This window comes from Glandiceps talaboti, chromosome 8, assembly GCF_964340395.1.
Source record: "Glandiceps talaboti chromosome 8, keGlaTala1.1, whole genome shotgun sequence".
NCBI lineage: Eukaryota > Metazoa > Hemichordata > Enteropneusta > Spengelidae > Glandiceps > Glandiceps talaboti.
Genome location: NC_135556.1, coordinates 8,652,813 through 8,708,166, shown reverse-complemented (window position 1 = coordinate 8,708,166; position 55,354 = coordinate 8,652,813). Strand labels below are relative to the sequence as shown.

General features: G+C 36.1%; 5 protein-coding genes across 7 annotated transcripts in view; 2 read left to right on the top strand and 3 right to left on the bottom strand.

Annotated features, from left to right (window-relative positions):
- Positions 1–1,348: 1,348 nt before the first annotated feature.
- Positions 1,349–6,893, bottom strand: LOC144439077 (histamine N-methyltransferase-like). Its single transcript, XM_078128329.1, has 4 exons — positions 6,694–6,893; positions 3,199–3,396; positions 2,114–2,458; positions 1,349–1,718 (listed from the first exon to the last, which is right to left on the bottom strand). Exons 2-4 carry the CDS (start codon positions 3,389–3,391, stop codon positions 1,372–1,374), a joined length of 885 nt encoding a protein of 294 aa, XP_077984455.1. The 5' UTR covers positions 3,392–3,396; positions 6,694–6,893; the 3' UTR covers positions 1,349–1,371.
- A 565-nt stretch (positions 6,894–7,458) lies between these two features.
- Positions 7,459–35,041, bottom strand: LOC144438434 (tyrosine-protein kinase Tec-like). The gene is made up of 16 exons (XM_078127457.1): positions 34,235–35,041; positions 29,365–29,478; positions 26,907–26,988; positions 25,715–25,962; positions 23,594–23,763; positions 22,885–22,956; positions 22,274–22,405; positions 21,346–21,476; positions 20,015–20,086; positions 18,538–18,709; positions 17,237–17,325; positions 16,470–16,600; positions 16,142–16,206; positions 15,225–15,343; positions 13,845–14,005; positions 7,459–13,263 (listed from the first exon to the last, which is right to left on the bottom strand). Exons 1-16 carry the CDS (start codon positions 34,400–34,402, stop codon positions 13,171–13,173), a joined length of 2,019 nt encoding a protein of 672 aa, XP_077983583.1. The 5' UTR covers positions 34,403–35,041; the 3' UTR covers positions 7,459–13,170.
- A 2,224-nt stretch (positions 35,042–37,265) lies between these two features.
- LOC144438847 (mediator of RNA polymerase II transcription subunit 7-like) lies at positions 37,266–39,745 on the top strand. 2 transcript variants are annotated; one of them, XM_078128037.1, is made up of 2 exons: positions 37,266–37,388; positions 38,707–39,745. In XM_078128037.1, exon 2 carries the CDS (start codon positions 38,774–38,776, stop codon positions 39,467–39,469), a length of 696 nt encoding a protein of 231 aa, XP_077984163.1. In that variant the 5' UTR covers positions 37,266–37,388; positions 38,707–38,773; the 3' UTR covers positions 39,470–39,745. The 2 variants fall into 2 exon arrangements, with proteins under 2 accessions (XP_077984163.1, XP_077984162.1); XM_078128036.1 differs by having other exon boundaries at positions 37,272–37,506.
- Positions 39,746–43,237: 3,492 nt separating this feature from the next.
- On the bottom strand, positions 43,238–50,548 carry LOC144439455 (fatty acid hydroxylase domain-containing protein 2-like). The gene is made up of 7 exons (XM_078128742.1): positions 50,419–50,548; positions 47,368–47,442; positions 46,830–47,043; positions 46,017–46,138; positions 45,247–45,452; positions 44,231–44,503; positions 43,238–43,561 (listed from the first exon to the last, which is right to left on the bottom strand). Exons 2-7 carry the CDS (start codon positions 47,434–47,436, stop codon positions 43,402–43,404), a joined length of 1,044 nt encoding a protein of 347 aa, XP_077984868.1. The 5' UTR covers positions 47,437–47,442; positions 50,419–50,548; the 3' UTR covers positions 43,238–43,401.
- Positions 50,549–54,514: 3,966 nt separating this feature from the next.
- LOC144439490 (fructose-2,6-bisphosphatase TIGAR B-like) overlaps positions 54,515–55,354 on the top strand; it is a 6,745-nt gene continuing 5,905 nt past the window's right edge. The window contains exon 1 of one of the 2 annotated variants that reach the window (XM_078128786.1): positions 54,515–54,598. The gene's annotated coding sequence lies outside the window, so the exon portion shown is untranslated. The remainder of the gene's footprint in view (positions 54,599–55,354) is intronic. The other variant, XM_078128785.1, reaches the window with a different exon arrangement.

The following is a 55,354-nucleotide window of genomic DNA, read 5'->3' as shown; positions in this document are numbered from 1 at the left end:
CCTGGTTCATGAAGGGGTTCGCGATACGGGCTGGAAAATACAACCGCGAAACGGTTCATCGATCTCGATATAACAATAGAGTCATGGGTACTTGAAAATTGGGCTGAGAATAAATAGCTGCATATCCAAGGATAAGTACCATGTCCATGTCATACACTTTAAACCAAAGTACAGTAAATGATAAAAATGTGTTTAACGGAATTGCAAAGAAATAAGTGAAAATGGCCATCCTTGCCATCAAGCCTATTTGTAATATCTATGTCCATATTTGACAAAATTGAAACGATGATAAATATTTCACCTGTTTGTGATCTCCGCGCTCATTGTAAACCTATTTTAAGGCCAAGAAAAAAAATTGCTTTCTGGTGGGTTTGAATCACTTAAATACCCTGCCTCGGTCTTCTTTTTTCTCGTGTTTGTGCAGCCAATGAAGAGTGCAGATCCAAGGGAAACACAAAATAAGGTTGGCATGAAACCCCTGAAAACAGAGTCTTTCTCAGTAGTGTAGAGCACGAGTATAAATTTGGCGTCAGATTCAGATTCGGATCTGAGGCCATCTGACGCTCAATATAACGTTCATAAGATAACGCTACCTGAATCTGAATCTGATGCCAACTTTAGACTCATTCGATCGATTAATTACTCAAATTGGTCATTAATATTCATCGGATTATTACCAAAACCTAATCAGTTCTTGCCATTACCCTACGGAACATGTCTATGAAATTTCGTTTGAATTGATGCAGCCATTTTTTCGGAAATTTGTGTGTGTTAATCTCGGTTCGTTTGTTAGTGTGCGCTAGACTTTAAAACAAACCATCTATACAGGTTTGGGACATGATACCTCTCAATCATTAGACTTTATCATCAACCACTACGGTATGATGAGATTCGTGGTTTCCATACTCTTTTCGTCTGGTGGTCTAGGTACGTCCTGATAGGGAACGTATTCCGTACTACAATGTACTCAATACTACAATGTACTCAATACTGGGAGGAGTATCGAGTACTTTGTAGTACGGAATACGTGCCCTGTCAGGACCGAGACTAACGGTACGGTAGTCATGTCGAGCTTTGGTGGTCCGAGTATCGAGTAAATATATGAATCAATCAAAGTAGTACGAGCGCTATATAAAAATGCTGTTCGACAATATCGACAATGTACTGGGGTGGGGGTGGGGGACGAATGTGCGTGGTGAGATGTTGTTGTCTTTGTTGATACATAACTGCATCCATCTCATATAAAACAACACAACACAATGTCATCTGTTCAATTGTTCTTGTATTTCATTTTCTATGTTATGCTGTATTATCTGTCCCCCAAAACTAGAATGATCAAGCCAATGAACTGAAAAGAGATCATCATTTTAATCATTTTGTAGATTTTGTCACAAGAATATCGATTTCATCATCACTCATTAAATGTTTGTCTCCTTCTTTCCGTGAGTTTTCTCGTACAAAACCCATGACTTTGTCAAAAAGTGGCGAAGGGGCTTTTCGACGGAAATCTTTACGTTGAACAAGGAAGTCCAATATCATGTTCCCCTCAGTTGACTGTTTGTCAAAGATGGAAGATACGTCAACACTGCCACCTCTTAGGAAACGTTGGTAAAGACGACCTTTCTTAGTTAGGTGGGAGATGATGTCATCGGCAGTTAACAAACTCGTTCTATCTCCTTCCCATTCACGATATTTGGTAAAAAGTCTACCACATTCACCTGTTGATAGATAGAAACATTATAGTAATGTGATTGGCGTGGTACGAGATAAGAGATGGACTGACAAATGATTAAGATACAGTAGAACCTCTCTCTCTCTCTCTCTCTCTCTCTCTCTCTCTCTCTCTCTCTCTCTCTCTCTCTCTCTCTCTCTCTCTCCGATACACCCATTCGTCTGTCCGGCACCCTGTCTCTGTATATCACTACGTCTGTTTGTCTATCCCCTGTCTATCAATCTGTCTGTCTGTCTGTCTGTCTGTCTGTCTGTCTGTCTGTCTGTCTGTCTGTCTGTCTGTCTGTCTGTCTGTCTGTCTGTCTGTCTGTCTGTCTGTCTGTCTGTCCATCCATCCATCCGTCCGTCCGTTCGACTCTCTCTTGATTTTACAGGTCCTTACTATCTCCACTGTCGATAGCAGTAGCCATTGTTCCACCATTCACTAGAAGGTTGTAAAATATATCCAGAGTGTCTGCCCAGTCGTCAAAATAATACAGACCATGAAGACAGACCACCAAATGAAACTTTTCTTCAGATTTGTTTTCTTCCCTTATCTTCATATAGCCTTGAAACGTTTCCACAAACCATTTGAACTCTAATCTGTTTGGGTATTTCGTCATCACTTCTGGTGAGTTGTCTTTAAATATTTCCAACTGCTCTTCAACAGGTTCAATGACATCAACCACGACTGACGTCATAGGATATTGACTTAAGATCATCTCTAAAATCTTCATTTCATCCAAACCTTGCCAATAGGAAACAAAAGCCAAACAATTAAACTATGACAACGTATCACCTTGAGCGTCAGTGGGGAGGCGTGAGATAAACCTGGGACTAGCTAGCTCTTTGTGCATTGTAGGAATTTTCAGGTATTTGTTCAAAGGATGTAACATTTCTCCAACGATGGGCGCCCGTACGCGCGCTATCACGTTGTTTTATAGTATCTTTACTTCCTAAATCGTATGTAATTGTATAGCCATTGCGAACGTTATATAGGTCATTCATTCACATTCTTAAATATGAAAATTGTTGAGACTTTTTCTCCTAGTGTTTTGGGCATAAAGTGGTGACAACGTTTATACCATATAGGCCTTATATCAAGTCAAGTTGAGCTCGTTTGAACAAACAGTATGGGATGTATACCCTAGTCGTTCTACATCACTACAACGCGCGTCTACCTCACTGGTTCTGCGTACTCGAAATACAAGTCAAAATGTTCGAAGTCGCCATTACTCCTCGATTTTTTCAAAAATTATGCTTGTACAGGTATAACCGTATACCCCCCAATATTTTTCTTCATTCAGTCAAAAAATACGAGTCATCCGACTCACGTGACAATTCTCACATGTTACTTGTTTTTTCTCAGCTGAACGAAGAATATGATGTCATGATAATGTATAAACTCAACCGGTTGCCAGCAACTATGTGCACCCCCTCCTATCCCCCTGACATTACCCATGTTATAAACCCTTAACATTGCTTTACCGTGTCCAGCTGCAACAAGAAGTACTCTCGTGCTCGTAGGAACTTCAGAATTAACGAATAAAGTTTTGACGATGCCTTCCCATTGTTCGGACCACTGATTCTCTTCCTTGGTTTCCGTCAAGCGTATAAATGTTTGGTAGCTTTTGAAATAGTATTTGAAATCACTGTAAATGCTCTGCAATGAAGTCGCCATGGTTACTAATAGGGATAAAGTAGACAACAAGAAAAAAGTTTGGAACTTGATTTTGGTGATAAAAATATATGTGATGTGCACCCTTTAAAGGTTAGGTAAAAATAGCGAATTATTTCGCGAAGTAAGAATGTAGAATGTACCGTATAACCCCATGTATAACCCCGTGTACACGGGGTATGAAAGCACATCCTAATTCCTAATAGGGAGTGAGGAAAGTTTTTTGTACGAGACAATGCGACGGTGTTCCAAATTCTTGGACGAATGACATTTTATCTTACAAAGTTTGTTTTTAAGATACAGTATGTAGAAGCCAGAAATACATAAAATATCACTGTATGCCTCCGTGCAAATAGGGCAAGATAAAATCTTTCTAGGCCGGTCCTAGGTACCTTATCAAATTGTGTACAGATAAATAGCTCATCGCATCAGTGATCTTCAAAACTGCTCAACGAATTTAGAAGTTTGAACTAAATATCTAGGTCTCCGTCGAAGTATCTTTTGCTCTGTATCCTTCAAATGATAAAACTAACTATGTACCTCCCATGCCTCCGTCAACGGGAAGGGGTTATATTTTCATTCCCTGTTTGACGTTATTGAAGTTGTCAGCAAAATCGTAATTATGTACGGATTGGAGTGACTGACGGCAACTGACATTTCCAGTCCAAATTTCGAAAAGAGGCCATAATAATGATTAATATAAAATATTTCATAATCACGGTAATGAATATTACTAAGTTATAGTGATAATACAAATTGTTCCGTAAAAATATTTTGTTTTATGAATTATGATGAGCGAGTTGTTTATTCATTAATTGGAGGAAAAATATTGAACACACAAACAAACCCTACAGATTTTTTTTTCTTTCTTTTTTGGCGGGGGGGGGGCGTCTTAACCAAATTTTATTTTTTAACTTCCCATACTGCTGAATTATGATATGATCACCTTTTCTCCAATAAATCAAAGCGCCAATGTAAAACATGTGTCATACGAAAAGTCGACGCTTATATCACGTTTTTTTTTCAAAGCACGTAATCCCTCACAAAATGGCGCTTATCCTCCTCGAAAATAATACTAGTACTGCGATGTGACAGAAACTTTTATCCAATCAGCGTACGCGTTGCGGAGTTCGACTGCCGCGTACAGGATGGAACGTCCACCTAACAACAACGAAATGTAAACACAGTGGCGTTAAAACTACGGTAGTCATCTCTGCAGAGAACACAGAACGATAAACTGTGTCACTGATACTCCTGTATTTGTAGGGTTATTACTGAAATCGACGGACTCTCGTAAATGACAATGGCAAATATCAATAGTGAAGCGTTCGTCGTAAACATGAACAAAGTTAGTCTGCTATTGTCGAGGTATGCGGTAAGTATTTTTCAAATTATTTTCTTTCTCGTTTCTCCTTGTGTATCTAGAAATCTCAATAACGTAAGTCGAATCTGTGTAAACGCCTTATCGTGTACTTGCATTCAAATAGTATTTCAAGCTCTCCACGGTATCTGATAAATCATGTTTCATAAACAAGCAGTTGAATTACAGAATTAAAGCCCATGTTTGCAGTGGATACGACAAATTTAGAATAGTTCCCATACAATATTTTGTTTCGTCTGCGTATCATGAAAAAGTAGAAACACCGAACAGTGAACGCGAGTCAGAAAGCGCCAATGGGAATAGTGCAAACATTCGCGATCGATATTCTCTTTGTGGCGTTCGGCAGTTCGTTTGATCAACGAATAAATATTGGAAAGTGATACGTTTTTTTGTAAATTTCTCTTCCTTGTCCATTATTGCCGATTTAAGACAGTTTTCCCACTGTGCATTTTGAAATTGTAGATAAGAAATTTAAAATTGTGTATATCTATTTAACTTTGAACTCAGAAATAATTTTTATTTCTGCAAATCATATTCTGGTCAAAGAGGTGGTATCGATTACAGTTCTCTCAGTCAGTATTTTAATGTTCAAAGTCTTCAGGCCTGAAAAAATCTGAATACACTTAATTTTTATTTTTTTATTTTACATAAATGCCCACTTTTAACTCCATGTATGTTTTTGCCAACGTTCCATTTCATGTTCAGTCTGGGACTCGATATTTTCAAGTCTGAGTACCTTTAAAACAAGTGTACATTTTGTTATACGAGCAATCTCAAAAGAACAAACGGCAGTAAACGTAACAGCCAAAAAGAAATCGCAAGTGTTTACTACATCGGATTTCAATCAGATTGACTTATCTCCTGACACGATCATTGTAAGTAACATCAGTACAAAATTTGTCTGTACACAGTTTGTACACACCTGATTGCAGACGGGGTTAAGTCGGGACAAATTCGACGCTAGGGCTTCGACGCTAGGGGCGCACTTTGTGCGCCTTACAAAGCTAAGGGACAATGATCACGTGTGGCAGCGACGAGTCGGGGGGACTGACACTGTCCCTATAAAAGTTTCCATCTCAAGGGACTACTGCCAGAATCGTACTACACAGAACTTGCGCACGTATAGGCCAAAGGAACCCTTTTCACACTCATTTTTCGAGTCTAAAGTGTGTAAATGTTTGTGTTGCTGTTGGACCTATGAACACTTTTCATCTATAATACCAAGTGACCATGTTTTTGCCATATATGAACGGTCATAGTCAACTTGACTAGTCCATGCTAGTCCTGCTTGCATACGGAGTAAGTCTGTGTTGAGCGAAACTCGTGCACCGTCTGCAGACAGGACTAAGTCCATACTTGTTATTTAAACTAATGATTCACGCAACAGGTGTCATTACTAAACAATCAAAATGTACAATGGATTATAACTACGGGTGTATGCACTGCTAACTTAGGTGTGCACATGTGAACAGTAAACTATGAAATGGCCTTGAACAGAATCATTCAAGAGGTCGCCAGATACCGTTGACTATAGTTGTGAATTTAACTCACTCATATTGTGAAAACGGGTCAAGGTCTTAGAGGTTACATGTAATGTATACTGACTCCAGGGTTCAATCATCTGTCGTCGTATGGTCCGGGCGTATGCTATGGCTCGGTCAGTCCAAATTGCAACTTAGTGTTCTGGTCTAAATACAGTGAGTCTGTGTCTGGGGGTTTGTCTTTTTTGTGTATGTTCTACACCAGTGAAATAGCCTACCTGTAGACGTGTAGGACTCACAGTCACACTACAACACTATTTCCGCTACCTGACATTTTGGTTTTTTGACTTTTCACTCCTGTGAATCGAAGTGTATGTACTATCGGGGGTACATAGGCTACGTCGGTTTTATCGAAAGTACAAACATGATGTGCATATACTTACATATACCGTTATCGACTGCGAACGAATGCAACAATATATCATCCCGTGTAGTGCTTCCTGTCACAACACTGAGGGTGGCTGGGAGTTAGAGGTCGTGGTCTGAAATAGTCTGGATACGTGCCACGCTATCAGCCAGCCCTGGTTATAGATAACAACACGACGTATGTAACAGTCGAGTGACGCTTTCTGTCTGTCATGTCTGTATACACAACGAAAAGGAAAGCCTTTTGCAGGGGGCGCTGTTTATGTTGAAAGGTGGTCTATGTAATATTCTTTTCAAAATTGTGTGGTTCTGATTACATTCAATTTAAAAATAGGTGGGGTAGGTAGATTTTTTATTTCATTTTATTATATTTTTTTTCAGTGTGAGTGTGAGTGTGAGTGTGAGTGTCTAGTTCAGGTTTTCCATTGTTTTCCATATGGTCTATGTGTTGTTTATTTTTTCCTATCAGATGTACAGCCATTACAGATTGGAAGAACAGTTATATATTTTTTTTACAAAGTTGATATCAGTTTCCAAATCCACTATAAATTGCATGGTTCCTAGCAACAACTACTAGTACAACACCCAACGTCTCAATCCCTATATTCAAACGTATGTCCATGAAACACTAAACTACCCCCCAAGCACGCACACACGCACACACACACACACAATACCCACAACTATCGTCTACATTCTTACACTTCAAAGTTCCTAACTCTTCATCTATAACACATAACCAAAACTTCTTCTTTTTTTTTTGCAAAAGTATTTATTCTGATAAAATATTGAAATTAAAATTTGTACATGTTAACCAGATAAACATTGTAATTACAGCAATACTATATTGTACTTAGATTCTGTATAAGTGGTACTCCTAATATCTGGGTACTGGTCAAGATGATTTGTTACAAGAAGTCTTTCACTATGGAGGCACTGTTTAAGTAAAATGAAAAAAAAAAGTTATGAGTTGAAGAGACACAAGTACATTCTATTGATCTAATAGCAGCTAGTGTTATATTACTACTGGGTTTTACCTAAGGGTAACCCTATTATATTTTTTTATGTTTCTCATTACTTTTTCATAGCAACTATGGGTGGGTTGGGCAATTTAACAAAAAAATAACTTTAAAAAAATCTTCTTAATGTTTCTCTGCCTCTCCTTTTCCTCCTCTCCAGTCTTTTTATTGGATTCCTGGTAACAAACCCTTTCCCAGCTTCTCTACACAATGCCATGTTCTCAGGCCCCCTACTTGAATAGCCTTTGTCATGAAAGAAATGCTCTGTTTGTGATCAAGTGTCATCACTGCTGCCATGACTGTAGATGACTTTCTTATTCTTGCCAGAGATGGTGCTGTTCCACAAAATATTATGAGTGGGTGAAAATAATATTTATTTTATTTTGATGTCAGAGCTGAAAGCTTGTGTCGGTCGGGTAATGAGAAACAGATAAAAAAAAATAGGGTCATCCTAATAGTAGGGAATGGTTCTTGCAAACAAATTGTTTTATCAAGTCGGAGAGGATACATGATACAAATGTCACTTTCTTTGCTACCAGTGACTCAAATGCATAAAAAATGAATGAAGTATTACTTTCATATTCAAAATGGAATGCAAAATAAAAGTTGTTATTTTTTTCTGGTATGAATATCAGATACTTGTACAAAACAACACATTGCAATACATACATAATTAAAATTCATAAAAAAATGAAATAAAATGAAATACAGTTGTTCATTTTTCTGGTTTAAATATTGGACATGTAACAATGCTTGTACAAAATAGCACATATGTTGATGAACAGAGTTGAATTCGTAAGTGTCCCATGTTATTGTGTGACATTATATCCCAATACATACCCAATGGTACAACTAAGAGGATGAAACATATCAGACCTGATAATAGCCTGGTTTTTCTGCCGACAAAATAAAGTATGGCATGTCTTGGACAATGTCACAAGCAGGTCTATGGTTTTTATGACAATTCATGAACAATGAAATGACCGTTGTGTGTGTTTGCATTACAATGAGAAATACATTTTATACGGATGCGAAAACATGCTTTACTGTACTCATTCATCCCCTGCTTGTGTATAAGCCCATTCCTTCTTTTACATGTCTATAACATCCGTCTATAAGCCCGCCCCTTCTCATGTGAAATCACATTTGAGAGTATTTCTGATAGATAAGGTATGAAAACATGTTACAAATCACTTATAGTAGTGATTAAAATTTGATTTAAAAAGTTGATCTGTCAGTGTACAATCCACAAGTACAAATACACTCTATTTATCCAAGTACATAAACTAACAAACCTTGGTACAAACCAGTCTTAACAGGTCCTCCAAATTACAAGACAGCAATGTCACAAATTACATGTACTTAAATAATGTGAATTCTGTTCTGAATCAAAATATGATTAGGTATAGACAGTAGAATATGTTCACATCTTGTACATCAAACACACATGAGAAAGCCCAAGATACAGATTTACATTGACACACTGGTAGTGGTCATATGGATGAGAAATTGGTATTTTGAATTTTCATTTTTATCAAACAATCTATGTTTTCCTACTTGGTGAAAATACGAAATATTTCATGACAATATTTCATTTATTTCATGACAATATTTCAATGAATGACTTGACATTACGTGTGTTCCGAGAAGTTTAAATAAATTAAAGACTGAATCATTAGGATGATGACGAAAATCCGTTCCACAAATACTTAAAATCCATAACAATTGGAACAATAGTTACATTCAAACTGACAGTAGTAGTCTGCTATAGGTAAAAGTATTGTAAACATTTCATAGACCACAGAATTCATTCCAAGGTCAAAGTTTCATTCACAGTTTTTTTTTTTGGCCTTGTTCGCATAATATTTCATTCACTGTGATATGCCCCTAATGCTGTTTTTGATAAATTAATGGGTATAACTTCGTATTGCACCAAAATTTAATTAGCTTACCAAAGTGAGAATTTGGGACAATTGCCTGAAGTCACGCATACGTCATGACTTCAGAAAAACACTGACGAAGCCATGGTGGATACCTGGTGAAAGCTTTGGTGACCTAATTAAATTTTGGTGCAATACGAAGTTAAATCCATTAACTTAGACTGAATCTTTGCACAGATGAGGTTTCATCATACTGTTTTTAATAGTTAAATTTCATATACTAAGGTGACATATTTATAAGCCCATTTGGTTGGGAGGATATATATATATATATATATATATATTTGTGATACTTATCTCATGTTGCTTACACGAACACTATCAAATTGGATTTGGATTACATTTCGTAATGTGGACAGGCTTTATTTCGTGTTGTAAATATTACAAAACAAATTTTTTTAAATGTTTGCAATTTCAAAATGTTTGCAAGGAGGGGAGTATATAGCATCAGTTTTGGCATTGATATAGGATGCTAGATTAGAATACCAATGACAAGTCTCTGGGTTTGTATCAAACTACAGTGGTTATGTACATAAACATCAATCACAAGACAAATTTGTTCTTTAATCGAGTGATACTCTGTATCAATCAATCAATCAATCTTTACTTAATGCACATAGAGTTGTACATCTAAATATAAACTGGTAGTGGTGGTATTAGTGATTAGTTGACCTCCAGTTTCATGACCTCTAACCCCTGACCCCCTGTTTACAGTACTAGTATCTATTAGAGACGAGTTCACCTATAGGTTCATGACCTGTAACCGCTGACCCCAATTTGACCTACAGTTTCATGACCTGTAGGCCCTGACAATAGGCTACGAGTCAGTTCCTGATTTTTTTAATGATAAAGAGTCTTAATTTTTAAATTTTACAGTCTATAAAATCACACACTTGGGGGTGGGGGTGGGGTGGGGTGGTGCGACTCCCATAGATGGCAATATGGGGAGGGTCCGCGCAAAAGGGGTTGGTTTTTATGCTGGTTGGTATCAGAAAGGGTATACTTTTCATGAGGTGGTGGTATGAGAAAGGGTCGGGTAAATCAAAATTGGCATTAATTAACAGAGACTATGCAGTCAACACTGGAAGCGTTTCAACCTGGTGTATCTACCTTCAAAACTTCCATACTCTCGTCACTCATGCCACACTAGATCTTGGGCTGGCTTCCCCTGGGAGCCCTGGCTTTTACTATTAAATTGAGATGCAACTTGGTATCAGAAAGAGTATACTTTTTGCATGAAATTGGTATCACAACATGTTGGGTTTCAATGTTTATGAGGAGCCGCCCCGTAATGGAGTTACCCCCCTTCCCTTCCCGGGCAGACATTGGATGGTGAGCAAAGAATTAGTAGGTATTTGATAGTAGAATTCAGTATTTATAAACCGAAAGGGTAAATTTTTGAGTAAAAAATGTTTCATTTTGCACTGAAGTAGATTGCATATTCCTGATAGCATTGTACCCCGATAATTGTAAATTAAAAAACTACAAATACTATATAAAATTTAGTGCACACAATAAAGTTTGGAAGACTTGATTACTATAAATTCCTTCATAAAATCTAAAAAGTACTAAAAAATTGAGATTTTAGTTTTCAAGTATTCATCGAAAAATGAAAAGTAATGATATTGTAAAGATACATGATTGCATAGCTCTTGGCAAATATTATCTTAAAATATCACCATGATAAACTTGGAAATTGAAAATTTGTTATTGTTGGTTACGACTATGTATACATTTCTAGTTGCAAGGCTTGACCAGTTAGTTACAAAATGACAGACCATACCCTGTTTGCTTCCATGATGCCGAAGAAGGAGTAAGTCTTTGCAATGTCAGCCATCTTGTCGACTATATTCTATACATCGATCAGTGAGCGGTCATGATTTCAATATATATCTCAAATTCAACAAGTTCAGATCAACACATCAATGTTTGCAAATAATGAATGCTGATGGATTGGGTGCATAGTTATGACAGAAAATTTCTACTTGAACTGAGTCAATTTTTTTTTTTTTGAAAAAAAATCCTGAATTTTTGCCGACGTCCTGTCAGCATTTTCAGGGTCATACTGCAATGGCCTGACATCACGTGTCTCACTTGTGACATTTGAAACAGATTAGAAAGAGATGCAGCTGGGATCTCAATACCCACATCCAAATTTAGGTTGAGCTGTAACAATATTTTGCTAACTTTGTTTAAATATAACGTGTATCATTCAAATGATCTGCTGTCACTGACACAATAGTTATAAGGTCAAAGGTCACATGTCAAAGGTGACAGATTATTGCAATAGAAATGATGAGCTTAAACCCCAATGTTTTGAATCCCATAGTTTTGGATTACTATTATCTATCAGTGGACCACTGAGGATTAAATAGAATAACTTTTTTCAATATTTCTACCGCTCAAATATTTTTTTACACATAAATTTTAATCCTTAACGGATATTGGTCTTCATATCGAGGAGTAAAAATTCTCTTCGAATGTGGAAATACTTGTGGCAAATTGTGCCATGAAAATTGCCCCACTTAGCTCAACACATTCAAGTTTGTACAACCAAAACGTTGTTTCTTAACTCTGGAGTAATATTTTATAGTATTAGTTCTGAATTCATGACGTTGATTCAGGTTCATGTTCTTCGTAAGCACAGTTTTGTGGTAAATGTTACGATAACAAAATCATGGTATAGTACTATCTCTAAAAAAAAGCTGATAATCATACGGTGCAAATTTGACACAAATTTTGAACAATGTCAGTTATGTCATTCCAAGAAAGACTAGTAAAAATATGTAATTTCATCATTTTGTCATTGTCTAAGATGGTTTCTCATTCATTGTCAACAGTTTTCTTGTACTTAAAATCAACTGCACACAGCTAGCATTAGGTCAAAAAAAGAATCTGTCATGGTTTTCAGTATGAAAAATCAAAGAATTTTTACGTATCAAAATAAAAATAAAAATAACAGTCGTAAGTATGACACAAAGAATACTATAGGCCTTTCCAAAATTTGCCACATGGTGGCGCTCTACTTCCTGTCGGTGTGTGTAATTTGGGGGTATACATGGTGTAGGTTATTCAGTTAATCATAGAGCACTGCTGCTTTCCTCAATGTCTGAACAATACGAAAAACATCCCCGATTTACACTTATAAAGAATACCAAGGGACAAAGCTCTTAGGAAACAGTACAATGAGGTGATGATACCCCCAATTTGAGCGAGGGCGCTGTATTCTCAATTTCCTGTTTGCAGTCTGGAATGACCTATTGAGAAGGCTCTCCTTGTTAATATAAATGCACTAAATTCTACAATTATTTCAAAATCTGATACAGGACACACTTATGGAATGATTCAGAGCTTTTAGCACCTCCACTTCAGTTACACTTTCGTCATCTTGTAGACAGACTCATCACTATCTAATCACTAAATGGCTGAGATTCCAAGTGAACTTTGACCTTGTCCTGAGTTGACCTCTGAACTTAGATTTGTACTTGTAGTTTCACATTTCTTGAATGTCATCTGTGCGATTGTTGATTTAGGATCAACTCATCAGTTGGTGGTCGGAGTAGTCTTCTGATAAGAGTTGTTCCAACTTTCGGAGGAGTCGACGGAATGCAGGACGTTGGTCAGCAGTCTGAAATATTGAAAACATGGTAATTAGATATCATTCCCTAATGTTTTTTCTTTTGTTTAACCAAGGGAAATCTGAGTGACCTAAGGGACCTTGTCACTACGAGTCGCTAGTCACAAGGTAGTGTAGAGGATGACTTGTCAGATACAGTCTTATTCAAAGTGTCCCAAATTTAGTGCACAATATCCCATTTTTGTTTGACATATACAAACTTTTTGTTGTGTCATCTCAGATTGATACGTCTTTAGTTGTGTTCAATTTTAGAGTAATTTGTTGCTTAGAACCCTCACTCAGTAGCCTGAAAAATGCAGGCATTGTTATCGCTTATATAACATGCTCACAGAGTCACTAGTAGTAAGTGGTTACGTACGTGGACCAACAGCTGAACCTTTCAGACTACCTAATTCACATGCAAAGCAATTTTGATCATATGTTCCTATGCATTTATGACAAGGACTGCATGTAACACCAACTGCAGATAACCGAAGCCAACACCTTGTGTTTCAGCTGTCTACATTTCTCTCAACAACAACGGTATGTACGTATGTATGATTGTGCCAAATCTGATGAAGTTATACACTAACCTCTTTCCAGCACTCCTGCATAATGTGATAGACGTTATCTGGACAAGCTGATGGCTGTTCAAGTCGATAACCTCTGTGTGTTACCTGAGTAACAACCTCTACATTACTCATGTTAGGGTATGGCATCTTGCCACCACTGAACACTTCCCACATTAGAATACCTGTTGTAACACAGCATCAACAGTTAGAGCAATTTTAAAGGTAAGGGATTCAATCCCAGGTTCTGACATTAGTGTTATCTCATCAGTGACGCAATAAGGATTACATAGGATTATTCTTTTGTGTTGGACCAACTATTTTGTATAGCTAAGTACAGGTAATTATTATATAGCTACTATTTAGAGCTAAAGGCTAGTCTAAGAGTTTCAATCCCAGGTTCTAAGATAAGTGATATCTTATCAGTTAAAGGCCAGGGTTTCAATCCCAGGTTCTCACATTAGTGTTATCTTATCAGTTAAAGGCCAGGGTTTCAATCCCAGGTTCTCACATTAGTGTTATCTTATCAGTTAAAGGCCAGGCTTTCAATCCCAGGTTCTCACATTAGTGTTATCTTATCAGTTAAAGGCCAGGCTTTCAATCCCAGGTTCTCACATTAGTGTTATCTTATCAGTTAAAGGCCAGGCTTTCAATCCCAGGTTCTCACATTAGTGTTATCTTATCAGTTAAAGGCCAGGCTTTCAATCCCAGGTTCTCACATTAGTGTTATCTTATCAGTTAAAGGCCAGGCTTTCAATCCCAGGTTCTCACATTAGTGTTATCTTATCAGTTAAAGGCCAGGGTTCCAATCCCAGGTTCTCACATTGGTGTTACCTTATCAGTTAAAGGCCAGGGTTTCAATCCCAGGTTCTCACATTAGTGTTATCTTATCAGTGGAGCTATAGGAATCAGACAAGATCTATCTTTTATTCTCGACAAACGTTTTTTTCAATATCTCTAGTAGACAACTGTTTTTCGCATCTAAAATCTTATTCTAAACTGAGCCTGTAATTAAAATTACAAATATATTAGAATTAAACAGATAAACTCATTAGCTGTTCCTTGACAAATATTAGAATTGTACAAGGTAAACATGTATGTGACTTTATTCCTATGGTAACACAACTACCATGGCAACAGTTGTACATAAACACTCACCAAATGCCCAGACATCTGATTTACTACTAAATTGTGTATAACGAAGGTGTCAAATTGATGGAAAATTTACATATTTCTATGGTAACACTGATACTATGGCAACAATTGTACATAAAGACTCACCAAATGCCCAGACATCTGATTTACTACTGAATCGTGTATAACAAAGGTGTCAACTAGATGGATAATTTACATATTTCTATGGTAACACTGATACCATGGCAACAATTGTACATAAAGACTCACCAAATGCCCAGACATCTGATTTACTACTGAATCGTGTGTAATGGAGAACTTCTGGTGGGGCCCACTTGATGGGAAATTTTGAACCACCAGAACTGGTATACTCATCATCAATAACATATCTGTAATGAAGAAAAGTTGATGATCATACGTTACTGGGACACTCTGAAATCAAGAATTTTACTTGAAAGATTTTTTTCTTGGTTTGGTAAGCTGTTTGGATATCTCTACCCTATAAAACATGTGGTATCATCATTATTACTCGTTAAATAGGAAATGATAACCTTCAAGGTCGAAATTGAAATTTTATCTATACTTCTCTGCCTCTAAAATATGTAGCTAGTAAACAACTTTGTTCTTTCAACTCGAGGAAATACTTGTGACTTAAGGAGTCTTGTCACTACAAGTTTTCAGATGTGGAAATACTTGTGACTTAAGGGGCCTTGTCACTACAAGTTTTCAGCTGAGGAATGCTTGTGACTTAAGAAGTCTTGTCACTACAAGTTTTCTGCCAAGGAAGTACTTGTGACTTAAAGGGCCTTGTCACACAAGTTTTCAGCTGAGGAAATACTTGTGAGTTAAGGGGCCTTGCCACTACAAGTCGAAAGACAAGTAGCAATGAAACCCTTAGGTCAGGAGTAATTCCAGATACTGGGGAATAGTATAATTATACCTCAAAAGCATAATGTAAGAAAAATCTGGTAAAATAACTTATACTTTGAATGTTTGGAATCATATTTAGAGCACGGCAAAACCGATAGCGTAGACGTAAACATGCATTGTTGTCATGAAGAATGACCAGGGTATAAATTCCATATTTTCTGTTTGAATGCATTCAACATGACTTGCGTGAAGTATAAATAGTTTCCTAGTTTCCAAAGTCATTGGCAACATATTTTCTATTGTGTATAAGTACCTACCTAGCCAAACCAAAATCAGCTACCTTGACAGTTGTTCTATCACCAACAAGACAGTTCCTGGCAGCCTGTAATGACACAATCACTTATTAACATGGAGATTACCATCAACTCTGTTAGTAATAAAGTCTCTCATATATTTATGTTGATAAACTTTTCACATGTAATATTTTTCCAAAATTTCATACTGTTTACAGTACAGTAAAGCTGACCAGAAAACAAGTCTTCATAGAAGACACATATCCCAAATACTGTACTTCTGTACGTTTGTATACATCTCTGTGGATATAACACATTTATCATATATAAAGTAAGGTAGAGGTTTACTTACCAGATCTCTGTGAATAAAACGTTTAGTTTCCAGGTATGTCATGGCTGCAGAGATCTGTCTGCAAATATCAATCAGTTGAGGTGGTTTGTCCAATAGATGTTGACGATAACGTAGGTAGTTAAGCAGGCAGCCTGTAATATAGATAATAAATTATCAAAAATGTCATACTTTCCAATTGGGTCTTCTTACAGTTACACACTATGTACTATGTGGGTTTTCATAGCAATCTGCACACGTCTCCATGTTATGACTCAAAAGAAAAGGGCATTGTAGGTTATGGTGCCTTTACACTGTATTGGATGGTGATTTTACACTTCTAGCAGTCAAGTGTTCTGTTTGTTGATTGAGGGCGCTGTACTGTATGGAACGTAACAAGAATTGTCAAATGTTCTATTGGCCATTGAGGGCCCTGTATTTTAAGATGATTTACGACATTTCTCAAAACTAATGTTACTGAAGAAATTCAAGCAGTGTACACACTCTACCAGGAGGATCAATGACAGTTTAGTTCTAGTTAGAATCACATGGGTCAAGGTTGCGTCATTTCTATTAGCAAGAACATCTACATTCATTTGGGACAAATGTGGCTCCTTTATTGGGGGGGGGGGGGGGGGGGGGGGGCTAAGCCATACAGTGTGTTCACTGAATTATCAGTATTGTAATGATAATATCAAAACGTGATGTCAGTTTCTAGTCACAATTTTATCCCCTAACTGCAATTCAAGGAAGAGTACACACAAACTCCGATAGCTGCAGAGGTAGCTTACCTTTATTCATGTATTCTGATACTATGTACAGTGGTCTCTTCCGACTGCAAACTCCATATAATTGCACTAGGTGATCATGCTTCAATTCTCTGGGTGAAGACACAAAGTAAAAATCATTACTTGCGGAAATGCACATATTTTATTGTGACTTTATTCAAATATTGGCGTTTTGAAAACAATGAAGTCCATCTGTAGTTTTGAAGTGTAGGTACAATGTATGTAGTACAATAAAGACTGAACTTCTTTGGGCAGATGACGGGGGCAGTGAACAGATTGGAAAAAGCACTAATAAAAGGAATGGTTGAAGGGAAAAGGAAGAGACGACACCCAAGGATGCTGTGGTCTGACGATATCAAGGAAGTAACCAAAGTGAGGCTGACATCTCAGAATTGTGATATTGAACCAAACTTGACATTTATGGGTTTGTTTGAGAGAGTCAGTCATGATTGAATACAGATAATATACACGTTCAGTTACAGACTGACTGACTGACTGACTGACTGACTAATTGACAGGCTGGATTACTGACTGACTGACTGACTGACTAACTGACTGACTAATTGACAGGCTGGATTACTGACTGACTGACTGACTGACTGACTGACTGACTGACTGACTGACTGACTGACTGACTGGCTGGCTGGCTTACTGACTGACTGACTGACTGACTGACTAATTGACAGGCTGGATTACTGACTGACTGACTGACTGACTGACTGACTGACTGACTGACTGACTGCTTGACTGTACTGACTGACTGACTGACTGACTGACTGACTGACTGACTGACTGGCTGGCTGACTGACTGACTGACTGACTGACTAATTGACTGGCTGGATTACTGACTGACTGACCGACTGACTGACTGACTGACTGACTGTACTGACGGACTGACTGACTGACTGACTGACTGACTGACTGACTGACTGACTGACTGACTGACTGACTGACTGACTGACTGACTGACTGCATTCAATACCTTCTACCTGTAGTCAAAGAGTGCTGTCATACTTCTTTGGGCAGGTAACCAAGGGCAGTAGAAAAAGTTTGGTATGATGACATCAAGGAAGTGACACTGAAAGCTCTCAGAACTATGGTACTGAACAAAACCTTTTGATTTAGCTTTGTTACGAGAGTCAGCCATGATTGAAAGCAGCCAACAGCAACTAACTGACTGACTGACTGACTGACTGTATGTATGCAATACCTTCTAATTGTAGTCAGTGTTATGGTACTGTAGAAATCAAAAGTTACCAAAACTGTTTCATATACCTGACAGGTGCACTTTTATTGTTACTTACTTCATAACTTTGGCTTCATCAATAAAATCATCTTCTGACATGGCATTTTCTCTCATCATTTTCACAGCAACAAGAAGACCATTGGACAGTTTGCCTAGTCTGACCACACCAAATTGTCCACCACCTAGCTCTTTCATTAATGTGATCTCAGTGTGATCAATCTCCCATATATCTAAAAAACAAAAACAAAACATGATGATGTGGGTGGGTAGGGTGAATACAGGTCTTTGGCCAAGACAGTGTTCTTTAACTTTTAGTGTGAGCAAGTTTTGTTTGGACCATACTTAGCTATAGCCTAGTTTATATTAGACCATCAGGCAATTCTGCTAATTATAAAAGTGACCACAGGACAAAGGCACTGTTGACAGCCTGGGCACCAATGATACTGTCATCCTCTGCTTTTGTTCAGCAACATTTAGATTGCATATCTGAGATCTTGTTACAGGACTAACTTAGCTATTGTTGGAGTTCAATGTACCATAGTCTAGTTACCTACTACTTTTCAATTTTTAAGGAAATGTTGCATGAGGGCGCCCCAGGTTAGGCAAAAAGGAAGGCTAAATTTTTCATAATGTAAACTGAACACCTGGTACACTTGAAGCATTAAATAAATGAAGGAGTTCGAAAAACCTCCATATTTGACAATGGAAATATTGCAATTAACCAAGAATAATATTATCAAAATTTAGCATGAAACATTCAAGCTGTTACAGTTTCTACAGTTTTTTGGGGTGTAATATTTGGTGCATATCAAAGGATACTGGTAGTATTCTACTTAACAATCTGATTAAAATCCGATGTAGTGTACACTTCACGGTTTCTTTTTTGGCTGTTACATTTACTGTTGTTTATTTTCTTTTGTGAGCGCTGATCACATACATCTGACACAACACCATTGGTGCTGCGTTCCCATACCAAATCTCAATGCTGAGTGAATTCACTCAATGAATGAGAACATGTAATGCACCGAAATATATGGGTACAGTACTTCAGAGTACTCTGTTCGTAAAGAGCATGAGCACAGAGTGCAGACAACAATGTTATATTGTTTGGTGGTTCTTTTTCTTTCAATTTCGAACGTTGAGTGTGGATATATTGTAAGACGGATTCCGATTGGCTACTTGTAAGTAAGAGATTTGGTATGGGAATGCCTATGGTGTTGTGTCAGATGTATGTAACGAGCACTCACAAAGAACAAATGACAGTAAACGTAACAGCCAAAAAGAAATCATGAAGTGTACAATACAGCGGATCTTAATCAGATTGTCTACTTCACAAAGCATACTTAATTCACTTGCAATTGACTGAACTCAAAACCTGGTATTATCCTAACTTTAAATGATCCAATCTAAATTCATATAAAACAATTCAATCACATCATTTAATATGCCTATATCAGCATGACTGATAAACCATACAATCAACTGTAGTAAAAATGCCAGGAGACAGTTTTCAAATATCATGTCGTACTACCTACCATGTCCTAATCCAGCAGTAGCTGGGGCACTTGCATAGCTCTTTGGAGGCTTACGGAGTCTGGTAGCAAGACCTATGATGTGAAAAAACAAACATATGACATGTCAATACTAACATTAAAATCACTTGTCATCAGATTCACGAACATGCACCTAGGGGGTCCCATGCTATGAATCCTAGCCAGCAACTACGGACACTCAAGCAAAACTTCCTTTATGACCAGAAATTTATATGATTTTGGAGATTTTGCTGCCCATGAACTTTGACATCACACAAATAAGCTAGTAAGTTTTTAACTTTTAAAATTCTTTTTAAAAATAATTTTACTTTATTATAAAAATGGAAAAAATTGTACAAAACAAAAAACTTAAGTTCAATGTGGAAGCTGGAACTTGGTATGGGTAAGAGCTTACACAGAGATTGCAATTATAGTTATCAACAACAAAAAATCTCACTTCACTTAAACATGTGTATTAAAATTTAACTATTTTATTATAGGACATGTAAAACCCTTATGAATTTTCAAAAATAACTACTATTAATTTTGAACCAAAAAATTTACATCATCCAAAGAAGAAGAACTGAATCCAGTGACAAGGTGACATACAGCAGATCATAAAATATGTGTTATTGATAAATGTATACATTAGATAGCATTACAAAAGAATGCTGTATTAAAGGCGAACACCACTCTGAGAAAAGGTAATTTCATAAACTTTGGATTCTGGAGAGTCATCTCATAATTTCACGTCACATAAATTTTGCAAGATTGCAAATAATGTATTCGAGACAATTTATATGAAGGAATTAAGCATATACACAATTTGGAATCATGAATATGTATTGTGCATCTAATTAATATTTATGTCTGATAAGATCCATGAGGCAATGGTGCATCACTGAAAGAACAATACAGTTGAAAATGAGTGTCACTTTGGTGTTTCTTATAAAAAGTTCATGGAAATACTTTCATGTCCTGGAGTGGCGTTCTCCTTTAAAGGCGAGGCAGGTGTATAAAAGGCCCCCTAACTTCATGGGGGTTCTTGTCAAACTTGAATGTGTATAGCAAACAATGCAGGGATTCCTCTATGAAAATCCATCACAACAATGAGCAGCTGGTGATTTTGGTAATAAAATTGGCATGTGTGGATCTGTGAATGTCTTGGAATGTGTGTGTGTTGTTGCAGAAAGTTGATATTTATACATGGTATATACAATTTTGGACAAAACATGATCAGAGTGGGGCTTGTCGGTTACGTTGAGATGACGATGATGATGATGATGATGACAATCAGATGGGTGGCCAGCTGTGGATAAAATGATGGGACCTACCTCCACTGTTGTGTTGGTGATAATCTATCACTTCTGGTATAGTTGGGTAGGCATGTTTTTCCGACATATAGTATAAGTTATGTTCATTCTTCTTTATGTGATAATGACGAACATTGCCTTCACCACGCATACTATAAATTATACAAAATACAAATTATGGAATCAAAAACATCGATAGAAACAAAGCACTAAAGGTCAAATATGTCCCAGGGGTCAATTTCCATGAGATGCAAAGTCTTTCAAAAACTGTGCATTGTGTCACATGATATAAAAGCATGTTCCTAGTCCTTTTTGAAAGACAAAACGAAACAAAAAACCAAATTTGACATTTTCTTTTCAGAGCTGCATACCAGATTAAAAGTGGAGTTGTTGTCCTGAGAAATATGTCTAACTAGGTTGATACAAGTCCTTTCAACTCTTTGTAAGTAAATACAAACCATTAATGCTCATTCCCCCTTTTAAAGACAATAAATAACATTTAAGGCCAAAAAAAAAATATCTGGTCCTGGTCAGGGTAAACTTTCTAAAGTGGTGCGACGAGACTAATTCTTTTTTTTTCCTAATTTTTTTTTTTTTTTTTTTTTTTTTTTTTTTTGCAAATTAGTAAATACACATTTTTTTGACACTTTACATACTCTGTTCTATCATATTCATCTCTTGAAAACTTCCTTTTTCTTCAAAGCAGTTTAGGCTTTGTATTTAAGCAGTCTTGGCATGTAGGGTAGATTTCAGCTGCTTGTTCTCCTGATATCAGGAATAAATAAGGAACAGGAAAGCAAAAATTATCGAAAAAAAGGATCGACACGAGGGTATTCAGGGCACGCGCGTGCTGACCAGAACCAGATATATATATTTTTTTTTTTTTGCCTAAGAAAACCAGAGAATGTACAAAAAAGAGATCTTTTATCTGGCTGTGATGACTACCTACCCATCTTTACTAAATACAGACAACGTATACATTCCAGGAGAACTTGAATTCCGAACAATAAAACATCCTTCTTTGTCTTCAGTTTGTAAATCTTCTTCAGCCTGTGTTCTTGACACTGTACTTGAGTACCAGCTGTTGACAAATAATTGGAAAATATAACGACTTAATGTCAATCAATCAATCAATCAATCAATCAATCAATCAACCAATCATTCAATCAATCAATCAATCTATAAATCTTCCATCCAAACACCCATCCATAAATTACCCACCAACCAACCAACCAGATAGCTAGCCACCCTGCCAACCAACCAACCAACCAACCAACCAACCAACCAACCAACCGTCCAACCAACCAGCCAACCATTTTGAACTCTATTTAAAGAATTTGTACGGGGAACCCTGATATTTTGTTCTTGATTTTAACTGAGAATGAGTTGGAGTTTTCTTAAACAAAGTAACAGCAAACTTCAAAATTTTTATTTGAAAGGTACATACTACTTTGCAGCTATGTTCTGTTGACTGAAGATGGGAAGGGATAAAACCCAGTAGGTGAAAAGCACACAAGTCTTCAAATCTATCGTAACTCCACACTTGCACTCATTACTTACTCATATTTCTCAAGACTGTTACTGTAATCTGTCTTCTCTTGAACAAAGTTGCTTGGGATATAACCTTCTTCCCTGTCAAGGAAGAGACAAAAGATGAAGTTGGAATGAAACTAGAAAGAATCACCATTTAGTTAAACAGTACAAGGAGAGTTTACACATAGGGATCCTGCCAGACCCCCCTCCCTCCCTCCCCTCCTCCCTCCCCCAGTCACTCCTAACTCCATCTCTTACACCCCTACATAATTCCTACCTATGGTAGGTCAGTTAACTGCCATGGAGTCGCATGCAGAAAAACGTGAGGATAGAATCCGGGTGATTCCAGGAGATGTCATGTAGATGTCCAAAGTTAGTAGGATTTTACATTTAGATGGGTTTCATGACACACAAACCACATTGCCTAAGGGGGCTTTTGTATGCTTTGTGATCTTTTTGGTGTTGGGAGGGCTTTTCATGCCCCATGTAAACAGGATCTGTAATACCATCATTACTATGAATGAAACAATCATTCTGTACATATAACTGTGTGTGCATGGTCAAACTGCATAAAAGAGAATATAAAATATATATTAACTTTACCCTCTTAGTGTATTCCTAGCTTTCAACAAGTTTTCTCTACTGTCATCTAAGACAAACTGTACAGTAACTTACCCTCAACTGTCATGCAACATAGCAAACTGTGCTGTAAGTTGACACACTACTGCAAACTTACCCTCTTATATTTCTAGCTTTCCACCAATGTTCTCTACTGTCATCTAAGACACTATATTCTTCTCCTTTCTCCATGGCTAAATCTCCCTTCTGACCTGGTGTGTATTGATAAAGAGCAACCACTACCCTCACTTCCTTTTCTGGTTCTGGTGGTCTAGGAGGTGGTTGAGGCTGCAAACAAGAAACAAAATTCGTGTTGTTGTAATTCAATTCTAAAGTGTTAAGATGTGATTATACAGTGTGAATGTTAGCGATTCACTCACTGGGTATTTCAGTCCTTATGAGTACTTGATGCATGGCCTTTTTTCCATAGCTACGTCAATTTCACCAAACTTTGCAAAAAATAATTCAATATGTAAACTTTATGATAACGGACTTAAAAAGAACATAGGGTTAATAGTGTTGTTTCCATGGTGATAATCAGTGATGCAATTTAACAAAATTGTGCTTATGCAACCAATTGAAAAAATATGGGACAGAACAAGGTCAAGGTTGATATTTTATAATGAAATTGACATTTTTATCATAGGTTGTCATGGCAACATCAAATCATCTCTACATTTGAGATGATCACTGGCAAAGAAAAAAAGGTCAACTTGTGCACATAAAATAATCTTTTGTGTAACTTTATCTGTCATTTTTATTTTATCTTATTTTTTAATGTACGATGGATGTCATCCAACATTTAACTGTCAAAGCAGTTGGCGCAATTGACAAAACACAATACAATTGCCTCAGCATGGAAAGCAACATCATATTTTACACGACTAGTACATTGTGTTAATGTACAAAAAGGAAGTTTAGTCACTACTTATTTTTGCGTTTTTGTTTTCCAGTGAAATTAGGGAAAATTTCCAGGTTTGCAGTATACTATACATAGAAAGCATAGGCAGGATCAGTACGATATTCCCTATCAACATCTATGGAAATATTACCTCAGGTTTTTACGATACAAATTTATTCAGTCATGTCTGGCTATCAATGTTGCACATCAAATGTGAAATATGAAAAATATGATACACTAAACTATCCACAGTCCAAAATGGTATAATTAAGAAGCTGATGTTTCAGGAATTCACCTTTCACTTAGAGCTAAACTCTTCACACCGTTAAATTTAATATAGTATGTAATAAATGTGAAATGTCGCTATGTGTAAATTATGACTGGTGTATGTTCTTATACGAGTATACTAGTGCATATGAACCTAGTACTAGGCAGGGCAAGAAGGAGGAAGCACAAATCAATATATATACTTCATTGTTTATATTTTCAGGGAATCTGCTGGTATGAGAGATTTAAAAAAAAAATATTTTATCAAAGTTATTCTGATAATGTTTATCAAGTCTTTCATACTGTGAGCGTACTTCTTTGGCTCATAACATTTTTTAGCAGACAGACAATTTTTCAAAATTTGGTTAACTTTACATTGGCAGACAATACTTTGGCTATAGTCTATTTTATGGAGGCAAAACTTTTGTATATTAATGCAGGTCAAGGAGAAAGGTCATGTCAGTGGCTAGAAAGCTATATAGGTTTAATTTGATTGGTGTCTCTGGGTACAAATCTTCTGATATTATTATGCAAAATTTCATTTGACCTTGAAGATGGAGGTCAAGGTCAAATAAGAAAGCTTACCTGTATTAATATAGGTATAGACATGAATTGAGGCTGCGTTCCAAACTTATTTAGTTATGGTTGAAAATTTTAATTTCCGCAACAAATATGGCTACTGTGAATTTATCAGTGAAAGTGATTCCATGTTCATGCAGATTTATTTTGGCACAAAAATTTTTTCAGTGACTACTATGTTATAATAATGTTTACAACCAAATATCTACAATAATGGTATACTGTTTATAAATGATCTAACATTTCTTTCACTGCCTCTGGACAAGTGAATTACTTCCCTTTATTCATTTGGTTGATCTTATACCCTTGGTTAAACTTTTCAGATATGATGTGAAGCATTTTTTGAAACTTTCAATACTGGCTGTGATATACTTTTTGCCTTTTTGGCTATAACTTTGTGCACCTTCACTAAATGCATGCTGTGAGTACCTGGGTACTTGCGCTATACAACCTCAATATTCATTTCTACAATGAAAGCTAGTTGTTACTCACTGGTAATACATCATGTCGGTTAGCAGTGGTTCTCAAGTTGGGTACTTCATTAGGAGTTGGTGGTAGCGTCGTTCGAGCCCTGACGTCTGTTCTGTTATGGTTTGTAGTTTCTCTGTTGTTTTGTCTATGAATGAATGCATTTTTACATCCCGGTGCTAGCCTCGCTTGTTGACCACAACAAGTCCATTTAGAGGCAGAAAACATTCCAGAGTGATATCGATCAAGTAGATTCCTGTTTTCTTTACACACTGCAAAACCATGAAATAAAAAAAATAACAAATAAATTACAAAAAAAAAAGCTCCCTGGGTACACTGTTTTTTTACTAGTGTGTCATCTAAAACTTCATCACCAATTGATCAATGCTTTCCAAGATTGGTTATTTTGAAGTGCAAGAGTTGAACAGATTTTGAACTTGGTGTAGGTCAGAAAGATGAGTGCAATAGAAATAGAGACAACGCAGTAGACAGGAATTATTGTAAATAAAATCAAACTGATTTTTTGTTGTTGGTTTTCTTTACCAGATTTTAATCATTTGAGTTTATTGGTCAGGTTCAACACATTTATATATAAATAATTACTAAATAATTTTTATAAATAATTTTGAATATAAAGACGAGTGTTTATTACATAATTATGTACCAGAGATTACTTGCAGTGGTGTGCATGAATACTAATGACCCACACCACCGAAACCTACTTTGTGCAAGCATTACTGAATACCTGCTGAAAACATTATTGTATATCTGCATACAAATGATATGCAAATGAGGATACAGTCGTTCATTCTACACAAAAGCGTGTGATCGCATAGTGTCATTTTTATGGAAATTTGTTGTTTTGGATAAACATATGTAATAATAACAGAACCCCATGCCACATGAGAGCCTGTGTGGGTACTCTGGGGTATTAGCGCTCATGCTTGCAGTGTTTATTTGATGCACACTTTCACTTGCTAATATTAGTACATTCTCAAAAGTACTATCGTAGAGAACACAGCAAGCACTAACGTAAATAGCCCAAGTACGCCCCACTTGCACTCGTGCATCATGGGGTTCTGTCATATTCCTGTAAGTCTGTACGATATCATGTTGTGTCACGCTATCAGCCAGCACTCATTTGATTGGCTGCTGATAGCGCTGAACAAGAAGTATCTTACAGTTTAGACAACTATGTTTTACATAATGGGCTTACTGTCTTGTAAAACTTCGATCCACGAATCTCTGTCCAGTTTACTCTGAGTGAATACATACAATGTGTAATCTTCCCAGCAAATCTGAAATAAATAATAAAAAAAATATTCAGTTTTCCAAAATAACTAATTATTGAACCACATTATAACTCAGGAGTACTCGTGAGATGTAACAGGTGTCTGATGTAAAACCATAATTATATCTCACTTTGTCCTCCTTCCTATAATTATGATTTTAGATTATGAATTCTCGCTACCTGCAATACAATTCTACACATCACTGTGGAGTCAAATGGAACAAAGTCACGCGACAATGCATTCTAATGTCGACAACTACACTTCCGGTCGGCTATGCTAATACACAGGAATGTTTCTTTCCCATTTTCAGTTGTAGACATCTCTTGTAAATTTGCTCTGGAAAGATACTGTACATATTTAAATTTCCCACCTCCATAATTATATGAGCTTAAAACTTGCGTTTATCTTATTTGTTACAAATTAAACTGTTTGGAAGAAACATTCACGTGTATTGACATAGGCGACCAGAAGTGTAGGTGTTGACAAATGCAAGCGTGGTCGCGAGACTGCGTTCCATTTGACCCCTTAGCGATGCATAGAATTGTATTGCAGATAGCGAGAATTATGATAAAATCTACAATTACTGTAGTCTACAATACAGATATTACCACAGAGTAATACTCATTACTTGTTGCAGCTAGGGGAGGGGGATAACTTGTTGCAGCTAGGGGAGGGGGATAAATAGACACAAAACTTGTTTGAAACACTCAAATTAACTGTTGCCTAGCAATGGAATGTGATTTGGCATATAATAATACAAAACTTAGCTCTGTACACGAATGTTTAGTACATTTGTATAGGAAATATGAGGTGCATCATAGGAAATATGATATTAGTTCAAGTCACATTTTATTACAGTCAATGTGAAATAATAGTACCGTGTGAGTAGAATCAAAAGATTCCAGTGATGTCTTGTTGCACACTTGTCAAATCAATACACAGGAGAAACCCATACTGATGTAGCATCTAAATAAAAAGACCTCGTTAATATGTAATTAACTTTTAATTATTACAGAGTCATGGTCAGCAGCGACTGCATATTTTCTTCACTTTTGTTATCTAATGAAATGTCACTTATATTTAACCATTCATTATCACTCGTCTAAAAACTAGCAGCTGCTGGCAAAACTCCTACGGTATAAACTGTTGTAATACTACAGTCTAATAAATATGAATAAAATAACATTATTTGCAGGGTTCTCCACAGACTTAATCTTGTGGTGGACAATCATTAATATTCATGATTAATTAATATTCATAACATCATTAATATTCATGATTAATTAATGTTAATGATTCAACTTCTATGTTAATTTCAAACTGACACATTGTTTACTGATACACACCAGTGTTTCTCAATGCACATGCACAACACAACTTAACTTCATAATTTGATTCATGTGCTGTAGTATGAGAATATCATATCACAGTAGTTAATAAGATGGGAGATTTACCAGTGACTACTAGTCATTAAATAAGTGACAGTGAAGGATAAAATATAAGTAACCTTTCATTTGAAACAAAAATGACAAAATATACTTACAAGTTGCAGACCATGTCCCTTTCATTATTATATATCTAAATGCTAAAATCTCAATTCATGTGAACTCATTGTATTTTTGATTTCATCATGTTTAACTTGATGGTAAACTGGAAGGTACATTATGTTGTTCAGCCCTATCAGGTTTCTTGATGAATTGAGTTCTGGCTGATAGCATGGCACGAATATCTGTATCACACAGACTAACTTGATGGCAGTTGATGCTGGTGCATGGTTGAACTTTGGAAATATTAAATCTTATGTGCGAGGACATTTACAATAAAAAAAAAATATTGGAAGGATATCATAACACAGAAAGCCATTGACGTTATATCATAAGACATCACTGTAGACTGGCACCAGTTCCTCAGGAGATTATTTTTAAGTATCAGATTCTTCAAATATTTTTTGAGTTTGTAACTCCTTTTTAGTTTTCTTATTTTTCCACGTTATTAGTAAGTCTCCCAATGCTATACATGTTCATGACACTGTTTCACAATCACTCACTCGGGTCATTATTCTTCAAATACAGAATGAAAAAAAGCCTAGAGACTTGAGCAAGTCTAAACATCACTGGAATGTAATTAGATGTTATTCCCCAATATTTTTTTTTTTACGGAGGGAGGAAACACAAGAGAACTGGTACTAACAATTACACTGCCTTAGACTTGAGGTTGTAACCCTATTTGGGGTCATGGCCTCATTCCCAGGTGAAAATCATTGGTCAAAATATTGGAAGTATCCAAAATTTTACTAGACGAAATTAAATTTTGTTGAGAACTCTACAATGTGAATGAAATTATTTGGACATGAGAGTAAATATATTTGTATGACATCTATACCTGAAATGGATAACCTCTTGAGGTAGCTTTCTGGTCGGCAAAAGTTTCATCTTCAACTTCTTCAACAGCACGTATTTCACTTATATATATTCTTCCTTTTTCCTTCCCACATTTCTGGATAAAAAGTGTAAAAAAAGTTTCAATACATGAAAAAGTCTTTGCACAAAATTACAGCTTCAAAAAAAATATTTGTATACCTACTACACCAAGGGAATCTTTAGTAGTTTACTACCTTTGTCACAACTTTAGTACACTGACCTTTGACCTTTGACCTTCTTGTCAGGTACTGTATTTTGTGGTGGAAGTCAAACCCAGTACTCTTTACAACTGAAAGGAACTTTAGCACAGGAAACTATAAATCATTATTTCTTCAATCACACACTGTATACAGACACTTGCATGGTGTTGATCCCAATAAACAAATCTTGAACAGTTACTGTGCAAATTGCAATTTGACTTTGAAGACAAAGGTCAAGGTCTAAAGTCAGTGTTTGACTAGAAAGCTTACTAGTATCTACAACAATGTGAGTGTAGACACATGAATGGTGTTGTTGTGCACAAAACTTCTGAGATTAGTGAGTACATTGTTATTTGACCGTCAAGATGAAAATCAAAGGTCAAACTTTAGTATAGAATGAGACAGCTTTATACCTTTAAGGCAATGCGGGTTTAGACATTTGAATGGTTTATATTTACAAAACTGTCTCTGTTGAGCGATTTTCTATTTGACCTTGAAGTAGAGTGCAAGGTCAAAGGTCAAGGTCTAAATAGATAACGTAGAGGGTTGACCAGTCTCTATAGTAAATAAACTGTTTGATTCAGTCCACAATGCCATTTTTATACCATATCTGGCCATTGTTCGGCCATACTGGTCAATGTCGCAAAATAAAATGATGTGCACATGCTAGTACAATGTTGACAGTTGTACCAGGTTTGTTTGAAATTAAGTTGTTAGTTTTGAAGACAGGGCTGTACATGGATACAACGTTGGCTGTGTCTGTAGGAGATAATGGCTACATGTAAATAGCGCTTTCAGCACTGTATGGGCAAGGGGTTAAAAGATATGTGCTATTATTACCATTACAAAAACAATTGATTTTACAATTTCCGAGAACCAGCCAGTTTCAATTTCTCTCTATCAAAACAAAGTAATGAATGCATCTAGGTTTGTGTGCATAGATGAATAAATAGTTTTATGTGTCAGTTTATGAGCAAAAAAAGTCATCATTTTATTCGAAGTAATTTATTTTGGGAGTCAATATCTTAGAACAATCTGAAATTTTGTTTGTTTTATATATTCATGTGTTGTGTAGCTTACTTTGACCATTCTCGTATGCATGTCAGAGCATATTTTGTAGCTGAGGCATCAAATATTAACACTTCACCAGAATTGTGCTATAAAACTAGGAACTGTGATCTGTCTATTGATTTATTCCTGAGTGACTAAACTGACCAATCCAAAACCTTTTTGAGTGATGACATCATGCTAAACTGACCAATCAGAAACCGTCCCAACTGTTACTAACGGGAAAACACCTTGTGATGACATCATATTTAACAGAATCTCTTTGTCAAAGAGACTCAGTTTGTGGCATGAAGAGATTGTGGTGAATATGGTGTCATCGCATGGCATTTTCTCATAAACCCTTGTAGGAAATTCAGGTTGTCACCTGACAGTACCCTGGATTTACTCATAAAAACCTTCTCTGTTATTAACGACATTTAGTTTTGGAACCATAAAGTCACTTACAAGTAAAGAGCTCAATATGCCTTTTAATTGTATCATGATGAAAATGTTACTTCAACTATTACAAAGATAACACAAACTGAAAAGTAACCAAACAAGCAACAATTTGACTACACAGTACAACACCATGGCCCTGATAGGGCTGAACAACATCCTACAGTCTAAATTGCCTATCCAGCCCTAACAACAACTGAGCCATATACACCACATCAGATTTTTATATGATTGCTGTAAAAGAAATTGGCCATTGCATATCAAAGATATGGTTGTTCATGTAAGTGTGTGTGTGTGTGTGGTGGGAGGGGGGGGGGGGGCTAAATAAATCATATACCATTATTTTTTTAAGAGCAATGAATTATAGTTTGCTAATACTGTATTATACAAGACATTTAAGATAAAACTATGTTTTATCAGTGGTAGGCATTATGACAATGTTGACCATGTACAGCCATTATTGACCTTACTGTCACATGACAGGATGTAACATGTTTTACTTCAGTATCCTCACAGTGCTGTGTGAGTGAGTGAGAGAGACGGACGGAGAGAGAGAGAGAGAGAGAGAGAGAGAGAGAAAGAGAGAGAGAGAGAGAGAGAGAGAGAGAGAGAGAGAGCGAGAGAGAGAGAGAGAGAGAGAGAGAGAGAGAGAGAGAGAGAGCGAGTGAGGGAGGGAGGGAGGGAGGGAGGGAGAGAGAGAGAGATATCATATAATCAGTGACAATATCATTGTTGTCTAAATCAGCCATAGAGGGCAACAATTTTTATTTAAAAAATAGCCAGAATGAAGAAGTATAGGGTCGATCAGATCATAAGAAACATAGAATCAAATAAATCCATCCTAACATGGAGATCAGTAACAATCTACGTGTATGTACTTCACACATGTTTAAAAATAAAAACACTTCAGAATATCTTGGTCTCTTAGCTACATGACAATCTTGTCCATGTGTTATGTAAAGATATACACAATCATCCCTGTTAATCAATTTAAATTTAGCTCATGGTATGATATATTATGATATATGTGAACGGTCACCAGGCGAGTTACATTTAAGTTAATTATGCATCAGTTAATGTTTAGAGTTCAGCTTTAGGAAGGAAAGAATTATGAAAGCACATTCTGTAATACTGCATCTAATTTAGCAAAAAAATAGTTCTAGATTAAGGACAATTTTTTTACTCTAATCAATTAATTTCAGTTCATAAACTATCACAGATTTCTGACAACAACAATAGCAACGTGGCCTGCGCTAAGTGACAACGGAGTCCTTTAATACATCCTCAGTGTTGCTTTGTTTCAGCTAAGGTATGTTTAGTGACAAAACTCATTACTGGTCAGCGGTGTGAAATTGTTGGGTTGTATATCAGTGAAGCCATACAAGTGCTCTTCATGATCTACTACAGTTTTTTTGTTTTTTTAAGTACCACTATTTATGTTATTTCACAGTTTCCTACTCAGTATCCTGATTTGAACACAAATTTGTGGAAGTATATTGTGTCTTTTGTGTAAGTCTCATTAACTACACAAAGCTTATAAAACACATGCTGAAAGTTCAAGGTTAAGAACAGTTTGCATACCAAAATTATTGGTAATAACTCAACCAGAACTATAGTCCACAGTGGCTCGTCTGTAGCTATTGAATATATACTTATCAATTATAATTTATGACAATATTCAGCTTGGTCTACAATTATGCTTGTAAACATGTTATGTTGTCTACTATCATAAGCTGTATCAGTCACAAGTCATTCACAAAGACACACAGACTCAGACACAGACACAGACACACATACAAACACAGACACAGACACACAGATGCAGACAGACACAGACAGAGACACAGACAGAGACAGACAGACAGACAGACAGACAGACAGACACAGGCAGGCAGACAGACATACAGACAGACAGACAGACAGACAGACACAGGCAGGCAGACAGACATACAGACAGACAGACACATACACAAAGAGTACAAGGACAAGGTATGTCTACAGATTTGTACTGTTAAGTCATCACACTGACTTGGCGCATGTATGCACATCAAACATACATACATGTACATATAATACATGCATGCATGCATACATACATACATACATACATACATACATACATACATACATACATACATACATACATACATACATACATACATACATACACACACATACATACATACATACATACATACATACATACACATACATGCATACATACACACACCTATCCATCCAACCACACACACACACACACTGTGTGTGTGTGTGTGTGTGTGTGTGTCACACACACACACACACACACACACACACACACACGTATGTATGTTATGGTTAAAATATCTAAGTACTTTAGTAGAACAAGAGTCTACATTTTTTGTATGTCTATGAAGTTATACTGTAGTCAGTCACCTTGTCACTCCATATACACATGTACATGTGCACATGCACATCACCATCTCCATAGCATTCATAACAAGATTGAGTCTGTCAAATGTTAATGTCATACACTTATCTTGTGTACATATAGATAAACACATATCATCCTCTGTATTCACAACCGAGGTGACATATATTACACATTTACTTCTGTTTATTCCAACATGGAACTGAAGCCCAGCTGATCATACTTGCTGACATTTGACATCAAAATATGTAAATGCTCATACACCCACATGATCCAAAATAAGTCTATGGGAGATGCATTAAAAATGTAGTTATCTGGTGTGCAAAACTTTAGGAAAATTGGTCCTGAACAAAAAAAAATTATCTTTTTGAATTCCTGTGACTCCATTGATAAGTTGGTAGTAATCAAAGACTGTGAAATTCAAACATCGGGGGTTTAAGATGCTGTTTATGGTAGAGGGTGTGTGCATGTGGGGGGGGGGGTGCATGTGTATTGTTGTCCTCTGAGTCAGTGTTGTGCATACCTACAGACACTATGTTGGGCAAATTTTAATAACTTCCTTCTACAGGAGAGTTATACACCCCAAGAACTGTTGTTTCTTATAGAGATATCTAACAAAGTATAAGCCGGTGTTGATAATGTCATGCCATAATTTTCACATTTGCATTTACAAATTAAAATACACTAATTAATATATACCATGAATTAATTCTACTTACATCCAGATCACCATCATAGTACGTTAGGGTTTGTGCTGTCAACACAAATACTCTCGATTTGTAATTCACAGGACCCATTTTCCTTTTGTTAACCGATCGTTTGATCATGTGATCTTTCTTGATGATGTCGTCTCTTCCTCCTTCCGCATAGCTATAGTTGGACGCCATAATTACAAGTGCCAGTGTATTATTTATAAGTCTAAGACAAGTAATGTCACGACAAGTTATGACTCACAAGTAATCGTTCCGGTACACTTTCAAAACAAAATTCCTGGGTTTAGCGATTCTTAGACGTCAAAAAACACAACATACTGATCTCTCCAAATCAACTGAATCCCTTGTAATTATCGACAACTCGAAAAACACATGGGCATTACATGATTTGGGTTGTCACGCTTCAGTTTCAGATACAGTGCTGGGTATTAGCTGGTAACCCGTACATGTAGGAGAATTGACTCGACAAGAATTTGTTTACCAAGTTTTATATTCCGCGTCAAAAAGTCTCTATAAAACACTCTGTGTTACTGAACTTGTGGATTCTGAGTAAAACACGTTCAATAGACGAGCAGAGTTGGCACTTCACTAAGAATTATAATTGTTCATTACACTTCCGGGTTTTCTCGGTCACTGACTGGTTTTCTGCTACAGGCATGGATTTGCTATTAATATAGTTCGTCTGTAACTCCTTGATAAGTTCCTCAGTTGCGATCAAAGTTGGTTGCCTTCCAATCAAATACGATTGACTTCCGACACGTTTTCCAAATCATATGATATTCTAACATACACTCCCCATGTTAAAAATAAGTTCAGGAACTTCTAATCGCGAAATGGCTTATGGGACGAGTTGAATTTTATTCCTCCCCAGAGATTGTCGCTGAGGGCTGTCATCGCATCCATGATCGCATCCCACCGTGCATCCCACTGCACGCATCCCTGAAAGTACAATCACCAGCCACTGCAAGCGACTGCATTCTGATATAACCGGTTACCGGATTGCTTTGATATTCAGGGTGTATGTGGCTGGGGGTGGGGCTGGTGTTGGGGGTTGGGGGTTATTCAGATTTGTTCATGCTAAGGCTGCTTTCACAAAAACTTGTTAGGAGGGGGAGACTTTAGGGGGGGGGGACTTGAAAATATAAGTGTGTGTGTGGGGGGGGGGTATCTGAAAATAAATTGACATGACTTTTCAAACATGGGAAAATAAGCTTTTAAAATGTTGGTCTTCCTTTTTCAACAACAACAACAACAACAACAACAACAACAACAACAACAAAAACAGCAGCTACAAACAACAGTTGCTCACGAGTTAGTAAAATGAAAAACAAAAACAGTCAAATTTTAATTTTCTTTTAATAAACTGTTTAAGATGCCACTATTATCAATCTAAAGAAAGTGAGAGTGATTTGTTATCTGATGACAGTGACAGTGAGAATGATGATACAGCTAGTTCCAACTCTGATGAAGTTGAAGGAGAAATTGGGTCTGATGATGACGATGACAATGCCATGTTTATATACACAAGATCTGGAAGGAGAACTACCACTTGGAAATCAAAAATTTAAATAAACACATTCTGAGTCTTTGTTTAAAATCCTGCATTCACCTTTGTAATCTAACGTCAAAACCAGTCCAATAATCAGGCTCTTACAAGGTAAATGTATTACCAGGTTCATTAAGATATACAATTACTATGATAATAGGGCCATCTTAATTATCATTACCACTAATATATATCACTTGATTCCTATTCTGTTAGATGAAATGTGGCTGTCATTTTTGAGTCATACATTTATTTTCTTTTGACATTATATTGAACTAATTTACATCAAACAAGAACGGGATACATGGCAATGCATTTTATTAAGAGTTTTTTCAGTGTTATTTAGCCCAATTTGATTTCTTTTAGCACACATTTAGGAAACTGAACTGGAACAATACAGTATAAAACTCTCTTTAGATAACATGTGCATCACAATATTTGCAAATACAACTAAAATGACATTCAACTGTAACACTACTAGTATAATGTTCTAATACAATATTAAACAGAAAACAAAGACTCAGTTGGTCTGCTGATCATTTTACAAGGGTTATTCAAAGTGTAATTCATTTACAAATAAATGCTGTTTTTTGGAATGGCAATGCACTGGTTAACTTAACATTTTGTTTTAACTGGTGTTTGTGTATATATATACACACAATATACACATTGATTATATATATAATGGACAAAGTTGGTATTAAGTGTATTATGTACAGTTTTGTACTTGGTATGGAATGTTAACGCACAGGAAGAGTATTCCAAAAAAAAATTGCATAATTGGGGAAAGTTTGATCAAAAATCATGTTTGACTTCTTGAAACGGGCTGGGCTGTTGTTGGCGGGATTGTTGACTTGCAGTGATATTTGGTATGCATGTTGTCTAGGGTGTCTATTCAGATTTGTTCATGGTAAGGTAATGTGAATCATTTTCTATTTCTGGCAGATGGGGGGGGGGGGGTGTATGTATTTCCGACTTCTCCAACACCGGTTGTCGGGTTGCTTTGATATTTGGTGTCTATTTACATGTAAATTTGTTAACAAGTTGATAGTACAATGGTAGTTTTTAATTATAACCAGTCAATTGTATAATTACTGATTTGTGAATACAAGCTTCGAATTCCATATAATCACAGGGAGCCCAGGAACCATGTTACAAACAAATAAATAAATAAGCTTTTAAACCATCAAACAAACAAATATACATGGGTAAATGAAGTGTCATTTGATATTCATGGATAACTATCTATTAACATGAATGCATGTATATACTGACCTGTATACTAATGAAATAATATACTACATGTTTCGATATACACTCATCCTGCACTCATCCATACATGCACACAAACACTATACCATGGATGAGTGTCATGAGTGTATAATATATGGGTGAGAGGAGGCCGTTGAGGGCGTAACGACTTGACGGCTGAGTTTTTTGTGTGCAGTTGTTCACTAACTTAAGGGGTATTGTTCTGCCATTTTGTTGAAACAAAAACACAGTAGTTCTAAGTCATCGACCGCCTCGTTTGCTCTGAATTTGAGATGGTATGATAGGTATTTGACAAGCTCATTGTGAACTCTATTGTATCCTTCGTAAATCTCCAGCGAGAAGGTCAGGTTTGGATCTTTGTGAATGTTATCGTTTACTTTGAATTTCCGCCGCGCCATCAACCACATTTTTTATCTTCGATCGACGCAACCTCGCCTAAAAGTTGTTGGAGCAGCTCAAAGTAGGTCAAAGAGAATACGTACGATTTTATTGAAGTATAGCCTTGTAAAGTCTAGCTGTTTATTCCATAGGCACTCATGCAGAATGCTCCGTACCTGGCTCAAGGCCTCACTCACGTAGATCTCTGGGTAGTAATAGCAACTTCACGACGCTGTGGTTTACTTCCATCATTGATGTAGTAGTGTAGAACTAGAAGTCAGTCTGCAAGCAGGACTATCATCGCGGTCAAAGGACACGATTCCATGAATTAATTGATAAATAAGGTGTACAAAGTTGTGAACTGTTGAGAGTACAATGTAAATGAACTTGTATTGTTGTTTTTTGTACTACCATGGAAGTACTAGTATAACCCACTTATAGTATATACTTCCTCCATGGCTGAACAGAAAATAGTGAATGCAGTCCTATTTTGTATTGGCATGGAATTATCACCTATGTTACTGTCATCATGGAGGTAGGAAGGACTACCTCCATGCTTCCATTGTAGGGTATTATTGAGATCGTGGCATGAACACGAAAGTATCACCCACCCACATGATAATTACATGATGCGAATCTATGAATTTGAAGGGGTTTCATTGCATTGGTGATGGATCATTTCGTCCCAATTTCAACTCGTCTCATTTCAACTTGCCCCAGTGTCAACTCACCCCAATTTTAGTGCATCGGATTTCAGGGCTGATTGTTTGTTATATTTTGCAGTATCTGTAAAAGGTCTTGTTTTCTGATCAAAAACAAGGGAGGGATATTAAACCAAAGTGTAAAGACATCTTATTCTTAGTATCGACACGTCTTTTATAACTAAGATATTTGCACACATAAACTAGGTCCCATAAACTACATTGCAAAAATCTATACATTGCTTACTACATGATTTTGAAAAAAGTGAATAGTGGATAATGGGACGAGTTGAAAATGGGGTGAGTTGAAATTGGTGTGAGTTGAAAATGGGACGAGTTGAAATTGGGATGATGTGAATCGGAATCCATTGCATTTCATATGGTATAGCGATTCATGGCCATTGTCACCAATATGTATCTCAATGATGTATTACAGATTTCACTAAATTCAGAGTGTCATCACTAAAAGTGCTTGGTATTCCTGTTATCCAATCGAGGAAAATAAAGTGAAATTTGCTTCACCTGGGGTGCGCATACATAATTTATATTGCTTTTAACAAATATTGTCATCTTTATTACAGTTGACAGGTACATGTTGTGAGGTGAATTGGAAGTTGACAGCAAGAGATACAAAGTAAGAAAGACTAAATGAAGATAATGTCTAATGTACCGGAATCACAGGGCGTAAGCTCATTACCTCTACCTCCTATTCAATACATCAATCATTACACTGATGACAACATTAGGGCTGGTGTTGCCCCTACACCGCCCTCGCCTGTGGAAGATGGTAGCTACTCCATGTTTGGACATACATTTCACACAGACGACATGATCATCAGACCGCTAGAAAGCCAGGGCATTAAAAGACTACACCCACAAGTCTTTAATCACAAGCAAGAGTTGAAGAAACTGAACCATTCGATTTTGGTGAATTTCTTGGATTTGTTGGATATTTTAATCGCATCTCCTTCCACCGGAAAAAGAGAGGAGAAATTAGCAGATTTGAGTTTGTTATTCATACACATGTATCACTTGATTAACGAATATCGTCCACATCAGGCGAGAGAAACGCTTCGAGTCATGATGGAAGTACAGAAAAGACAAAGATTGGAAACAGCAGAAAGGTTCCAAAAACATCTTGATAAAGTGGTTGAACTTTTACAGAACTGTATCACGGCACTGCCTGATGAAATGGGACACTTGGATAGTAAAATTGCAGCCAAAGTGGAAGCTGAAGAAGCCATAAAAATGCCAACAGAAAAGAAAGCAGTTAGTAAAGATGAGGACAACAGTTACACTGATAAAGATAAACTCATGTGTAATCTTGTAGATTCTATTAATTAGATTCACAGTGAGTATTCTCTCTGAACAAGGGTACAACACACTCTTGCAGTTTCCAAAGTGTCCCCTTGATACAAGAAAATGACATCGTATTGAGCCCTCTGATAAAAAGACAAACATAATGTCATGAGTGAAACTGATTATAAACTTGGTATTCTTGTGAGTCACCTCACAGTAAGGAATAGGGAATCACAAGACAGACACTGCTGTGTGTCACTGGTGTGTCATATTGGCTTTGACTTTAGAGAGCACACAGGTCATCAAATTTGGTCAGCACAAGAGTTTGTCAAAGGGGGAGGGGGGGGGGGGCACTGTGACCAGATTTGTCACCAGTTTACAAAGGTAATTTGGGTTGGTATGAAATTTACCTTTGAACCCCCAGCTTCAATAGGGGAGACACACCATCCTAGCATCAAAAAAACAGCCAAACTGTCATATCTTCCTCCCAAGCTTTATTTATGAAAGAATCCTTGAGGGATAACAAATGATGTGAAGCTCATAAACCTGTTAAATTTAAAGCCCAAAGTCCTGTATGATGGTTTTCTCTGTCTGAATTTGTGTGGAATTATTTTTCTAGGTACATATATCAACATTGAAGTATGATATGACTATCAGATTTCTAAAAGAAAGATTTATTTGTGGTAAAGTGCATGTAACAGTCCTTTGCTTCTTGCATGTGTACATGTAACTTGGACTATTCTGTGGCTGCTTTACCAGTATGTTGGGTCTTCGATCTAAAATGGAACATACCATATATTTTGTGGGATGGGGTGCTTAAATACTGTGTACTGAACTGTAAATAAAATAGTAAAATAAAACATTGTGTAAGTTATTTCCATTTGAAAATCAAAGAGATGAAAACAATCTTTTGTCACATAACTTGTCATTGAATTTTAGGTTGATCACAAGACTGGCAGATTGGTGGTTTTGTATGTTTCATATCACATACCGAGTACTCACCCAACAATGATGTGTGTTTGCAAGTGACTGTCACACAGAGTGTAAACAGCTACCAGTCTTTAAATTTAGCTGATCATATGTAACATCACTTTGAATAGTCTAGAATTCTAAACTGGTACAGTATTACATTTTAAAAACTTCATTACTAATACCAGTCTAGTCACGACGGTTACAAAAGGTATTAAATTGTGGTGCATCCCTGTGGTGAACGAGCACAAAGGACGCATGTCCATGTAATCCATCACAAACTGGCAGGCTGTCGTCATCGCTCATTAATATAAGTTCATTTGATACATCTGTTTTGACTGTTAGAACTACACCGATATGCAAATGTCCAACCTGGACTCTATCTCCAGTCTGTTTAAAACTAAAATCAAATGGGGATGCAATGACGTCAACCTGTTTATATGAACACAGTTGGGGGCAGCACAGATTTCTGTGTTGGAACAACCCTCTTGACTATTAAACTGGGATTGGAAATGAATATTTTAAAACGTAATGTACTGTACGAGTTTAGAATTCTAGACTACACTTTGAAGGGCATACTAAGAGCACCATCCACTAGTTCTACCATGGAAGTATCCCCCCACACACACTTCCATGTGTCCAGATTAGTCATTCCCGCAAACTACAGTTGTTATTTCTTCCATGACACTGCAACTTGGCTTGGACAGTGCCGTAAAAGCGACTGCTTTATGGCGACGAGATTAGTACGTTGCATAGTTTGTGTCCATCGATTTAGTCACCCTTCCCACAGAAAATGTTCTATGTTTACATAGATGTTTCCTGTTGATCCAAAACTTGTTTTATTATAGGCATCATGAAAATTCCATGGAAAGATATGAAATACCCTGAGAATCCACACTGTTAGGTACTCTCACAGCACACCAGTTATCCAAAACAGTAAAATTCCGTAATAATCACTGTACAATCACCCTATATTATGTGCAAGGAATGATTGCACTCTCGTTAGCATATCATTTGCATGCAATGTTTTCAGTATTGCACTGTAGTGCAAATACCTCTAGTGTGTGCATGCACCGGTGCAAGTAATCACACAGGTACGTGTACATAAAGTTATCAATGAATGTAATTTTGTGCACTGATAGATCAATTACAAAAGACAACACTGTGGCTACATGTACAATGTGTATCTTGCTAATCTTTTATTAACAAACAAGTCATAAAGGTGAAAAACACCTTGTCATACACCAGCATTTTGTTGAAATCTAAAAAACTATTGATCAAAGGCAATAATTGGTAAATGAACAAACTGGTAAAAGTACAATCATATGGGTATGTAAATGTTAAAAACAGCTGCCAAATCAGTTAAAGTTGCCTCTCTCCACATCAAATCATTGTTTCGTTTTCAAATCAAACGCCAACATTCATCATAAAATAAGTAAATTCTTCAATTAACACCAACACATGGAAGGACTAATCTTGAAAATATTCAACCAGCTATAATTCATGTATATATTTTGCTATTGCATAGTGATCTACAATTTTGCATACTTTCTCCATCTCATCATTTTATTAATTGATTAGGTGTATGTAAATGTTAAAACCTGGAAAAGTCTCCCCTTTCTTATTCTCATGTTATATTTCAAAGACCAGAAAAAGCATTCTCCATGAAAATTGTGTAAACAAAAACAAATCTTAAAAGCAGTTAAAAAGTAAAAATTCAAGCATGTCAAATGCTCAAAACATTCACGCTTTATCCTTTAAATCAAGTATCACATCCTGAAAGCAGCGAAAAGGTATAGAGTTGAAAAAATTCAATGTCATGTCAAATGTTCAAACCAGTCAAGCTTTATCCTTCAAATTGCTTTATATCACACTCTGAAATTAGCTACAACGCAAAGGAGTTTAATAAATTCATAATGTTAAATTTTCAAAACATTCAAGCTTTATCCTTTAAATCACGCATTACATCCTGAAAGCAGCTAAAAGGTATAAAGGTGAATAAATTGAATGAAATGTTAAGTGTTTAAAACATTAAAGTATTATACCCCTTCCAACAACATATCACCTGTTGAAAGCATCTACAATCCATAAAGTTGATAAATTGAATATATTAAATGTTAAAAACATTCAAGTATTATCCTTCAAATCCCATTACATCCTGAAAGCAACTACAATGCATAAAGTAAATTTTTAATAAATTCAAGCATAATGTTAAATGTTTAAAACATTCAAGTATTATCCTTCAAATAGATCACATGTTGAAAGCATCTGAAATCCATAAAGAGATGTTTAAAACAGTCAAGCATTGTCCTTCAAACCATATAACATGCCCTGAAAGTAGCTAAAATGCATAAAGTATAATAAATTCAATATAATTGTACTATTTAATTACAACATTCAAGCATTATCCTTCAAACCACAACATTCTAAAGTAGCTAAAATACATAAAATTTAACATAAAATATAAAGTAAATGTTTTAAATATTCAACTATTTACAATCTCTAAATACAAAACACAGTGAACATTACACCAATAGTACTGTCATCATTTCCACAATGTCACACTAAATATTTTTCATTTCTCTTTAAAATTGTACAACTAAATTAGTATTTATAACCAAGCTTCAAACTGTAAAATTTCATCCGATGAAAAAGTTTCTTTTGGTCAAAACAACTTGGTACTGATCAAAGTTGGAAAAGAACCATTGCATAGCAAACCTATAAAGCATGACAATGAATTATAAATTACAAGATAGAAAAACCACAAGCGCTGGTTTTGCATTGAAGTGCATACACCTTTCCAAATGTGCAGAAAGTTGCAAATATTGAGTTGGTTGAGTTAAAGTCTCTTAGAATTGTAATACTCTAAAAGTATGTAAATAAACATAGGTATCTGAATGTAATATGGGTTTTCTGCTGTACACATTTTAATACCTTACTGTAACACCTCTAATGATTCAAAGTCAGTCTAGAAATATGCCAACGTGTCTTCATGCAGCTTATTTTCATTACTGTGGTTTTATCTTTGGATCATCTGGCACCAGCTGTAACAAAGGTGTCCAACAAAAAGATACATAATTGCGCTGGTATGCTTTACTTGCCCGAAATAATTTATCAGTACCATGTAAGTGATCTAAGACTCCAAGCACACCAAAGTTGTTGACAAACCTGGAAAAAATACACAATGCTAAATTAACAAAATGTTAGTGTGACCTGAACAAACTTTAATTCACATAGCAATTTGCGACTCGAAAACTTCAAGCAGTTCACACAAGGATTTGCAACTTCCGTGAAGCCATTCACATTACCAATTCGTGATGTGTATGAAACAGTTCACATTACTGATTCATGACTAGTGTGAAGCAGTTAATTTGCAACATGTGTGACAGTGTGAACCAGCTCATATCAACATGTACGTGTGAAGCAGTTAAGATTATAACAAGTTGCATCCCACGTGTGAAACAGTTCATATAACAATTTGCAACTTATGTGAAAAAATTCGCTGAACAATTCACAATGTGATAAACTTCATTATAACAATTTGCAATTTAATATATGAAGCAGTTCATATAAGTTACTATTTGCAACTAATGTAAAGCATTTCACATAACAATTTGGAATGTGTGAAGCAGTTCATGTACCAATTTGCAATGTGTGAAGCAGACTGAAATGCAAAACACAACAAAATAAAATCAAATACTGTCTTTGATCCTGACTCAAATAGTCTATTATGAATTTTGCAGTCGTCACGATAATATTTGTATCTATACTTGATATAATTAGGACAAAAATACTATGATAACGGTGAAGAATTTCTGACACTTGGTCTATACTCACGATACATGGTGAAAGTCATGGGCTTCATTTGAAGGTAGGAATGGTAGATGATAACCACTATGAGCTATGAGAGTAGAATTGAGGGCCATGACAAACCACAACCAGGCTGTAGCAACATGTGAGCCCATCAGTAATGGCCCCAACATCGGTGGTAGCATATTTGACATGATATGTTCAATTGGGTGGGAATAGATAGAGATAATGCAGATTGGTGCAGTCCATTCATGGTGAATTTTATGTATATGCTTGTAAAGCATGGGATGATGTAACAATCTATACGCAAGAAATTCATGAAGTGTAAAGATTAGTTGGTATTTTTAATCCTAATCCAAAGCCAGAATATATATATACAAAAATGTATATCAATTATATATATATATATATATATATATATATATATACATATATATATATATATATATATATATATATATATATATATATATATATATATATATATATACATGTATATATATATATATATATATATATATATATATATATATATATATATATATATATATATATATATATATATATATATATATATATATATATATATATATATATATATATATATATACACACTATACCACTATAGTCAACATGATGTTTGACTGTAAGATACTTTGTGATGTCTCGCCCTCACCAGCCTCCTCTTGGGGGTTGGCCGTTGTGTGAGGGCGCCTCGTCATGGCATACCTTACAGACTATGTAACTGTCTAAATGATTTGGAAATGACAAGAAGAAAACTCTCAATTTGTTTTTTAAAGATCCCAAATATCACCAATGAACAATAATTTTCACTCAGACCTATGCACCTGTGGAATCACCATCTTACAATCAGTGCCATTATGAGATTTTTTTTTCTAATCCTACCATACAGGACATCAATTTTTAAAATTATTCAATTTTTAATTTATTTTGCTAGATTGCAGAAATACAGGATCTGTAAGATCATGAGAAACAGAATTAAGTAAGGCTATATCCTATTGATTAAACAAGAAGATATTTACCTATGGCTATAGTAAAAGCCAACTTCTTCTACAAGAAGGAAGACAGTAAGTTCAATCAATACCCAGTGAAAGCTTGGTAATTCAGAACTCAAGTGTACACCTCTCCACACGTAGAGAGGGTAGACCACTGGGATCAGACAAAAGTTAACCACAATTTGATTGAAAAGCACAGTCAAAATGGCCTTACGTAACTTTACTGGGTCTACCTATATATGTTGATAAATGAAAAACATGAATTTCATTATATAAAACACAAACCAATGAACAGGGACGTATCATGACAACTGGGGGGGGGCAGGGACACTCACATAGAAAAGTCATAGGTATGTACCTATGTAACGTGTTTGATCCCCCTATTTCGACTCACATAGCGACTCTTGATTTTTAAGCATTATACACAGGTGTGACGCCTTCTTTGACTGCACATAAAACTTTTGACCCAATATTTTGGATAATCTCATTTCCAAATCATACTCGGATTTTCACACTTTTCTGAGAAAATTCATTATTCAGATACCGGTGCAGCATAAACTTCACCCTTTCATTTTGGTGAAATATTGACATTTAACTCCCATTTTCTGGCTGAATGCAGACATTTGACCCATAGTTCTGGCTGAAATTTAGACTGTTGACCTAAATTTCTTGTTGAGTTTGTGCCTGTAATTTGAATCTGCCAGAGTACACCTGTACCCATTATGCAGCCAAGTAAAAACTTATAACCCCCCCCCCCCCCCCCCCCAACATGTATCAACAAAATTAAACACACTTACTGGTGCATTCTTGTCAGGCTGGACTTTATATCTAACTATAAATTCAGGCCTTCCAGTGACATCAACAAACAGAAATAGTGATGCTAATATCCAGTAAGGTACTGTAATCACAACAAGGGTTCCTGCAGAGATAAAACATTACAATGGAGCATAAAGTTAGAAAAATAAGGACCTCAGTTGACATGGTGTACAAAATCTTATTAGTACATTACAATTTGAGAATTAAATCAGAACGGTTGTTTATATTATTTCCCTTCTTTATTTCGCATTTTCAGAAACTAAAAATAAAATATAATAAAAAAAAACATTGTGTCGCCTAATCGAAACTCGATACTTTAATTTTGGTAGTAATGTCTAAACCTGTGTTCATGTGAATATGTAGGGAATTTTCCTGTCATTTAGATCAAACAAAGTACTTGTAAATTGTGCATCCTATTGACAATTGAAAATCACATTTCAAATATTTCACATTCATATAAAAATAAACCACATGTTTCAAACATAAACAGAAAACATAAAACATGAGCATGTATAAAAATTAAGTCTCCATTGAGGAGTGGACCAAGGGAGAAGGACACTCTTCTTTTCCAGTTTTTCAAAGTGTTGAAAGTGATCACATCCTTGGACAATCAGCAATCTGCTTGTAGTAAATAACAATGAAGAATGACGGTATCGTAATCAATATATATATCTGCAATAATGAGTACAAATACGACATGACTAGTTTTCTCAGTGGACTTTCACAAAGACTAGTAATCAATACACTTCTACAATTACACGATGTAACATGATATCTTTTCATCAAAAACTAACCATAAACACCAATTGCCCATTGATTTCCATCAAAGGTCTCATAAACTTGAAGCCATCCATACTGACAGAAATCACCTGAACCACGCCAGACATGTTGTACATGCCATATAATGGTATTACGAGCTGCGGCAAACACACAGATAGCTGCACCAGTCACAAACAAATACAAACTGTACTGCTTTAAGGTGTCAATTAACAAAGTCAATCTATATGTCTGAAAGAAAACACACAATAAAAATATATATTACTGATTGCTTTTCATGCTTTTATTGAGATTAAGGGACAAATTTCCCTGAAAATCAAAGCTCTTCAATTCTCTCATTAAAACTTTGTGATATGAAAGCTTGTTCCAAGTCCAGGCATGGAGCTGAGATATGACAGCTAATGATGTATCTCAACGGTGCAGAGAACAGGCTAGGAGGTACAACAGCTAGCTAATGATGTATCTCAACAGCACAGTGAACATATTCATTCCTGCCACAAACCTGATGCACAAGAACACTGTATTTCAGAAAACAAAATAATGAATGATACATACCTTTGGTTCAGTACTAAGTTGTACATCTGATCTACAGCTTGGTTTATTCAATATTTGGTCACGTTCCATTGCTCACTAAAACATACCAGTACAGAGTAAGGGAAAATATAATAACCATGTATTAATGAGTAAATTTCTAGGAGATGTAAACTGACCCAAGTTATTACTGTTTTTCACTGTAACACCTAAAAATGGTGCCAATGGCACTGTGCACAAGTTAGTTTAAGAGGATGTTCCTTTTAGTATCTATATCTGCCAAGTAGTTTCAAAGTTTTAAATTCTTTTGACCAAAACTCAGAACTAATATGTATATCAATGATTTGTATAATCTTTTCATCACCAACAGCTTTAGACCACCCAGAAAGATCCCCACCAAATTTCAGAAAATTGACTTTGTAGTCTTGAAGTTTTAGTTTTTTGACAAGAAATCACATTTAGGCTTTTAATATCTGCATATCAACAATAATCCTGTCATATTGTCTTCAATAATTCTTTATCTGGACACATCCAAACAATATTACATTGTGTCAACTTTCAGATGAATCTGCCCGAGAGTTCAAGAGTTTAAAAGTTTTGACCAAATATCACTTTTTAAAAATCAAAAGTGCTATCTAGTATTATTATGATCAGGCCAACATAAGTATTATTTTAAAGTTTCAAATTCGACACCCTGAGTAAACCCCCCCCCCCCCAAAAAAAAAAAAAAAAAAGAAAAAAGAAGAAGCATAAACACATTCCAGCAGGCCTATTTACTACAGCACTATTGTAATTTACATGTAGTGATCGTGAATCTTAGAGGACATTGTGTGTATGTGTGTGTGTGTGTGTGTGTGGGTGGTTGGGTGGGTGTGAGTGTCTGTGTGTGTCTGTGTGTGTGCTCATAAATTGCTCGGTTGATCAGTAAAACTTGGTGGGGCATGTTACTTTGGATGTTTAGTTAGGAAATTGTTCAAATCAAAATGACCGTCTCACAATTACAAGTGTGTGATTTGGGTAAATAAATGTTTTTGTCAAATTTTGGTAAAACAAGTCTTCGTAGAAGACCCCCTCCACCTCATCAAATACTTTACTTCTATGTGACTGAATGGAGAAATTGCTGGCAACAAATAAATACTACAAAGTGTCTGATAATGCAGGAAATTGCTGAATTGCGATAATTGAATCTGGAGATCAGAGTCAAGGTCAAAGGTCAATATCTCAAAAGAAAAGTTTGAACCTGGAAATATAGGTGTAGACACTTGGTCTCTATGTATTGACGCTTTTGAGTTATGTGATAAATGATGATTGTTCACTACAAATATAGCTGCCATGGAGTAAAAAGTTATATGAGCACCAAAACTAATGCATGTGTATGTTTATCTGGTTCTGCACTGTCTATAGACATGATATAAAAGACATTAGCCACATATATTTGCTACAAAGTGTCTGCAATATGTAAGTAATAGCTTAATTTTGATGGTCTACAGTGTATGGGTCAAAATAGAGGCGATCAGCGGTCACTCAAACAAAAAAGCTTGCATGTGATTATATGGGGTTAGACACTTGAATACAGTCTTGTGAATTTTTTGAGTTATGCAGTAACATAGTGAATTTTTACTACAAGTATGGCCACCATTAAGTAAAAATTACATGAACACCAAAAATAATGTCGGTGTATACTTCTTTCCTTCAATATTACTTGTATTGTAAACATGATTTAAAAGAAACCAATATGTCTGTGATAGGCAGGAATTGGCTTGATTTTGATACTTGGCCCTGAAGGTCAAGGTCTCAAGAGATAGCTTGCATCTGATAATATGGGGTACACACTTGAATGAAGTTTCAATGTACATGTATTACAGTTTTTGAGTTACGCAGTAAATAATGATTTGTAACTACAAATATGGCAACCATTCAGTAAAAGTTATATGAGTACTAAAACTAATGCTTGTGTATAGTTCTTTTCTTCAATATTACTTGTAATATGATTTAAAAGAAATTGGCAATATGTAAATACTACAATGTGTATGTGATAGGCAGGAATTGACTTTATGTTGATAATTGACCCTCAAGGTCAAAGTTCAAGGTCTCAAAAAAAGATAGCTTGCATCTGATTATATGGGGGTGTCTGGAATGTGAATGGAGCGCCTGTGTATTACAGATTTTGAGTCATGCAGTAAATATTGATTTTTAACTCCAAATATGGACACCATTTGGTAAAATTTGCATAAATCAAATACAAATTGATATGTATGTCCCATATGATATGTCAACTTTGTGTCAGGTTTGAAAGACATTGGATGTTGCATGTCTGAGAAATGATGATGTATTACAACTGGACAAACAACAGATCTAGAGCCCATTGCCAGTAATAGCACCCCAAAGGGGGGGGGGGCAAAAATGTGAACATTATGTAGCCTAGTAACATGTCCATGCCCATAGCAAAAGTGAAATGATGGTCTATAATAGTATAATCGCCAAGACAACAACAGGGATGGCAAGAGGATAAACTTCCAAAACATATCATCCAGCAACTAAGATACTGCCCATAGCAACAGTACAATTGTGTGGTGTTTTTTAGCATAAAGAACAGGGCTCGATCAACATATGGATGAAAGTTTTGTATGGCACATTTATAAGCTGTACATGTACAGTGGTGCTAGTACTGCTACAACGGCGTCAACGCCATCATTGGCCGCCCTATTTTCAAGATACAAGGGGAATATTCTTGTCAAAACGGCCTGGCCTGCACTTGAGAAAGAAAAGAACAATCTACGAAATACTATGACGTCTAACGTCTTAACGTGTCTATGCTCCAGCACGTCTCCGTCTTGAACTTTGAAATGAACTGAAACGTGTCGGAGTTCTCTAGCTCTGACCGTAAATTTCCAGAGATAATACGCACGCAAGCAGAAACTTTAGCACAAATCAGTGAACTTGGCCGGCGAGATGTCCAATAAAAATCACTGTCTCATTTGCACTTTCAACTCCTCCCACTTTCAGCTCGACATAATTTTAACATGTCCTGCCTGCCTACTTTGAATTATTTAATATCACTTTCTAATAACTTACCCTGCTGATGTTTATTTTTATCTGTCCAACATTTGAACTACAAACAGATTACTTCGCACTGGACCTCGTAAATGCCCTCGTTAGGCTCGTACGTGTAAACCGAGTAGCGGTACGGTACAGTTCATGCAGTTAGCGCCAGTTGATCGGATGGTCTTCCATCTACATACCTTCATTTATACTAGCATTGGCTAGTTGTGCGCATGAGCGAAATTCGTAGGTGGTTTAACTAGGTGGTTTATCTTGGTGGTTTTTATACTGAGATGGCAGTCTTGTCATCTATGCTACTCAGGGTATGCTACCCACAGTGAGCCCAACCATGTTGTAAACAATAAAGCAAACAAATGACTAATAACTAAATAACTAACTAAATAATAATATATACACAGATTTAAATAAAACAAAATATGCATGAGTAAATGAAAATACCATATGGACATATGAATAGCTGTCTATATATACCTACACATATGTACAAGCCTGTATACTATTAGCTATGTTTTATATACTCTGTCATACAGATCAACATGGAGTCCAAGAACCATGTTATAAACAAACAAACAAACAAACAAACAAACAAACAAACATACATCCAACATAAATAACTAAAATAAATAAATAAAGCAATTGATTAATTAAAATAAATAAATAAATAAATAAATAATATGCATGAGCCAATGAAAGTACCATAAATCTATGAATAACTATCTATGTACATGTACATGTATCTAATCTATATAGTGAAAAAATAACACATGTATACACAGGCCTGAATACTTTCATTACTTTGTAAAACAATGCATGTAGTATGTACTATATTTCTACATACTTTGTCCAGCTTGTCATACAAACCAAAATTTGTTGATGTTGTTGTTGTTGTTGTTGTTGTTGTTGTATGGTGATTGTATAATTTTTGAAACACTATTAGTAAACATGCCTTCAGACATGCATGTACGGATGAGAGGGAACATGTCCAGGGTAGTAAAATCTAGTAAGGGGTAGACCATTCGATATCCTGGGGGGGGGTTTGGAAGATTGGTGGCGAGTCATTATTTTTTTCCCACCTGCTTGCCTGAGAATTATTTTTTTTCTCCTTCGCCTATGCTGGCAACTTTTTTTTTCTTTGCTTCTTTGAGATATCCGGATTTTTTTTACGTCAATGTTGAACACTGTTTGGTTTTCGCACAGGGTAATACAGAGAGTAAAAAGATGCTGTTCTATCACACACAGATTTTATTTATAAAACTACATATTTCATACCTGTTTGATTTTCAATTAAATAAACATAATTGACAGTTTTTATGCCATGGTATGATGACACACTGAAAATACAAATTGGAAACTTGACTGGTGAGGTCAGACATTCAGATAGACCGGTCAGTTTCTCCCGCTTGGGGGGGGGGGGGTGTCAGTGTTTTTTCCCGTTGGGTTAACAAAAAGTCACTGACCCCTGTGAATAAAGTTTCATAGCATCTGACAGTAAGCTGTAGAGGGAAGAGCTTTGAAACTGGGATATGTCTACCTCTTGTGTGAGTGTGTGTGAATGGGGGGGGGGGGGTTCTAGGGGGTCTCCCCCTATAAGCCTGGAGGTTTTTACTTCTAAAGCCAGTGTTTTGGCTATTCACAGACACTTTCAGACAATAATTTGCAAGCTTTACAAGACAGCTCTAACATGTAAAAAGCAACTACATAAGGTTGAAACATTTTTGAAATAAAGTTTCATAGCATCTTGACAGTAAGAGGTGGAGGAAAGAACTTTAATTTGAAACTGGAACATGTCTACCTCTTATGGGGGAGGGGGGGGTTCTAGGGGGTGTCCCCTAGAAGCCCTGGAGGATTTTTACTCTGAAAGCCAATTTTCAGGCTATTAACAGACACTTTCAGACAATAATTTGCAAGCTTTACAAGACAGCTCTAACAATTGTAAAAAGCAACTACACATGGTTGAAACATTTTTGAAATAAAGTTTCATAGCATCTTGACAGTAAGAGGTGGAGGGAAGAACTTTGATTTGAGGCTTGGACATGTCTACCTCTTACAGGGGGGTCCTAGGGGGTCTCCCCCTAGAAGCCCTGGAAGTTTTTTACTTCTAAAGGCAATGTTTAGGCTATTCACAGACACTTTCAGACAATAATTTGCAAGCTTTACAAGACAGCTCTAACATGTAAAAAGCAACTACACTGATAAGGTTGAAACATTTTTGATATAAAGTTCCATAGCATCTTGACAGTAAGAGGTGGAGGAAAGAACTTTGATTAGAAACTGGAACATGTCTACCTCTTATGTCGGAGGAGAGTTCTAGGGGGTCTCTCCTAGAAGCTTTCCAAGTGTTTTTTTTTACCAATTTTGGTGAATCTTATTGTTGGTTTAACGAATGAGTGGCCTCTGGGGTGATGGAGTCCAAGCCCCCCCCCCCCTGCCAAATCTGTAGTTTTTTGTTTCTATTTAGGCAATTTTTAGGTTATTCATAGCCTCTGAGATATATATTGCCAAGCATCGAAAAGCTAAAGTAAATATAACCGTTTTAAATAAGTTTTCCATGTTATAAAAGTGGGCCTGTAACATTGGTATAGGGGCATTGATATTGCATGTATAGTAAAGTTACTGATGTGTGAGAGCACTTTAGGAGGTCATACCTAGTGTACAATAGAAACTTGAATTTGAGTTGTGGTGTCGATGTGTAGTGTCTGAAGTAGGAAGTATATCATCCCTTCTGACAAATTCATACTGAAGAGACGAGAACAATTTAGATTAAGTTCTTTTATAAACATAAAAACTTTCTTTTATAACTTTTAAGTTCTTTTGTATTGTATTGTATTGTATTGTATTGTATTGTATTGTATTGTATTGTATTGTATTGTATTGTATTGTATTGTATTGTATTGTATTGTATTGTGTTTACTATACCATGCTTTTCCACAGCATGTTGTTAAGTAATAAAGTAATAATATAAACTATCCAATAGTATGAAGATTACCATTACAAAACCTTCATGTTCACTTTTGCCCCAAAGTGCAAGATAAGTGAAGCACTGATTGTGAAACAGCCAAACACTTACATGGCATGTTCTGTAACTAGTGTGGTAGCTAGGCAATACATGTATTATATGTATAATTTCATGTATAGTTATGTTTGAACCCTTACATGAAGTAATATTTAAACCATTTATGAAAGAAACAGAGACAAGAACAAATATATATATATATGTACCACAGGCTAACGAAACTGACTGGTCCCTGACATGTGTTTGAAACTATTTGTCATGATTTGACAAGTGTCCTGGTTGGAGAGGTACGAGCAGGTTGAACAGTATACTCGATCCTGTGCATCATTTCCCTGCCAAGATATTTTTTTTCTAGCAGCAGTGGTCCATCTTTTTTTTTCCATCACCCACTCATATCCGGATTTTTTTCTTCAAGCAAATCCACTTGGCATCTTTTTCTTTCCCGAAATCTTCCAAACCCCCCCCCCCAGGATATCACATGGTCCACCCCTAAACGCGCAATGTGTGTAAACGCTTAAACGCTGAAGATATTCGCGCACGCGCTCACCAAGCAAATGCCAGGATATATAACGGATTGAAATTCCCTACGTAACCAAGTCTGGTACCGAAAGCAGAAATCTTTTTTATGACAGAAACACCGTCTTATTTCGTGCATTTAGTAAACTTAATAGTAAGCCAGACGATGCTTTCAAACCCAGGTTCCCTTCATTATCTAGTTTCACATAATTCTGTAGAGGCAAGATTTATTGAAGCAAAGCTAAAAGTAATAGCGGCCTGGCTGGTATGGTAGTGGTAACTGTCAACATGTATTACCTTCTAGGTTGTTGCTTATTATCAATATGGTTGCGTTCATTAAATAACTAATATAGTAGAGCTGTTGTCTAAAACTTGTAAAAGATCTCTAAATATTGTTATAGCCTTTAATAGTCTGCTTTTCATTCAGATTCGCATAAACACTAAAGCATACAAACTGTAGAAAGCTGTATTTTCAATAAACACCAAATCATGCAAATTGTAGTAAGCTGAATGGTCATGTGACTTGGTAACCTTTGACCCATCTGCCTGCCCAGTCGACTATCAAGTCAAAGTCGAACCAGACAACTATATTATAAACTGGCAAATACGGAGACGTCGTACTATCAAAGTTATCGATACCCAAACCAGGAGAATTTATTGTAAGTAGGTACATGCGTATTTTTTTATATTTAATAATGTCGCGTAGTACTTCGCGAACGATCCGATTCAATGGAGTGACAGATGAGTACAAAATGATTTGTAAATTGTATTGTACTGACTACACTGTACTGTACGAACGAGCTGTCATTTCGATCCTCATTGTCATTTCACGGAACACTCGAACATTCGTTATTATCGTTTGTGGCGGTACCAATATGTTTTGGATTCTCGTTTACACTCACCATTCTATAATTTGTGTAATATTTGTATGAAAGACGAAAAGCGTAATGTGTGAATTTATAATGTACGTATGCAGTAGATTGCTAATTAGATACCATTGGCACTGTATGCCATTGTGTACATTTATTAATGCGGTGATCGTGTGGGAATGTAAAAGCTTTTAAATACTGTTGTCATTACTTTTTTCTCTCTTATTATCCCTAATAAGATGCTATATGTGTATGTTTCGTGTTATTGTTGTTGTTGTTGTTGTTGTTGTTGTTGTTGTTGTTTATTGTATTGTGTTCACAGTTGTACAGGTAGTGAGGATGCAATTGTGTGAATTATTTTGTGGTATATGTCGAGACACAGTCCCTGTATCACTAGGTGTGATTGATAGATGAAGTGTTATATCAGTGTAGATGACCTCGAAGTCATATGATAGATTTAATACATCGATATACAAGTCATGAGAGTTGGAAAGAAGGGTTATGCAGTACAGGGTGAAAGGGAAATAATAAGAAATTATGAATTACAGAT

Bases quoted from the DNA above. Each gene is read 5' to 3' on its own strand.
- LOC144439077 (XM_078128329.1), bottom strand. From the start codon at position 3,391: ATGGCGACTTCATTGCAGAGCATTTACAGTGATTTCAAATACTATTTC. The intron at 2,459-3,198 runs GTAAAGCAATGT...CCTATTGGCAAG, and splicing joins TCTTGTTGCAGCTGGACACG to GTTTGGATGAAATGAAGATT. The intron at 1,719-2,113 runs GTAAGGACCTGT...ATCTATCAACAG, and splicing joins TGCTATCGACAGTGGAGATA to GTGAATGTGGTAGACTTTTT.
- LOC144438434 (XM_078127457.1), bottom strand. From the start codon at position 34,402: ATGGCGTCCAACTATAGCTATGCGGAAGGAGGAAGAGACGACATCATC. The intron at 22,957-23,593 runs GTAAGTTTGCAG...CTTCCTTGACAG, and splicing joins AAAGCTAGAAATATAAGAGG to GGAAGAAGGTTATATCCCAA. The intron at 18,710-20,014 runs GTAGGTAGTACG...TTTGTTTTTTAG, and splicing joins TACTGCTGGATTAGGACATG to ATATATGGGAGATTGATCAC.
- LOC144438847 (XM_078128037.1), top strand. From the start codon at position 38,774: ATGAAGATAATGTCTAATGTACCGGAATCACAGGGCGTAAGCTCATTA.
- LOC144439455 (XM_078128742.1), bottom strand. From the start codon at position 47,436: ATGGAACGTGACCAAATATTGAATAAACCAAGCTGTAGATCAGATGTA. The intron at 46,139-46,829 runs GTTAGTTTTTGA...TTATCTCTGCAG, and splicing joins ATGGGCAATTGGTGTTTATG to GAACCCTTGTTGTGATTACA. The intron at 44,504-45,246 runs GTAAATATCTTC...TCTTGCGTATAG, and splicing joins GGCTTTTACTATAGCCATAG to ATTGTTACATCATCCCATGC.